This window comes from Neopelma chrysocephalum, unplaced genomic scaffold (genome assembly GCF_003984885.1).
Source record: "Neopelma chrysocephalum unplaced genomic scaffold, ASM398488v2 Primary Assembly neopelma1_71, whole genome shotgun sequence".
NCBI lineage: Eukaryota > Metazoa > Chordata > Aves > Passeriformes > Pipridae > Neopelma > Neopelma chrysocephalum.
The window spans coordinates 6,381,510-6,442,457 of NW_020897731.1; the positions used below are offsets into that span (position 1 = coordinate 6,381,510).

The following is a 60,948-nucleotide window of genomic DNA, read 5'->3' on the forward strand; positions in this document are numbered from 1 at the left end:
TGATGATGAGCCTTTTTTTGCCTCTTTTACTTGTGTCTGTTCTGTTTATGAGCAGCTTCTCAGAAGTGCAGGGAAAGAAATGGAAAGGTGAAGGTACAACTCAAAACCTGGAAAGTATTGCCATTGGAAGATGCTATGATTATATTAGAATTGTGAATCCTGCTGTTGGGTAAGTTTTGATTGTTTCTGGATTAGTTTTTTATGTTCTGTACAAAACAGTTATTAATCAGAAGCCTGATAGTATGCTTCTAGCCATGAAAGTGATCCTATTGCAGCCAACATGCTTGTAGCTGTCTGGAAACAAAAAATGAATTTTTACAGATGTCATATTTTAAATAAAGTAGTGTAATTAAGGCAAGATTTTTAATCCTGCAATTTTTTATATCACTGTTCTGTAAGGAGAACACCACATAGAGATGACAGGGATAATGTGTCTGAAGATCAGCTTTACCTTGCATGCCTTGTATGTCAGGTCATGTAAGAAGGGAAACACCTCACTTTACAGCTATCCTGTGGTTCTGAAGGAAACTGTTTAGCTCATCCACCTGAAAAATTAAGTAGTAATCAACTGCTCAAGTAGGATTATCCATGAGATTTCATTAGCTGTGTCAATTATATAGAACTGGAGGTAAATCAAACACTTTGAGCACTTTTTCTGTCTTCCTTCCTTTGTAAGGGCTTCCATAAAAAGGGAAAACATTAGGGACAGTCTCCTGGAGTTCAGCCCTTTATTCTGCCACTAAAATTTTGTCCTAGTAGTTTGAAGAGGTATTTGCAGAGGGGTCCTGGCTGGGTTACACATTGAATTGCTGCTGTCTTAAACAGGGCTAGATTATACTGCAAATGTCACTTCCTTCCCCCAACATCCCTTTTTCAGTTTCTGTTGCAAAAGAGGAAGATACAGGAGTGAAAACAGGTTGGTGGCTTTTAACAAAGGCAAAACTACACGTTTCTGCCCAATAACATTATTAGCTTATCAGAAGCAATTTGTTTCAAGTTCCTCATGAAACAAGAAATCACCCTAATGTAAATAACACAGTACTAGAATTTCAGCAGAACAGTTCAAGCTCGGCAAATTTATAAACATGTCACAGTGGAAGATACAAATAAACTTTAACTATAGATTCTACATATCTACAATATAATATATATATAAAATATATATTATATAAAATATGTAAATTTAGTTAACAGTTGTGTAGATAGTCTGATCTTGCGGTAGGCTCTACATAGGTAGAATTCCTGTTGGACTTAACAGATGTCACTTCATTTATATCTGAAACAGAACATGACTAATAATATAAAATATGCTAAAATGAGCAACATAAATGATAGAAATATTAACTTTATTGTTAACTGATTTGGACTTTTAAATACAATATTCTTGAAAGTATTTCTATATGTTTATGATAGTATTGTGATCTAATTAATTCCTGTGACATTTTCACAATATAATTTTAAAATTGAGCAGTCTGAACACATTCATCAAAGTCTTGTCGTTCAGGATAACATGAAGCCAGGCAGGCCATTGGGACCACTTTCCTGAATTAAGACCAAAAATGACATTATAAAAAGAAGAGCTACACAATTAATTTCATATAGTTTGTGGGGGTTTTCTCTTTCCGTGAGATCTATAAGCAAATAATGTAATCCAAACAAAATGAAAATTTCATATTGCACAGGTGCAAAGCAGATACTCTAATTATTTATAGACCTTTCTGTTCATTGTCTGTTTCTTAGTTGCACCCAGGCTGGCTTTTACAGAGGCACGACCACCTGGATATGTTTTGCTTCTGAATTTATGTGCAAATACAATAATTCTCTAAAAATACTTTGCTAAGATAAAGGAAGCTAGCAAGGCATGTCTTTACACTGCAACATAGTTAAAATGTAAAGATGTTTATAAAAACATAAGAAAAACTTTCTCTTATGTTATAACATGCAAAATGGCAGGTAAAGGATGCATTTTACAAAATGCTGTGGTCATGTAGAAGTGAGGAATTTGAACAAAGATCATATTTGAAATTTTCTAATAGGAGCATGCTGTATAACACAAATGTTCCTGTAGTGCTTTTTCTCCATACTTGTTTATTTGTAATATATAGTGGAAGTTTTGAAAACAATTTTTTTAACTGACTAGTATGAAATAAGTCTAATAGGACTCATTAATATCTATTGAGATTAGAAGGAATTGTCCTGAACTGTATCCCTTCCCCACCCTGTAGTTTCAAAAAGTATTTTTGCCAGCAAAGAAATTTTGAGTATCAGAGCAGAATAATCCTTTTGATTTACAAGCTGTTCAAACCTGGATGAGAAGTCATGAAAAAAAAAAAATGCAGTATGTGAATTAACCAGGAATTTACTGCAAGATTCAATTGTCAAGAAAGATATTAAAAGTTCTGTTGATCATAACTTACAAGTAATGGCATAAATAAGTGAGTGCTTACAGCAGAAAGCTCTTTAGCAAAATGAGACAGAAATATACACAGTTGTCAGAAGCTTAAGTATAACAGCTTGAAATCAGAAATAGGGCACAAATCCTTCTATCAACTAAATCTATTTAAACTTTGAAACTAGTGATCAAGGATCATATTGCATCACTGAATATTTTTGGATCAAAATCCATATCTCCTTTCGATATATAGGGAATTAATTTATAGTTGTTGGAAACATGACCAGAGAATCTGTGGTACGTTTCCTTCATGGGACCTGCAGAGCTCATCACAAGGGGTTCTTTAAAGTGTCTCCTTAAGGAATCTGTGCCAGCCAAAACCCTACTGTCCATGGATGACATTAAATGAGCAAAACTCTCTAATGGCAAAGTTTGATTTACTTGTCTGGACTACTGTTGTTTAAGCTAGAGCTTTGCAATTACAGCTGTTCATGTTAGGAGTGCTGTATGCATTTAAAATAATTATACTGTTGTGCAGCGAGTTCCTGGCATAAACCTTGTTACAGCGTTACATGGGAAAGGTACTGTGGAAAAGTGGTGAAAGCAGGAATTCCCTTTTTAATTACTACAGGCAGGCTCAGATCTATGACAGATGAGATCCTGAAAATCCAGAGATATAGGACACTTTCATCCCTAGATAGCCTGTCCTGTTCTTCCATGGGAGATTATTGTCCCCAAGGCAGAGCTGGCAGAAAGGAACTGCTGGAGTGTGCAGCATTTTGTTTCAGGCCTCCTTTCACGAGCACTTTGAATGCTGAATGCTAACAATATTCTTGTAGCTACTGCATAGTGACAGTGTGTTCCACGCAGTTCCACGCTGGTCACTGTACTCATTTGAGCAAGGTAAAGCTGCGTAGTCCTAGGGCCTATGCACACAAGGCATCTCTTTGTCAAAACCATTATTCTGCCATTGAAACTTTTTCAGTAACTCCTCCTGCACTTGAATCTGACATTTTAAGAGTAATGGGGCATTCCAGTAGTTTTACATATTTAGCTATGGTTTAGTTGAAATGGCTTTTTGAATCTGAAAAATTTCAAAGAAAGCTGTTTTCTTTATTATTTCTACAGTGCTGCATAGCAAGCTTGCTGTATATACTCTACCTATGAAGATTTTTGTTGAATTACGATGTGTTTCTAATTCCACTCTGTAAATGATAATATTTTCCTTGCTGCTTCCTCCTAATCTGCTGCAGTTACGAGTCAGAAAAAGACAAGATCTATATGCTCTTCCTGACCTACAAGTTTTTTACCACCCTGACTTCAGTTTTCTACCTTAACCTTATGGATATTTTAATGTGGGAATTTGGAGAAGTTGGGAACAAATTACTTTCTTGCTCCGCTTTGAAAAAACAATTCTACTGTTTGTTTGTTTCAATGATTACAGTGAGAAGAATTGTTCAGAGATATGGGAAGCATTTAAAAGTGCATTTATTAACAAGGATCCTTGCAGCATTCTACCTGAGGACTATGAATTATTTATCAACCTGTCATTGCACACAATTCCAGCTAACAAGGTAATGATTATTTATGTTAACTGTCCTTAGACATCCAACAGATTTTCTATGACACAGTTCAAAATTGACCAAGAGTCATTATCTGGCTGACTTGTGAGTCATTCTTTCTGGCCTGTCTGTAGTTTAAAAACTAGACTCAGGCTTCATAGTATTTTTCAATGTGTTTGGCTCCATTTATTTTATGCAGTAGCTTCTCAGCAACCTCTCTCTTTTTATACTACAAAGATCCTCCATTTTTCCTGCTGTTCTGGGAGCTCTGACATAGTCCCTGAATTCCTACTTTTCCTCAAGTTAGGTGCTCTGCCTGCAAAGGGTGTGCCTGCTGTCATCTTTTGCTTCTACTCCTCACAGCCAAATCTAAATGACACGTTAAACATTGACACACTAAACAAACATAAACAGAAATGAGATAAAATGTTGTTATATGCCAGAAAACGGTAAGGGCTTGATGTGCCGGCAATTGCAGAGAACTGTGATTGTGCAAGAGACAGGTTGTGCTTTAAAGCAGTTTTTCCTCCAGCGCAATTATTCCTCATCTCTAAATGGTACAAGTTAAACCAACAAATACTCCTGTCAACATAGCTTAACTCTTGAAGAGTTTTGCAAACACAGAAATAACAGCAAGATGTATGATTTTTTCATACCATAAGCCAACATAGCAATGTGAGACAATTCTGGCAACATATATCTGTCTTCCCTTTTTCCTCCTTTTCCTAAACCTGCCTGCTGAGGCAGGCAAAGCTAGGCCTAACTACATTCAAAATAGGTCTATATCCCTTCCCATCAAGGTATGGGCGTCCCTTAAGTCTCTAGAGATCAGAATTTACACCTCTATAAAATAAAAACTTTGTTCCTCTAAAGACAAGCTAACATTTCTGGTTATTAGTTGATTTTGAAAGAAACACCAAAACATGTTTTAAACTGTTTTTGACACCCCACAATCTCATTGTGTCCACACCCAAGTGTCAGTACCTATCTTCTTTTTTTTTTTCCCCTATTTTTATATAGTCTCTCTTCTGGGAAAATAATCAACTACTAGTCAATAGCTTTGCTGACAGAGGACGTCGCTACATGTCTGTGGGTGATACCCTGTTTGGCTTCTTTGGAGATTTCCTAAACTGGTGTGGGCAGGCAAACAGCTCTGGTAAGATAATAAGTGCTATATTAAACATTTGTCTGTAAAACCACAATGGAGACTGAGTGCTGTGTTCTGCAAAAGCTAATTTTGCTCTTATCTGGTGAAAAATTAGGGATAGCTTCACTCCAGTATCATTTGAATTTGTCAGGGAGCACACAGTGAAATCTAAACAGTGCTGCAGTGGAGGTAAACCTCCTTCTCAATTCTCTAAACTTGGAGCTCTCTGCATGCCAGGAATAGAGTTAGATCCATTTCAAACAAATTACTGAATCCACACAATGTCACTGTTTGTGTAAACTGCAAAGGATGGAAAAGTATTGAAAAAATACAACAGTAAGCTTCCAGTGTCATGTCAAACTATGTTGTATGTTCAGTGAGTAATGAGCACATAAATTTACTTCCTTTTTAAACTCCCTTTTTACAGTCATTATCATCTTTCTAATAGCACAAATCACATGCCTTCCTACAGGACTGGACTACGAATCCTGCCCTACTATGATGGAATGTGAAACCAATGCAGTGGATTCTTTCTGGAGGATGGCCTCAATCACTGTAAATAGTGCATTAGTGCTGACTTCATGCATTAGCCAGCGTGTCCTGGGTGGTTCAGGAAAACACTGCCAGCTCAAAACAGCTTTAAACCTGTAACTCTGATAGATTATTTCTTCTGATACAAATACACTGTTTTAGACTGGACACAGTGTTTTAGCAAGAGGAACCTAACTTTCACCTTACCTAGATAATGTGTTAAAATTCTGTGTTAGTGTTGTTAGTATAAATCATATACTAAGCACATAAGCACAATAGTTATCTACTAATTGCAGGTTCAAAGTGATATTTGACAGCTTTGCTGGAAACCCTTTATTCACAGATCAAACCCAACACAGGTTGCTAAAATGCTTTCTTCCTGTGTTGAAGAAACTATTTATAGGAGAAAATAGCTTAATTCATTGAATTAATCCACTGGCTGTTTAGTTCCTGTCCTTTCTCCTGAAATGACCTGCTAGGGTGCTAGTGTAGTAGTATTTTTGCAGTTCTGATATTCTTCTTGGTAAAATTCTTTCTTTAGTCATTATTGCTTGCAATAAAATAGCAAGTCATATTGTGTGCAGTTTTGGTCACCCCAATATAAGAAAGATATTGAGCTATTAGAGAGAGTCCAAAGGAGGGCAACAAAGATGGTGAAGAGCCTACAGGGAAAGCCATATGAGGAGCAACTGAGGTCACTTGTTCTGTTCAGCCTGGAGAAGAGGAGACTGAGGAGAGACCTCACTGCAGTTACAACTTCCTTGTGAGGGGAAGAAGAGGGACAGGCACTGATCTCTGTGGTGACCAGTGACAGGACCCAAGGGAATGGCCTGAAGTTGTGTCAGGGCAGATTTAGGTTGGATATTAGAATAAGGTTCTTCACCCAGAGGGTGGTTGGGCACTGGACCAGGCTCCCCAGGGAAGGGGTCGCAGCCCCAAACCTGACAGAGTTCAAAAAGCATTTGGATGATACTCTCAGGCACATGGTGTGACTCTTGGGGATGGTCCTGTGCAGGACCAAGAGTTGGACTCACAGATCCTTATGGGTCCCTTCCAACTCAGCATGTTCTGTGATTCTGTGACTCTGTAAAAAATCTGTAAGATGAGTTCTGGAAAACATTGTTATGTATTGCAGTATGCAAAGCACAGTTCAGGGGAGATACATGTCTTGTTGAATGGTTCTGCAGTTGGAGGAGCTTATCCACAGCCAAGGTAAGAAAACTGATTTATGTGTAGAAAGTCTAATAACTACAAAAAAAAAAAAGGGTCAGCCAGTTGTTTGGGTCTTCTGCTGCACAAAGCATGGGAAATGTACCTGAAAGAGCTTCATGCATCAAAGTCTGCTCAGTTGTGAGGACAACTCTTAATTGTCCCTAATTGAAGGAATTAATATGAAATTGATGGAAATAATGCTTTTGACTCCTGCATTTTACAAACTGCTGTGGCAAGCAGGATGAATGCTCTTTGAAAGCTGCCTTCAAGTCAGTCAACATACTGTGGCAAAATGTTTATGTCTTCCAAAAGGTAAGCATTACAAAATTTCTTTTCAGCAACATGTCCAAGGAGAGGGTATTGTTACGAGGACTGTAATTTCTGTCAGGCCTACAGCAAACTTGGCAAATTCTATAGGGAAAGTTTTTTGTCTTGCTATTTCTTGACCTTTGAGGACATTCTGAATATGAATCATATTTTTCTAGTCTGTGTTGAGCCTGATTGTAATTAGAAGATATAAAGTCAAGCAAGCCCATATCCTACAGCAGGATCAGAGCCTTCATTAGTGTAAAGTACAAGAGACTAATTAATTTTCATGTTCTTTATGGTTCTAATTTTTTTTTTCTTGAATCAGTTTTTTTGCAGATTATGAAATACCTAATCTCCAGAAAGACAAAATCTCACAAATTGTTATTTGGGTTGTGGATGATATTGAAGGACCAGATCTGTAAGTTACATTTTCAAAAAAAAATTTAATTTCTCCCTTTTGGACCTGTCTTTAAAATTTCACCTTATCTTTCTGTGTGATTATATTTGCATAGCACTTAGACTAAAGTATTTTAGATGCTTTCATGAACACAAAAGGCACAACCTGCCATTCCTAAAGAGTACATAAATCCCAGAATTAGACAAAATATAAATAAATTCTAATATTAGATCTGTAGTCAACTCTTGGTTAGGTCTGTGTCTGTGGATCTCTGGATCTCAGACCTTCAGTGAAGATATAGCTTGTACAGTTTTACTAAGAGTCAATCTGAATTTCAGATTAAGTGCTGACAGGAGATATTTCTTTCACCTTGTCATATGCATTCTTTTCATTTTCACCTATCTTAAGTATTTGAAAAATTTGTAGAAGCAGATAAATGCCAACAGGAGGCTCTTTTTCTCTCAATAATTAATCCAGTAATAAAATGTAGACTTTAAAAATGTCTAATTTTGCTGGTAATTTAAGTAAAACAAATGAATAAATAATAAACAAATAAAACAGATCAGTCAGAACAGAATTGTCTGTTGGTAAATAGCCAAAGACCAAGTGACAATTTTCAATTGAAACCTAATGGAAAATAGATTCTGAAGTTAAAAAATTAAATCGTTAGGCTGGAAATTAGGCCTTGTTTGGCACTGATTAAAGGAAGAATTAAATAGTCTCTTCATTATAGCTTTTGTGGGAGTCACTGCAAATGTACATCAATGAATTGGGGGTACAGAACAGCGGAAGTCAGTTTTGCAGAGTCCCTGCAATTTAACATGGGGACACTTCATTGGTCTTAAAACTGCCCTGGCTGAAGAGGGCCAGAGAAATGGACTCAGATGTCACCATATCCACCACATGTGTCTGAATCCCAGGTGTCCTCTGCATTCTCGGGAGCATGAGGCTTCTGTTCTTGCTATTCAATGGTTTTTGGTTGCATCCATTCATTTTGTGTCATTTCCCTTTCACATCTCATCTCTGCTCTTTGCTATCTCCTTTTGCTTCTTTTTCATTCAATTTTGGCATGGCCAACCCAGGCAACATATTTTACCACAGTGCTGCGGAGTCTACAAGCACGGTTCAGCCTTTCTCTTTAAATCAAAGAATGAAACCCTTTGGGAGGAAAAAAATCATCTTTGCAAAAGTTGCCCATACTACAAAGAAAAGTAAAGACAAGCACTGAAGATTAATTTATCTTTCAGTTAATGGATGCATGGAATTTTGTAGATTTTTATTAATTATTTTCTACAATTATTTTATTGGTTCCCATATGTTTTCTGCAGTCTGCATACCAGCAGATAAGTAACACTGGCCTTAATACTTTATATTGGTGCAAATTTAGAGGTCTCAGCAGGTTCTGTACTATGCTAAACGTTTTTATGCTGATTGGACCACAAAATCACTAAAATCAGTGCTAGAAACAGAAGCTGTATTTAGGATTGTTTCTGGTTTTTTTCATTCTCTGTGTTTTTCTATTGTTCAATATTCAAGAGAGAGAACAAGCTTCTAACAAAAAGAGTATTTCTGTTTTATTATAACCAATTATAAAGACAGGTAGAATCAACTTTAGCACTACCTAAATAGTTGCCAAAGAATATTGCAAATGAAACATTTAATATTTTACTAAGTTATTTAGCTCTTTTTCTGTCTAGTCAAATGTTAAAGGTGGGATTACTGGTTAATAGAATCTGAAAATGCTACACTGGCTGAAACTAATCTTGTAGGCTGCAAACTGAGTATAAAATGTGAGACGACTGCAATGTAAGTAAATGAAACATTACAAATAGCAATGCACACCATTATTCTGAAGGTGCTATGGAATATAGAAGAGGCAAAGTAATGGGGATTTACTTTACTAATTCCATCAAGTTCAGTAAAGGAAATTATATAACAAAAGACTTGCAATAATATTGAAATCCTCTCTCACAGAGATTCCTGTGGAATCCACAGTGTAAAGACGTTAGAAACCAGGCTGAAAACCCTTGGTTATAATGTCACGTGCACTGACAATTACAAGTAAGTGAAAATCCTTTATTAATATAGTGTATTTGCAGAAGTACCTTATCTATTTGATTCTTACTTTTCAATACTTTAATGCCATTAATGTTGTGTCTTCAGGAGAGACTGATATGTTAGAGGGGTGATGTCACATTTTTTAGACTTTTTTGCCTGTGAATTGAGCAAAACACTGCATTGTATTGTATAATTAGATGGAACATTGTACTCAATGTCAGACACAGAAGATGGCCCCTTCCACTTCACTGTAAAATCTTTATTTGGATTGAAAATCTAAGCACCAGTTAAAACTACTATTGCATGTCTGCAGGATTATTAGATATTCATAGTAGGATTCACAGCTCTAGTTATTCCCAGTAGATTTTAAGAAAACTTAATTGAAGGGAAGCTTTAGACATGACAATACTGTGAGTTTGTTTCATTTTTTCATTGGTTTTCCTCAGTTTTCTGCCTGAAAGATACTAAATAAATTGATATCTTCACAGGTCTGTAGTGTCCTTACTTTGCCTGGATTATCCTGATAATTCTAAGTGTGCCCTTCCATCGTAAGTAAAAGAAGTTCAATCCATCCTCAGTGTCCTTACAATCGAATAAACATTGCAGAAGTCAACAGTTCAACAGATCCAATCTCTACCATCTATTATATATCATCCATATGAAATTTACAGTATTCTTCAATTTATTATTTACTGTGCCTTGAGTAAGCTGTCTCTCTTTGCAAATTGTACACAATTGTCTGTGAGCACCTGCTGTTCAAAATTAAGGATAAATGAGTTCTCATCAATCACACAGTAACACTGTATATGATTCATGGTATGAATGAAGTTTGTACATATCACTGTTCTGGTGCAAAATCTACTACAAATTTGAAATCGCTTTATTAATATTGTTTCTTGAATAATGAAATTGTAGGTCAAATGACGGCACATTTCTCCAGCTGCTGGAACGAAAGGTCTGAGGAAGTTTCTTTTTCATCTCCCATTTTGTATGAAACTCAATTTCTATGTTTCAATGTATTTACCTTGGGCCTTACCTAGTATGGTGTCTGCAGAGGTGCAGATTACATCCAAGACACAACTTTTTTAATTAGCGATCATCATTCCAAAACTAGCTTTTAATATTTTCCCATCTTATAGTTATTTTAATTTATTATATAAAGAGAATTAAAATAATTTATTATGTATTTCAATGATTTACAGTAGAGATTACTGTTTTCAATTGTGACTAGTTTTCTTAATCTACGTGCTGTTGCATGTTTAGGTACACATAAGATACTTGAACTTCTGCTGTGAAAGATCTTACTTGCTGTCCCCAGTTATGGCAACAGAGAGGTGCAACTGCTGCTTGCCTCCTTCTGGGGAGGAGCAGTAGTGCTTCATGCAGTACAGAAAAGTAGGTGTATATCATTCTCTGTAACATATGTTCAGCTTTTAATGCACCCTTACAGAGAAAGTGAGTACTCTCTGTTGTTGCTGGTCACTGTAAACTTTTACTCATCTTGTCATGCAACAACGTTTATTCTCACATCCAAATTATATCCTAGCATCAACCTATAAATATTATGAAAACAGACTCCTTCTAGGCAGTAGATCATAGGACAGGCTTCCGGTCCCGTTAAGGTTTTTGTTTGTTACAAAATGCCACTTGCACGGTGGATTAAAATAGGGTTTCCTTGTTCTGCCACTGAATGGTAAGGCTTTTGTTCACGTGTCAAAGGAAAGTGTATTTATCCCATGAAAAATCATAGCTGTAAATGTAGTGACAATATTAACAAACTGGAGGAAAAAGCACTTTACAGGACTTAAAAAAATATAATATTGTGACCTCTTAACAGAAGATTTTTCTCCTCTCCCAGGTTTTAAACCATTTCTCTCAAAGTTTTGTGGTGTATGTTCCTCAGCTGAGAAAACCTGGATGAGAAGGCTTATGGAAGCCATTAATGTCTTTTGCTTTTCAACTAAGGGATGAGCATACCAGTTCTGCACTATTACCATATAGTGCTTGCAGTATGTAAGCAGGGGAGCAGCCACCCCTTCTCTTCCATCCATGCCGGTACTTAAAGTAACATAATAACTGGCATTTTCTAAGCATCAATCTCATGCTCTCGTGGAATAATTATTAACCAACTCAGACGTGATCATCCTCCTTAGGAAAACTTTCCTTGCTTGTTTCTTTCCTGAGCATGCTATTCCCTCCTGTATGCATGGCACTGTAATAGGTTTGATTTACTTCATATCTGCACTATCCCAAATCAAGACAGAGCTTCCCAATCAGAATGCTAAACTATCATTGCTTCTCCCTGAAATTTAAGTAACTAAACTGCTTCAAGCCAATGAATACTTACAGTGTTCCCCAAATCACTTACTTCTCTGCAATAAATAACATCTCCATTGAAATTAACTGCCCTTTTACAAAGAACCTTAAGCAAATGCGTACAAATTATTTGATGATTATCTTCTTAGGTATGTTTTTTCTGTGGATGGATTATTAACTGACATGGGAGCAGTCTGGACAGTAGGGGTATCACTATGAAGAGCATGTATCTGTTAGGAAAAGGTTTCCTTTGCAGAGTATGTGCACTCAGTGTGCACTCAGTGTGCACTCAGTGTACACTCAGTGTACTCAGAGAAACAGGCATGCAGGCTCTGCTGCATCCCCTTTCATGAGGCATATTTGCTCTTACAAGGCTGATAGCTGCCTTCTTAGCCTGCAGAGAATAGTGTCCTGAGCCCAAAACTACCAGAGTTGGGCAAGTCATTTTTTATGTCACCACAACTCCTGTTACACTGGCACAGCAAAGGAGAGGGATGGGTCAGGGTAGCAGAAGGATGGCCTAGAACGTGCTTTAATGTACTTGGGGCTTCTTGGGTATTGGTAGTGCCCCTTAATTCCTCTCCAGACTTGAATTATGTTTCTGCTGAGTCAAATTTGGACTTTGGCTTGTTTAGTTGACGCCCTGGCTTTTGAAGAAAACTTGTAAGTAAAAACTAACCACTAGATGGCATAGATGGCTTACAAACATAAGCAGGAAGAAAGCCAGATGCAACCTATTAGTAGTGGTATTTATTACTTGCATTGTTGCAATATCAGAGAGACTTAGAAATGGATCTGGATACTGCTGTATCAAATGCTGTGAAAATACAGTCCTACAGGACCACTGCCGCCTAGAAGAGCTCTATAAAATCACAAGCATAAGGCCAGAGACAGTAAATGAAGGGGGAGAGGCAAGAAGGCTCAGGTGTAAAGGTAGAAAGAAGTATTCCCAGGATGTTCCAAAGCTACTTAGTTTATAAAATCATGACAGCCACAGAGAATCTGTTGGCTAGCTCATATGAAGAAACTTCTAGTTTAGCACTTGGACCACGAACTTCATCCTTGGCAACAAACCCCTGATATTTAAAAGAATCCTAACTCAGCTCTGTGCTGTGAACATCCTGTTTGTTTTCTCTTCTTCAGATCTGCACCAGCAGCACAAAGAGGACCTATATCTTCAGACAGAGGAGGCAGCTGGAACAAGCTCATGTTTGTTTCTTTTGTAGGCTTTTTGTTCAGATTTGCTTTAGTGTACTAAGTTAATCAAATGAATCCATATCCTCTGTTTGCCTTAGCTGGCTATAAATTTGCCTTCAGCTAATTTCTAACTGCAGTTTCATCCTGCATCTGGGACTGGCAAACCTGCATATTAAAACCTTGCATACTAGATACCAACTTCTTTTAGTATCAAAAATTAACCTGCTGATGCTAGGAAGCCTCACCCTTCGTTTCCTTCTCTTGATTAGAAGAAATGCATTGCTATTTCCTCTTATTTTTATTCTCCAGAATTAAACAAGAATAATATGTTCTGTTCACATATTTCAGAAAGGAAATTAAAGTATGCCTGTTGTACATCACCTGCACAGACAACTTGCTTATAAAAACATGCTAGCATTTGGCCTTGGGATCTTAAATGGCTGACTATCATGTTTTGGGAAAGGGAAATACGAATTCAGATAGGAGAGATCTTAGATTTCTCACTTGATACAAGATACAATAGGTAAGATAGCAGAAAATTAAACTCATTTTCATAAGTGGTCCAGCACTTGGGCCAAACTTACCTGAAACTGTCATACAGCAAGATTCTGATTTGCATACTTGCATACAGTATTTTACCACATTGATTGCTTTGTCATCCACACAGCTGTTCCTGGCCACTGGGTAGCAAATAGTCAGAAATACCAAGTCTAGAAAGTTCCACGGTTTTTCCACTATGATGTGATTTATGGCATATCATATTCAGACAAGAACGTGCCAAGTCAGACATTGGCCTGCTTGCAGTGAACTCAGTTAGCATGCTTCAGAATATACTGAGGAGAGAGCAGATGCCATTCTGAAGGTTTCTTGAGTTACTTTTGTGAATTATCTTAGTGTTCCAGCTAGATACTCTTCTAAACCACCAGCTAAACATCCAGCTACCAAGATGACACATAAATCTTCAGAAAAAAAATAGTCGTTTTACTAGAGAATAATTTTATGTAGAATTTTGTTGCACATTCTGTGCTAGCTTCTGTATTATTTATTTGTGTTTATATTAGCTGGTTGCCAGGAAACTGGGATAGGATATTCCTGTTATCTGAGTGAATCTGATTTAGGACTCCCTAATAGATTTACATCCTTTCATTCCCTGTTACATCCTATCCTTCCTGATACAACTATATCATGTATCTAAAATATGTTGTTGTTGCTTATTTGTCTTGCTTCCACTCCTGTAATAATCCTTAATTTGGTTTTAATGCAAATCCCTTTATATTACACACATAGTTGGATTTGCCTGTGTCACAGCTGTTTAGTCTTCAGCTTGAAGGATTTTTGTGTCTGTTTCAAACCCAAAAAGTACTGAAAATGCAGAAGTACTGAAATCAGAAGTTACAGACCTTTGAAAATCTGGGCTGCAGTATGCTTCAGAATTGTTTCCTATCTATGCTTTAACATTAGGTTTTTGATTGGTTCTTTCAACATCCTCCTCACTTTTATTGCTTTGTTGAAGCACTTTTATTGTTTGTTGCTGTCCTTAACAGCAGCTGCCAGAATAATAAGAGGTACCTGTCTGTAACACAGTTACGTCTCAGATAACTAAACCCAAGCAATTTTGATCAATCTTCTATTTGCCCACAGCAGGTCACATCATGACACATTTTGAGCCACAGGCTGTAGAGATAGTGCATATGAGGCTCACAGTTAGGTGTCCAAGCCATCATCAGGGCTAGTGTTGGCCTACCTATTGACCTGGGCACGCTAATGTGTGGGGGATTCAAGAACAGCTTAAAGCACAAGCCATGTGCCTCTTAGGCGACTTCCATCCATATGCCAAGCATCCCAGCTGGCCAACTTTTGCTTTCCAGCTTATGAAAGCTTTTCACCTCTGCTGCAATCCACTCCAGCAGCACAATCAGTTCTGGCCATTACATATGGTACCAAATACACTGTAGGAAGTGCTAAATAATTCTGTTTTGAAAAAAAAATAATTAAAATACAAAGTAGGATAGCTACAATTCAAACAATTGAGGTTATTTACTGCATAACCTTGTATCAAGAACAACACACTCAGTACTTCTTGCAGTGTTTTCTCATTTCTAATGTTCTTGCCTCTTTTCCTATTACTTCAATTCGGTAGCAAAGACAGCAATCTTTTTTCTCCAATAGCTGTTTAGTAATGCGTCCCAAAGTTGCAGGAAAAAATTGGGAAGATCTGTAAAGATTTTTAGCTAACCAACTAATATAGATGGGAGGGGGAAAAAAAGCAAAGTTCTGGATGCATAAGTTTCCTGAGGTCTTAGAGGCAGCACATTTCGAGCTGAGTGTGAATTGTTTGTTCTGCATTTAATATAATGTTTTTAATCTGCGTGAAAGAACAGTGTGACTGGCATCTCAGAAGCAGAGAGGCAGAAGTGTCAGCAAAGCAAGAAACAATAAGATCATTTGTTACTCCCAGAGAGAGGGAGAGACAGGAACAAATCTTTTTTATTTCTACATCTACAAAGGATGTGAATAGTACTGCTTACACATATATGTTACACTTACGTGGTCACAATCAGCTAGGTGTGCCTGTGCTCTATCTTGAACACCCAGTAAATGCTCTGGTTAGCAATGTCTCATGTAACAACTGTGCCAAATTTGTAGAAATCATACTGTCCAAAAGGCACCTGTCCTTCTCTGTAAACTCATGCAAGCTTGGTAACGTTCACCAGGGTTTTTCAAATACAGATTCAAAATGTTTCAATCATTTATACTTGTACTAGAAGTACTACAAAAACAGCTGTCTCCAGACCTGAATTTGAGGGAAAAAATGTTTCAGATGAAAACAATATGTGTTTCACTTCATTTTGAATCTGATTGGATGCCACAATCCTGTGTAGATCTGTTAATATCCAACTATTTATGGCCAATGAAAACATCATGTACAGGAGCATTACAAGGTGCTCTGCATTTCCACAGCCAGACCTGTGGAAACTACTGAGACTACAGTAGTATTTCCTGCAGTGCCCATTTTGTGGACCATTCAAGAACTCAGTTATGTCGTGTACTTCATTCCTATATAATATAATATAGTATAATATAATATAATATAATATATAATCACTCCTCCTACTAACTTACTTTTTTTCCTGCTGCATGTGTTTCAGTCATTGTATCTGACAAAAGCTGAACTCAGAGTAATTCCTTTCTCCAGCCTGTATGTGTATGCATATGTATACATCTGCTCATACCTGCTCTATTTTTAAATGCAAACTCTTGAGTGCTCTGGAGTAAGAAGTTATGAGAATAAAGCAAGGACAACTTGATCACCTCTCTGCCCTTTTTGTACTGCTGGTGTTTATTTTTGTCATATTGGCCTTGATGTGATATCCAGCTGACATGAATACGTTTTCAATCAGCAATCTTAAATGTAGTGAAATGTGACCTGAAACCTCAAGAATTTTCATAATACCTATTGTGCCATGAAAACTAGCTCTTTCTCAATTGAATTAGCTAGAAATAAATCTGATGTATTTTGCTTCAACAACAGTGTGAAGTGGAAGAAGGGTGCTTTTAGCAGAGCCAAGAAGTTTGGTTTAAAATAGCTCAGTATGGGGAGGCACAGTATCTTAATTTAGCCAAATGTTAGGGTGGCTTAAACACTTCACAAGTTTTTTTTGATTTTCAAGTTTTTCCTAATTCCAGCTTCTGCCCAGTCTAAGTTTTCTTGCCATTTTATGTAAGGGGCGAAGAATATAATCTGCCAAATTTTGTTTATAATGTGCAGCATCTGATTTCCTACAGTTTACTACAAATTATAAGGGCAAGCTTAGAGAAGACCCTCATTCCCTTACTGCAGCAGCGCAGTTCCAGTGCAGGCTGGCAGGGAGAGTGGTGAGGGAAATTGGAGCCTGGTAGTGTGGCACATATGTACCCTCACACTGTGCCAGAGTGTCCTTGCTGCCCGGGCAGCCCTTCCTCACCTGCCTTCTCCCTTTCCCTGCAGCTCCAGCAAAGGTGAACCTGATCTCAGTCTGGATGAGTTACTTTGTATTTTTAGCAGAATATGGGAAAATTATGATGTTGGAAGTTCAATAGGAGGAAAATGAAGGAGGAAATTATAATACACATTTCCTTTCAGTGGCAGGCAGTGAAATAAAGTAAGCAGTCTTTTACTTGTGACTGTTTGACTAGGAATGCCTCTGGGCTCTATAAGCAGTAACTGTGGTAAGTTCCTTAAGTGCAGACAGAGATGATCCTCCAGAACTCCTCCAGGACATTTGGAGTACCTTGAGTTATACCCTTAATTACAATACTTAACAAAAAAATAGTATTTTTTAATCCAGTAACTGTGTTTGCTTGGACATCTCTTAGTGATTACACCTGATATAATCTGGCATCAGGCATGAGTGCTTGGATAAATAATTAACAAGGAATATAAGTATTGTAGACAGAAACCAGAATTATAAATCAAGACTTTGGCAAATGATGGACCACCAAACTGCAGGAAGACCTTTTTTTCCACCCCATTTGCCACAGGTAAAGTCAAGAAAGCAGAGCTAAAAAAATTATATTCTGCATTCTGGTATTCTATATGCTACACTATATCAAGGTACAGATGTAGAAAAGCTCCTCAGTCACACTGTGCCATTTTGAAGAGCAGCAAGCAAAGAAGGGAATGAGCAGAAATAAGAAATACTATGGAAATTTTAGTCTTGTGATATTAAATCCTAACTGTAGCACATGCTGGCCTGTGTTGTGCTTCATTCTTACTTTTCCCTTTGGTTTGAGAAAAGGTACCAGCAAATCCAGATGTGATATTTCCACAAAGCAGAATGTATGCTCTGGGCTTTCACCCAGAACTTTCTATCACTGCTGCCCATTAGCATGGGATTAAATAAAAAAAAGAGCTGCTGGAATAATATGAAAAAGGAGTGATGACAAGCAAAATATGTGGCATACATCGCATGAAAAGTAGTTAAGGACAATAAGCATAAGCAATAAACTTGGAAGCCACAGCATCAAATCCCAGAGAAATATTTATACACATGTTTACAAAAGCATATTTTACATAATTGTGAACCAGGAAGGATCTCCTTTGTCACGTTTCTTATTTTTTGACCTTTGAACCATCACATGGATCCTTTCCAAGTGGCATATCTATCCTGTATAGTTCTTTCAGGAGTAACTGTGCTATTTACAAACTCTGGGAGTCAGAGACCATACTTTTGTATCAACTTTTTTTCCTTGGCTGCCTCAGTGGGATAGGAGCCTGATGGGTATTTCTCTTCAGAACGTGTGAGCAGCATAATAATTAGTACTGGCCAGAAAACAAGCACTCAGTTTCATGAAAGTTGGTGAGGTTACTGCAGTTGCTTTTCCTCAGCACTAAAACTAAACTTTGAAAAATATTTTGCCCAAGAAAAGTACAGCAGCCGCATCAGAAATCACGGTAAGATCCCTCACTGATAGGATGTAGCTTTGGCATAGGTCTCACCTACTTCTCATAGCTGTTCCTTCTTTTTATAAGTTACATGTATCTCAAGTAAAAAATACTTTCTTCGTAGCCTGATTCATGTTGAATGCATGATTCATTAAACACGGGTCTCCCCCTCTGCAGAGCAGTGCTTTAAACAGTGTGTTTGTGAATGTGTTTTTGAATGTGTTTTTATTTAGTTTGCCTAGGACATAATTTTCTGACATGTCTAAACAGAAAGGCATAACAAAAAGTGGTGAAGGTCATACAGAAGAATGAAGCAATCTGTTTCCCCAAGCTGTTTTGAAGCTACTCCACAGATTGTGTCCCCACTCCATCTCCCTCCCCACCAGCAGTGTTTTTGTATGGAGGGGATCTACTGGCACGTCGCCTTGTTCCATGACAAAATCAATGCACAAACCCAGCTATGTCTTTGTTTTGTTATGAACCCACCACTTTGGCATAAAAAAAAGAAATTGGGAACCAAAAAATACAAAAAGCAGCACTGGTGCCAGCAGGAAATTCTTCAGGAACCGCAGAGCTTAGGATGTACCTGTAGAAGTGCCAGACTGTCCAAGCAAAGGGGAAGGAGCAGATGGACTGACACTCAAGGGAAACAAGCACGGAAATGGGAGGAAGATGCTTGGTCTAAAGAGGGAGAATGTTTTGGACCCTTTGGGATCTTTGTTTACAATAAACAAAGAAAAAAGTCAGTAATTGGCGTCTGTTATCCTGTCTCACACTGAACAGCACCGTCAGTGCTGTAGTGGCTCCAGCTGGCCACAAGTGAGCTCGCACAGCAACAAGCGGGAAAGCAAGTGCTGATCAGACAGACAAGGGAAAGGAACTAGACTGTGCAAGACTGTGTGGAGTAAGATTAAGGAATAGCTGTTACCAAACACCTCTTCCCTGGACATGAGGATTAAGTGCCCATCCAATCGTATTGTTATTAATTGTAAGGCAGTCAAAACTGCAGAACAGTTTGAAACATCTGAGCTGAAGGACAGATTTCACGACTTCTGAGAATGATCAGGGTACATCTGTGTTCTTGTCAGTGTATCTTACCAGTTATTTGATCCTACTGAAATAATCTAGAAAGAAGCATCTTAAAATCTAGTAATTCCAGTGATATTTCAGCAGAGCACAACACTAATGGAGAAAGCAAGTCATTAATTCAGGGATATTAAGGTCTGGTGTAGGCCTTGAAAAGCTCTCATCCCTTCTGCTGTGTTCATATCCTGGTGTGAAATAATGGCATATAAAAGATTGGAGCTAGTTTTCTATGGGATGTTTGGTAGGAGATTCCTGATCAGAAAGGTTTTTAGAAAAATTAACATATATATATATATATGTATTGATTGATTGATTTATACATACATACAAATCAAAAAGCCTTTCAAAACATCCCTGAATCATTGCTTAAAGAAGAACTTAATGGGAAAATAGGCAAATAGAAATAATGATCCCTACAAAGACAAATAAATCTTACCTATCCAGGCAATCAGAAAGATTTTGCAGTTAATTTACTGATCAGAAAAATGTAGCACTTACTGATAAAAGATTTATCCTCCATACTAAAACAGAGTGTTTGAAGAGAGGAAAATACACTTTGCTTCCTTTCTTTCTCCAGTTGTGATCTCCCATTTGAAAGTAAGGACATTTGAAGGACAAAATAAGGTGAGATAGAGACTGTGCTCTAGGACTCAAGGACTCAGGGGAACTGAAGAGTCCACAACTTTTTGTGCTTTACCAAATCCCTAATGGAAATAACTTTGGGGGAAAAAACCCACTGAAAAAGTAATTGATCCTGACATAGCCATGCTGTAACTCTTTCCCCCAGCTTCCCTTAATCTCATCTATTGCTTCCAAAAATACTAGTCTAAGAGGAAGCATTTCTTAAAATCTTTCTGAAATAAATTGTGGATGAGTGTCAGAAACCTTGTTGTAAAAGCCTGAACATCACAGGTTTCCATGAGACACTTCTGTGTGCTATAGCAACAAATCTCCCAAGAGAAGATCCAGAAAGTTATCCAGAAGGGATAGTTTCTTCTACTGTCTAGAGGGCATTGTCAAGAAGACGAAGCCATACTTTTTTTCAGGGATGCACAGTGAAAAGACTAGGGGCAATGGTCAAAAAGTGAAGCAAGTGAAATTCTGCTTAAACATTAAAAAAAAAAAGGCACTATGAGAGTGGCTTCCCAGAGAGGTTCTGGATTCTTCGTCCATGGAGGTTTCCAAAACTCTACTGAAGAACACCTTGAGCAACCTAATCTAATCTTGAAGTTAGCCAGGATTTGAGCAATGATTTGGTGGTGGGACCAGATAACCTGCAGACATCCCTAAATCATTCAGTGATACTGTGAGTATTCCAAGAATGGCAATGACTAAATGTTTTCTTTCTGGAAGGACCTGTCATACATAGTACTGTCCCCTTTTTTCATTCTATAATGCTAATGCATAACTGGAAAGGCAGCTTTATTTTTATAACATCGTTAGCTGTCCATAGAGTTTTAGCAGTCAGTCATACTGGGTGTATTTATTTTAAAACCTGAGGGCTAACAGGTTTTATCAAGGACATTTAAAATTCTAATTTAGGCAGCACAAATAATATTCCACAGCATGTTGGATTCACAGTCTACCTTAAGCTGCCTGGAGATTTGCTTTTATATGTAGTTTACTTCAGCTATTATCTTCAAGGAAAGATTAGCTAGATTTTCATCTGTCTTCAATTCCATAAAAACCCAGTATCTTTGGGGATCTGTCTGATAAAGTTCTTTAGTTCCATTAATTATTCATTAAAAAGCATTCTGCAAATCATTGTCACAAAATTATAGCTTCAGAGAATTATACAGGTTGAGTCATCTCTCAAAGACAAGAGTAGCTTTGCAGTGATGTAAGTCAGCTTGTCCTTATTACCCTCAGATGTATCTCATCTGGACACAGGGACTTGTATTCAACCAGTGTGCTTCAATGGTCCATAACTCAATCTTTCTCTACTATGGGTAGAGTATTTGCTCCCCAGAACTCCTCAGAATACCTCCCGGGTATTGTAGGCACAAAGGCCCTGGGAGACCTGAGAACAGACCTTGTCAATGAAGAGTATGTCAAGTTTTTGAATCACCTCTGCTTTATCTTGTTCTTTGAGACAGAGTTACCTACACCATTCAGCAGTGGCTCCATCTTTTTCTTGGTGTTTGTCCTGCTTTGCATGTGCCTGTTGAAGCCCTTCTTTGTGCCCCTCCACTCCTCAATAATTTTATATTTGGTTCAGGTTTGGCTTTCTTAATTCCTTCACTGCATGTCTGTCACACACACAGACCCAGCTAGGACATCCCCGGTCCCACAGCTCCTGACTTTAGAGGCATCTAGCTCACATCCAGAGCTGGCCCTTAGAGACCCATTCACTCCCCTTGCTCCCAAGTCATGTCACCTGCTCACTGGCTCCTCCGGCTTGATCTCCCCTAGCGCTATCACAATCACTACACACCCACACCAACAGCACCAGGGGCACTGACCCTCCAACCCATGCTCTGTACTCACACCCCGTACAAACACAGGCACACACAGAATGGAAAACCATCACCCAGGGAAGAGCTGGGAAGGAGTTAAAAAAGTCAGGACAGACTGTCCTGGTCAGGCACAGAGCACAGCCAACCAAGTGACCTGCCAACTATTCACGTGCAGGCACCCCTTTTATTCCCTTACCCCTCTATTTTACTACTCTTGTTCCTCACGAATTACCTAAGCCCCTCTCTTGTCCCACCTTTGCTTCCAAGCCAAAACATCCTATAATATGTCCTCTGTGATTAGGAACTGCTTTTCTCCTGCATCCCACAGTATATCCCAGGCAGGATATTATTTGGTTTCCCCATCCTGTCATTGTGTCTCTGAGCTCCTTTGTGGTGTGCAGATAAGCTTTACCACATAACAGTCTGGGCAATACTTCTACATCCCTCCCAGATAGTCCATCCCTGCTTCTGCTCTCCCCTTACTCTTTCTTCCAACATTTAAACTCGGTCAGGAATTCCTGATTTGGCCAAGCTGGCCTCCTGCCACAGCTTCAACTTCCTGCCCTTTGGGATTGGCTGCTCTTGTGCTTTGAGGAGATTGTCCTTGAATCAATTTGCTCTCTTGGCCTCCTTTGATATTCTTTGGCTCCTGGGGTCACACCCACGAGGTCTCTCGAGAAACCAAAGGCATTCAGTCACAAATGGCTCCCTGAGTCCATAGGTTTTGACCTATGCTACTAGATCAATTCATCCCAATAAAACACAGTGAAGCACCACTTCTCCACTGCACCAGGTCACTGAAAGACAACCCGGTCACTGCTGGTGCCCAGCACCAGAGCACTAGACTGGTCTGCCCTTTACATGTACAAACTGAAAAAGTGGGGCTGAGGCAGAGGGCTGCAGAAGATGTCAAAAGAAGCTGAGAGGATGGAGGGGGGATCTCCCAGAGCAACCCAAGTAGGTCTGCTGGGCCCTGTCCCATGCCTGTCTAAGCTTATTCCCATTTGCAGATCTGACAGGAGATAAACGGATGGACCAGACCATTCAGTGACTCACACAGGAATGAAACAGCTTTGTGCTGGGGGCCTTTTGTCATCCCCCATGCTGCCCTTCAGCAGTGCACAAGTATTTTACGTGAGAAGGGAAAAGGGATGGGGGAGGGAGACTGACATGGGCCTCTGGAAATATGGGAGGGTTTTGTCTTGAATAAAGACTTCTCATTTTATTTGTTACTTTGTCATGTGCTGCTGTGCTGGCTCTTTCTGGCTCTATAATTCATAATTGATGCATCAGCCTTGAGGTGCAGTCCAGCATTAAGCTCTGCATTAAGCATATGTGTGTTTCTCCACATTATTTACACAGAAAGCAGAAACACTATCATATTTGTTAGATTTTATCTGTATCATTACTTCTTTCTTATGTGCTCAACTTCCTGTACAGATCTTGAGATAAGAAGAAATCTCACCACATACAGCCAGAGGTGCATGTATGGTAGTAAAAAGCTATGAGGCATAGTGGTGACATTTGGTCCTCCCACACTCTCCTTGTATGAGAACGCATAGGAAAAGAATAGTATGTTCCAGTTGAGAGAGCAGGCTGCATTATTGAGAGGAGACAGGCATTGTGCTTGTCAGCATGGGCTGATCTAGCACTCTCCTCACTCAAACCCCTCAGCAACGCGTGAAACAAAATGAATTCACTTCCACATGGAAAAACAGGCTGCTTACAAGTGATACAGATAAAAGAGATGGAAAGCCCCAGCAGCCTGTAGTGGGTAAACTACAAATGGTGACTCATCAGTGCCATTTTCCAGGATGATTTCCTGCACCCCAGATCTCGCAGCTTGAGCCTTTTGCCCTATGGTCATAGAATCACAGAATCATTTAGGTTGGAAAAGTCCCCTGAGATCATTGAGTCCAACCATTAACCTAACAGGTCAGGTGGGTCTGCTCTTGCCTGTTGCACTCCACTGAGGACTTGTGCTTGAAGCAGCCCGGATGACTTTGCAGTTTCAAACCTACATGCTGTAATGGGGGTTAACCCCAAAACGTGCCATGAACATGGAGCAATGTGCATGCATCCACAACTAGATGGAGTGATAACAGTGATGAGACATGGTATATCTCCTACCCAAGTGGTAACGTGCACAACAGCAGGTAATGGCAACAGTACATCCCTCTACCTCTCCTGATCATGATATCCTTACTTGCAGTAAAAATAAGAATAAAGTGGCCATATTCAGAACACCCAGAGAGTGCAAAGTCCCATTTATGAATTACATAGGTATCTGGGCTTGAGAAAGCAGTTTCACACCACTTTCTATCCAATAATTCTTAAATATAAGGATGCCTAAGATCTAGTGGTGTTTCTGTTTGCACTGAAAAGTCCTGGGTGCTTAAACATGAGTGTATTAGGAAGTTCAGAAGCATCCATTAGTGACTCAGAGGCAGGAAGCAATTAAGAAATTACTGATTTTTCCAACAAAATAGTTCAGGAGCACCCCTCACACAAAATGCAGTAGCAATGAGTCAATGTAAATGCCCACACATACATAGAAAGCATTCTTTGTTTTGATGACTGGTGTACAACTAATTTCTCTACAATTTTTCAGGATAACTAGAAGAAGAGTTCAGAACTGAAATCTCGGAGGTTTGAAGAGCTGTAAGTGTAACAATAAAGTGATCAAGACAATACCACCATGCTGAAGAAGACAACGGGCTAAAATCAACCAGGTGATGAGCAAAAAAAGATCTGAGGTCAGGAAGGGAATGATGGTGCTCAGACCATCTCCAGGCAGCTCATCTGGTAAACAGGAGTATAATGCAGCCTGTGTTCACAGCAGCAGATATAGCTCTGCAGAAGACACAAATGGGATGTTTTTCATGTCCTTTAGATGATCACCAGTGCAAGCTCACAGTTAAGGCACCGTTGTCTGTCAATCTCTTTGTCCGCCTGTAGCTCTAGGTTAGGTGCAGTGAGAGCTGCCACCACAGGAAAACACAGAAAAACTTACAGGTTGAATAACTCATATATCCTGCAGGTGCTCATGCACTGAGCCCAGAGCGCATCTCACCAAGAAAATTTACATTTTTGCAGTGCCTGCAGAGGAGGTGAAAGAAAGGAGAGCTGAACTGGATGCCCATACAGTGAGTTAAAAAGGCTTTTTTCACAGGAGCTGGTGTGTGTGGTTAGAAATGGCACACTCTTCACAGCTGTCACTTTGTGCTAGCTGGTTTCCTTGTTCCGTATTTATCACTTTATTTTCAGTGTTAATCTCAAACCTTCTCTAAATGTTATGACAGCATTTGCCCTGTGAAATTGGGAAGCAATGAGAAGATGACTGTCACTGATGAGAAGTCACTGCTATTCCAAGAAAAGCCAGGAAAGATATAATTTCTTTAATTATTATAACAGCTTCTGCTCTTTAATTATTATAACAGCTTCTGCTCTTTTCAGTTCAAATTCTCTCATTCGTAAGTTCTGCTTAGAAGCAACAGCCAGTAATTACAGGTGTCCACAAGACTGGGAGTGTTTAGTAGCACTGTGAATATTGTGGTTGTTTTGGAAAGATTAGTCCCACCAGCTGCACACCACCTTTTACCAGCAATTTCTACCATGAAGGATTTTTTTCTGTCCTCAGCCGTGCTTTGGGTGCCAGAACTGTCTACACTTGACAGTAAAATAAGAAAAGAATAAATCAAACTTTTGACTGATCAGACCTTGGGAATAGCTGGTAGATAATCTGTTATCCCTAGTTGCCTCAAAAAACCCATCCAGAGAACTTGCAGGTAGCAAGTGGGAGCTTGCTGCTTTTCTCTTACAATACTCCTATGCTGTCTGATACATTGTATGTAATACAGGCCCATTCTTTTCAAGTTCCCTGTAAAAGAAGAGGTTGGCAATTAGGTTCCTGAAGTATTTCTGTCTTCTGATCTTTTATGCCCACTTTCTAATCACCTCACACAAAGATTTAGTGTAAAGGCTGTCAAAAAAGTGCATACACCTTGATAACATTCGTTTAGATTTGTTATCTTGGAAATTCATACAGCTTAGAGGACTCCAAAACTTGGCTATCAGTTTATGAGATACAGTGCTTTCAAAAACTGTGATTTTCCTTATAGAATGCAAAAATAAACACTAGCAAAACTGTTCAAGAGGAATACAGATCCATGAGCCCTTTACTGCAATCGCAGGGGAAATCCTAAATTTGGACTTCTGTAGGGTCCTGTTTACAGTAATAAATTCCTGTGGAATAAAGTCAGACAACTTAAGATTGTCTGCTTAGGAAAGAAGTGAAATCCAGCTCACTCCACAGACCTAAGGGGATGCAAGACCCTTGCAAAACATACTGCTTTTCACCTCCCTTCATCATTCCTCATTTCAATTTATCTTCTGTTCTTCCCTCCCATCCCATTCAGGGAATACTCTTTCATCTCTTCTTTGCTGAGGCAGTGTTATTATCTTAATTATGCCTCTCGTGGAAATACTCCAGGGCTAGAAAGTTTGCAAGGAGTGATTTCGTGCTCACATTCATATTGGGAAACTTTACCGTCTTCTGAAGCACTGGGAGTATGTGTTTTTACTGTCATTTCTGCTGCTTCCTCAGTTCTGCTTGTCCTATTTATTCATCTTGATTAGGCTACCAAGGATTGCTGAAAGGAGACTTAACATTTACTTGTCTTTGACACTCCTTATGTAGTTTGAGGTGTTATCAGATCAGCAGTGAGGACACCTCCCAGAGCCACTGAGTCCACACTCACCTTATTTATTCATTCATTCTTGGTGAATCAACAAGAAGGAAAAAAGTTTGCACAAATCAGGCTACTGAAAAGTAGTGAAGTTTAAGAGTTTTAAATTTTAAATTAATTATTCCACTGTTCCACTCTAAAAGTGACTCGGACTTACTGAAGCTATATGTGTTCAATACCCAGAACATGCAGAGATTGCAGCGTTACTGCATAAACTGCTTAGGTTAACTAGCTGATTTTTCCAACATGGTATTTGCTTAGATAATGAAACTAAAAAGCATAAGTCAAAAATACTTAAAAAAAAATGGAAAAATAAACCAAATTCAAGAACCTTTCTTATATACAATAAAGTACCACAAAGTTCAGCTGTGAATACATTATGTTCATATTTACAGGATGATGAAAATCAGGAACAAATAAAGATCAATCAACCAAACCTGCCAAGGCAAAACCCATGTTCTTACTGAAAGGAGAAAACTTCCTTTATGAGCTAATTCTTTCTGACCTGTCTCCTACAGATCTTCCTACAGCAAGTAGTGTCATAAAAAGAGAACAGTTGTTATCTCTCTTATGAAGAGATGACACTGTTGTAACTGGCTGACCACTTCAGGTCTGACAGCTTGGTAAGTCACTTCAAAACAGAGGTTTCGATTCTGCAAAGTTTGCATGATTTCTGGGAAAACAGGATCAGAAAAATTCGTATCATGTGCTTAGCACACCACTTGCCAGTGCAAGCTTTGGTTAGAGCACAGCATTTCTCTGTTCTTTCAGAACTGCTTAGGCCTGACTGAGATGTGTCACTAAAGTCCTTTTTTTACAGATAGTCTGTTAAAGACAGATGCTTGGTAAGCAATAATTAAAAATTTATTAATAATTTATAGTTAACATTCTGACACTGCATAGCTTCTTTTGTTTAGATTTTGAGATTTGAGTCTTATTTTGTGTTGTTTTTTTTGACTAAGTAGAATCACCCTATTTGGAGAGGACAATAAGGAACTAACTTCCTCTTGCAGAGAACATTTAATACTTCTTTAGATGATTTAACGTAGCCTCAAACACCCACAATTGTCACACTTGTCTTAGAATTAATTTGACAACTAATCCGAGCCTATGGGCAAGGGAGAGAAGTAAAATAACCCATTGTGTGCCAATGAACTATGTTTTTATGGCTACTGCAAAGTTGGTAGTTGCCTTCTTGCCTTCAGTGAAGTCGGATTCAACACCTGTTATTTGCAAACAAATTAATTTAAAGCAAACAGGCTGGGGTCGCTTGAATTCATCTTTTACTCACACATCAGCCAGAGCACGTCGCTGCAAAGGGATCGTTATTTGAACAAGGATTCCGGGAGCTTTACGAATGATTTCCCGGAGTTTGCTTGTGCGCGTTATTTCTCATAACTTCCCGAAGCGTAACTCGGGGAGGTCAGGGCACAGTGAGCAACAGAGGGCAAAGAGCAGCCAGCCTCTCACCTTCCCGCCCCGAAAAGATCTCGTTTGACTCTCAAACCATCGGCACGGCGGGGGCGGCGGGACGCGGCCGCGCCGAGCGCCCCCCGCGCCCCCGGCCGGGCCCCGCCGGACCCCGCGGGCAGACGAGCCCTCCCCGGGCGTCCCGGCCGGTGACTGGGGCGGGCGAGGGTCAGCCCGGCCTCCTGGGCTGCCGCCGGGGGCCGGCCTGGGGCGGGGTGCCCGCAGAAGCCGCTGTACGTCGGCGGCGGGAGCAGCTGCGGCCGCCCCTCAGCGATGCCGTTCCAGCAGGGCTCTGCCCGGACGCGGCAGCGCACCGTGCTCCTGGTGGGCATCGTGGTCCTGCTGGCCGTCCTCGTCCTCGCCGTCGTACTGGCCTCTCTCCTGACCCACGGGAAACACGAGGACAGCCCCAAAATGCTCAAGTGGAAGGACAGAGGGACCACAAAGAACCTGCAAGAGGTTATCCTGGGAAGATGCTACAACTACATCACAGAGCGGTACCCGGAGCTGGGGTGAGTAATGGTCTCGGTCGTGCTTCAGGTGTCAGGTGAACAGAAGAGAGCTGTCTCTCACGTCCACTCGGCCGTTTCCACTGGGTGTGCAGTGGCAGAGAGAAATCAGAGGAGTAAGACCCCTGTTTTGTAGAAAAATATACAGACAGGAACCATCGGTGCCCTAGTGGTGGCTTTCTAAGGAAACTACCTGCAGAGCCAATATGAGTAACACTAATCCTAGGTCAAAACATAATCATAAATGGACTTTGCAACTTCTCTGAAGCTAAAATAAAAGCTGAATTCTAACAGGTGTACGTGGAGGTGAAGCAATTTGCTGTAAAGCTGATCTGCCAAAAATCTTGTAATGCGACACTGCACTCATGTAACCAAAACTGCACAGGAGGTAAGGAAAGGAGAAGGTTTAATACAGATTTGTAGGAGAGGCAAAGATGTTAGAAAATTGTTGTGAAGTATCTTGGTGTTATCCAAAACATGTTTTTAGCATGTGAATAAGACTTCGTGATAAGCACAAGCCACAGACAGCTTGCACGGAGGAATAGAGGTGGATCACAGTACCAGCTCAGCAGTCCCAGGCAAAACCTTGCTCCAGTGGTGGTCCTTGCTCAGGCCATTGCATCAGGCAGTGTAACACCCCAAGCAGCCCACTGCTCCTCTACTACAGACGAGATTCCCTGGGCCGAGGTCTGCAATAATGTATTAGGGCTGAGAACTGATTTTCTGATCCCTTTCACTGCAGAGGAAGGCAGAATATGAGATAAGGAATGCCCTGGGCCTCCTGGAAGGTACTGGGGACACCCAGAGCCTCAGGACAGAACCCAGAGCAGCCAGGGTCTCTCAGCGGGGAACCATCCATCACTGCTGTGGCATCAGCTTCCCTATTTTGTGTCTGCGATGAGCCTCCGATAGACTTTTCCAGCACTCTGGACTGAGCGCTGTGGGGCTGCCCCAAACCTTGGCCAGGTGACAAAACCATCCTGGCATTTGTCCTAAAAAAGGCCATTGCCACCTTTTGTTTTCATGACATTGAGATAATGAGAACAAAGCTGTATGTAGTTTGCTTGCATTTGGATTTCTTTTGGCTTTGGATATCCTATGCTGTATGAAAAAGCTGATTTGCAGCATTTGAAGGGAAATGGTTGTGTGGAAAATCGTGACCTGAGCATGCAGAAACTTAAGTTCATGCTTTACATCAAATACCTAAGTGGCTTTAGTGAAGGGAAGGAGGATTCTTCTACAAATGAAATTTAAAAACTCCTGAAGCTTTTGCAAAATCATATGCACTTTTCTAAAAGCACACATTAATTTATTAAAGAAGTATACACTCAAATCTGAAATTGTTTTGAAGCCTAATAGCCTTTATTACTTATGCTTGTTTCATTCAAATTGAAGTGCTGAAGATGTAGAAACCTCTTTTGTGTGAATATGTTTTCAGCCAATGCCATGTATGTTTTCACTGACAACACAGTCTGAATCTGGACCACAAATATCACTGGGAATGATTTCTTTAAGCAGGTAATTCAAGGGCAACTTTTAAAAATATCACAAATACATGAGTGTATGTTTTCTAAAAAGGTTGTTATTACAAGGCATAATATTTTGTGCTATTCATAATCCAGTAGTGTTTAATAGCTTCATGGCTATGAGCTCACTTTCTTTCAGATTAAATGACTTCTGTATAGTAGGACCCTTTTTTGTTTTATTTTATTGAAGAGGCAAATTTATCTGAGACATAGAGCACAGAAAAAGGAAAAATATTCTCATTTATGTACATCTAAAATGTTCAAGAGGTTTCCTGAACAGAGAATTAAATGTTGATTCTTTTCTGGGAATCTAACCCGAGATTCCTTGTTTCTGATCCCACTGAGCTTGGTGCAGTTTGTCGTGTAACCAACCACTTCTGTCCCTGGCGCTTTCTGATAATGACATGGGTGCCTTTAGGACACGTCAGAGAGCCTCATATCTTTCACCCTGCACTCTTTCATCATTAATGTAGGCCTTGGATCTTGTGTTGTGTGAGATCTGTGGTGCACCTAATCAAAGAAAAGGAGTATGAAGAGGGAACTGCAGAAACATGAGCAGGCTGATGAGCTGAGTCAGTACAGTGTCCTGTACTTTGCTAGGACTGTTGTTGCCACTACTCCCACCGTGGGAACCCCACTGCCTTGGTTAGAAATCTTCTCACTTCCTCATAAATTTGTCCATATTCTGTTCTTGCCCTTTTAACCTTACACCAACATGTCTCATGACTAGGCTTCGCGAACGAAGATTTGGGAAGGGCTCTACCCACGTTTCTTGCAAGCGCGTTGGTGGCTAAAAAGGCCAATACGAGAAAGGCACGTCCGGTTGCAAAAGACACAGCAGAAAGACTCCTTAGATGGTATATTCTGCAAGGCACGATTCTTTCTGCGTTGTCTTTTCTCCTCAAGGGTGATCCTGCGTGCTTTCTCAAAAGCATCAGCAGCGTTATAAATGGTGTGTCTCCAGGCCTCCCGATTGGAGGCCAGAGTAGACCAGCATGTGCATTTGTTTAAAAAGCTCTGCTTTTACTAAACTTGTGGACAGTTCCTCATATTTTTACTTTTTTTTTAATATTAGAGCCACTAAGTTCTACCTTTGATGGTATTTTCTGAACATAAAATCTATTCACTGCAGTAGTTAGCATGATGTTTACATTTTGGAGCACCATACTTCAAATTGGAATAGCTGGCATGTTTGTTGACATATGAATATGGACTGTTTCTAGATGTCACAGATGGATTTAACAGAAGTCACAAGTCTACATGCCCCCTTTTGCAAGTGTGTGCTGTAAATCATGTGAGGAGGCCTTGGACATGCTAGTGCACACCTTCACTATCACAGCTCTTTAATCCTTGAGGATGCCTCCTTGCACTCTCTCTCGTCTTGCTGGCGCCCCACACAACCCAAGCCCAGTGAGGCCACTGAAAGGCTGTTGCTGTCTGCAGTCAGGTTTTGTAAACACCTCGTGCAGTCAAATTTTATCCTGTTGATTTGCTTTTTCTTCAAATCCATCAAAACATTGAGGCACTGCATTGAACTTGCTCACTGTACTATATACAGTGTCTGCCAGTAACGATTTTGTTTAACTGGCTGAGTGGAGTTTAATCCTCAGGTTTATTTCTGCAGCTGTCTGGATCACTCTTATCATTTGTACACATACAGTTTCCTCAGTCTTCCTGCACAGAACTGTTGTCATGCCAAAGTTCGTGAGAAAGAGGAAAGGAATACCAAATGCTTCAATAATGCATTTTCAATATTAGCTCCATTTTTAAGAAAAAATGGGGATGGTAGAGCAGCAGGCTTTAGGGGTTTTGTTCCTGCACACAGCCTCACACACCTAGATACTGACAGCTAAGAACAGTATTCCTTTTTTGGCTTCCCTGGAAAATACTGGCTCCAAAGCAACAGTTTGTCACAGCTTGGTAGTCTTACCTTTTCTTCAATATTAAGTGAAGTTGGAAGTTCTGTATTCACTGGTCTTGCAAAAATACCATACTCGTCAGCCGTGGCCATTGGTATGTATTGTAGTTTTGGTTGAATAAAGGCCAAAGGCAGTTTGGTCTGAAGAAACAATTTGACCTCAAATGACTTTGTCTTCTCCTTCTCCGTAATACGGACTCCCTCTTGTGGCTAACAAACCGCTGGCAAGTGTCATCTCCAGGTCTCGGGCAATGCAAATTTAAGTTTACAAAAATTTATCCCTCGTACAATCAGAGGTGGGAGCACAATGGGATGCACAGCGCTGCAGGCTCACAAGCGCAGGTCAGGGCAGTCAGAAGATCTGTGCTGGTCGAGACTAGTTGTGGCGACATAATAATTTATCCATTGCTCAGAGGATACTGCTTATGATGGTTCTGCACCTTGGTATCTGCTGGGGAGAGAACAGGAAGCAAGAGGTGTACCATAAAATTTGCTGATGCAGAGTTAACTGGTATAGCTTTCCTCCTCACCATGTTTGAAATGGCATGCTGAGGTCAGGTACCACTTTGTGACCTGGGGAAGGAAGGAAGAACGCACATTATCTCAAAGGTCATAGTCACCGATCCTCAAAGCATAAACAGTGATTTTTTTAATCTAGAAATAAACTAATTTCACATTTTCAGTTCAAGAAAATTTTCATTCCCAGGTAATGACTGCTCGGCCCTCACATCTCCAATCACTTCTTGGTCTCTGATTCACAGAATCACAGAATCACAGAATCACAGAATCACAGAATAGGTAAGATTGGAAGGGACCACAGGGGGTCATCTGGTCCAGCTTCCCTGCTCAAGCAGGATTGTCTTAGAGCACATTGCACAGGATTGTGTCCAGACAAGCTTGCAAGCACCTACTATTTGAAAATGATTGAAGTCAAACCAGCTTATTTTTTGTCTAGCTTCTGCCAGTGAGAGAGCACCCAGGACACAGGTGGAGCAGCTTCAACATCGCATGTGACTGCCAGGCCCAGCAATCCTACTGTGCCTGACTAAGCAGTGCAAAAACCTGATGATGAAGCTGCAAAGAACTTCAATCATCTTTCATGCAATCTTGTATGAACACACAAGTTATATTTCCCCCTTAAATATAATTAGATCAACTAATGTTGTTTTTATCGTTAGTGGCAAATTCTGTTATAATAAATTTTAAGAGTCTATTGTTTCATTAAATTTAGTAAGAGTTGGTGCATGTCCAGGAGATCTTTGTCTTCTGACTGCATACCCGTGAATGCATTTTGCCTTTCTATTCCTTTGCAGCCTGCAGAGATGGAGATATATTTTGTCAAAAAGAATATATGGAACATGATTTTGTGTGAGATACTATTGCATTCACAGCATAATTTCTTCCAGGAAGAAATCTGGGGTTTGTATTATGCTTACTTTTGCATTTTGCCTTCATGCTTTACTAGACATTTACTTGTATGTGTTCACCGATTGTTAACACTTTCACATCAAGCATGGCACTAAACAACAGCCATGACTTAATTCAGTGACAAAAAAATCCAAGCCTTATTTTTTATAGCCATGATATTATACTGAAACTTACCCGAGATTTGTTTTTTTATTAATATGCCTTACATAAGAGAAACCTTTACTGTCAGTCTTCTGAAGAGTATGGTGTTACTACCTAATGCACTGGGAAACTAAGACAAAGAGTAATGAAGAAATGTTTTAGCTCTTCTCTAGCAGAAATGGTGTTGATATTTTGTTGCTACTTCTGTTTTATCTCTCAGTGTTAAGATGGGCATTATGTCATCATAATAACACACTGCTTATCAAAACACCCAAGTCAGAACGTTTGTACATGCTGGTAATGTTCCCCTCCATATTTCACGTGCCAGTGTTCTGACTTTAATACCTTTTCTGTGTTAGCCTTTGTTGCATGAAACACGCTCTGTTTCTCATTTCTTCTGTCCTCCAATGTTTGAAACAGGGTCTTCTTTTACAATTGTTTTCCTCTAACTCACATAGGAACAACTTTGATTGCTCTTTTAATTTCTTGGTAACAAAGATAAGATGATTATAGATGTTAACAATTGCTTGAGTCTTACTTAAAAGCACACTTCAACCGAGATATGCTGTACTGAGCTTTAATGGGAAACCGGAATATAATGTTTAGTAGGCATAAATGGACAGTTATTAACACTTGAGAATATAGAGGCAGGGCTACTGGCTCCATAGTTCAACCTTCAAATGAGTCCTCATGCTGTTTAAAGCTAGTTTCCATAACTACTCCAGGCTGTAAGATAGGACTCTATTTGGGTTTTACTGTCATCTCTTTCTAAAGGAAGTTCATTAGAAAGAATTAATTTTCTCTTTAGCAACAGACAAGTTCATATGGTGGTGGGTAGCTGTCATTTATTTGTTCTTGAGATAATTAATCACCAACATATTTATTTCTGCTCTTCTGGAGTATAAATGCCAATGCCAGGCTGTGAAAGGCCATCCAGTTCTGTGCAAAGCTCATACTCAGTTCTGTGCAGAAAATCTACCCTCCCACACTGTAACCCCACTGACAACAGTGACCGAAGGTCTCAGCATCCTGCAAATTTAAGAGGGAGATTTCAAAAGATACATTGTCTTTTCTCCATTCTCCATGGATCAATGTACTTCTGAGGTACAGAAGTGCTGTTGAATCTGAATTTTTCTCTCACTTTGGCAGCCATATGTGAACTTACCTGTCAGTTGTCTATATTGAGTTATTATCATACAAAAATATTTTTTAAATACTATGTATTTCTCATATACTTAAACTTCTTACATTTATTTTACAGGGGTTAGATATTTAATGGTTCTTACTGAAAGATTCTGTAGGATTTCAAATAATTTTTTGCATTTAGATATATGCCTACACATACTCCATCACCATTACCCCACCATTATATATTAAAATCTCCTTGCAGGGAAAGTCTCCTTTGAATTTAATCCCAGATATTAGAGAGAATATTATGCTGTCTGTACTGTCCTTCTACACATTAATCAGAAGTATTTGTTGATTAAATACTGTTCAGCTTAGTTTTCCACTGCAACTTTTTGTAGCTACTTAGTCATGCACAGTCAGTTAGTTGCCTGTTCTTTGCCTTCTCTCTCGTTTATTGATTTTATAAAATTGGCTCTACGGGGCAATGTCTTGTGGCTGTCTAAATTATAGCACCACCCTAGGACTGAAATTATTAAATGTTTTTATGAGCTTGTTGCTGAAAGGGGGGATCTTGTTCCCTCTCATCTTTCCCTGCTTCAGTTCTCCTATCACATCTCTAGAAATGTCAGTGAAAAACCCCATATTCAGAGGTGGTATTGTTCAGCTGTCATTGCTAAGGTATGGTTAAAACTCGAGAACTGTTTAACACCTCAGAGCACCCATGGAAATATAACTCTGTTTATCCATAGGGATAGGAGGAATAGATCCTTTTTCCCTCTAGGGTCAAATGAAAGTCTATCTCAAGTGTCCAAGGGTAAAAATATGCTAAAGATGCAGTCTGTCTTTCCAGAAGACACCAAAATAAGGTCTTCAGCAAGGAGCTCGTTCACAGTTATATTAAATCTCTAATCTGTTCCCTTGTCCATGTCCTGCTGACACACACCACACTTGAAGCAGGGACTTCTGCTGACTTACTGCATTTATACCACATCGCAGCAGCTCTAGTTCTATAAAAAGAAAAAAACCCAAAATATTGTGCAAATTCATGTTATGGGAGAAAAAAATGAGGCTGCATTGAGCCATGGAGCATTTCCCTGCTGTAACGTACTTTCATTTAAATCATTGTTATCTAGGTGTTTCTCCAAGTTTAATATTAACATTAAAACTCTACTAAAAATACTGCTTCTAGTCAAAGGGTAGGATGCCAGCTTAAATTTCTTCCCTCTGTATCTGTTGATGACACAGCCCTCACTTGGAAGCTTAAACTGTAGAACAACTATGACCCTCTGTCAAAATGCAGAGCAGGTGAGACTTCTACCCTTCTGGAGGCTCTGTCCCACTTATAGAGCATCTCTGAAAACACCATCTGCTTAAGCAGCTTGTTTTTTCACCCAGGGAGGCTGAAATCCAGCCAGCGAAAAAATCTGCTTATGCAGATAGATGAACTCTTCACTGGTTTATAGCTGCCACCTCTTGGCTCAGCCCTTCCCGGAAGGGTGATAAGGCTTAGTGTTGTCCTGGAGCACCAATTCCTGACTCACATAAAATACTCTAGGAACTATAAACCAAAGCCACAAATACTCCTGCCCTTAAAATCTTCTCATTGCTGCCGAAGGTGAAGGTGAAGGACTGGTGTGATGAGGAGCTCTCCTTCGTTCCAGGTCATTCCTCATACAGGAACATAACAGAGCCCTGAGGTGCACCCAGCAGCTATCCACCTAGTACTTCTTTTTCCAGACCTCCAGGCTCCCCCTCTTTGCCCTGTGGAATTTAATTACCTACAGGCAACCGTTCCAGAAGTTACCTTTCTCTGAGGCAGGGTTCTGGATCTCCGTCTCTATCCCCAGCCAGTTCTTCCAATGCTTTCTTTACTGGCTTTTGAACTATTTAATTAGCAGAAAGCAATACTTACAAATCAAACTGCCAAAAAAATCAAGCATGGCATTTCATTTTCATGTTGAAAAAAAGTCAGTTACCATAAATGTTGTGGTGGTAGACACTTTGCAATAATGAAACTAAATGGGTAGAGAGAGGTCAGTGCTTATTGAAGACTCTGAGACTGACAGGTCTGTTTTTTTCCCTCATCTTTTCCCTTGCTAATTTTTCCCCTCTCTGTTATCCTAATACTAAAACCAGAAGATGGTAGTGTCCTCAAATGCTCAGTGATGACAGTGTTTTGGCTGACCTCTCTTAATTCACATCTGTCTAATTTTTAGGACAAAGATAACTGATGGGAGAGTTTAGGTGCTACAATAACAGGAAGGAAGCCGATCCGTTTTATGCACATTCCCATTTTCGAGCTCCATGGTCTGGGACGGGTCGGGCCGTCACCCGGCATGGACCACACGCCTTCGGGGTTGAACTCAGTTGCTTCTCCTGAGAAGTCCCTTCTCCCACAAGATGGCAGTGTTCTCCTTGATTTTAGCTCCAAGCTCAAGCTGGCTGCAGAGAATTCCAACCACAGCTGCCTAGGCTGTCCTTGGCAGAAGCTCTAAAAATGTGCTCCAAAGCAGCAGTGAGACACAGAATCGCAGAATATTCTGAGTTGGAACGGACTCACAAGGATCATGGAGTCCAACTCTTATGTGAACGGCCCATACAGGGATTGAACCCACAACCTTTGTGTTATTAGCACCATGCTCTAACAAACACACAGCAAGGCTGGAGGAAAGCTGAAGAAAAAAGCAGAAATATTTAGGGCAAAAAAGTTAGCAAAAGTATTCTGTGTTTCAGAGGGCTTCCTCTCAACACAGGCATAAAAGTTACTGCTCCTTGCGTAATTTTTGACAACATAAAGACAGAGCTACTCATTAACTCACGTGAAAAAACAGGTTGAACATGGATGTATAAATTGCACTACTGTCTACAGCCATCACAGTTCGCTTAAATGCAGCGGATTAAATGACACAGGCAAAGATGGGTCGGTTAGATGCAGAAATCTTGCAACACCTTTCAGTTCCTTTGATGTGCATTCTCCTGAGATGTCTGGGCCCTTACAGGTGAAGATCATGCCTTAGACTCCCAATGGAGTGTGAACTGGTTTTATACCTTCAAGTCAAATCATGGCCAGGCTTCGCAAACGAAGATTTGGGAAGGGCTCTACCCATGTTTGTTACAAGTGCGCTGGTGGCTAAAAAGGCCAATACGAGAAAGGCATGTCTGGTTGCAAAAGGCAGAGCAGAAAGACTCCTTAGGTGGTATATTCTGCAAGGCTCGATTCTTTCTGCGTTGTCTTTTCTCCTCAAGGGTGATCCTGCGAGCTTTCTCAAAAGCGTCAGCAGCGTTATAGATGGTGTGTCTCCAGACCTCCTGATTGGAGGCCAGAGTAGACCAGTTATGGTGATCAATACGGCCAAGGCTGAGATGTTGCTTCAGGAAGTCCTTGTATCTTCTCTTCGGGCCTCCTCTCATGCGGAAGCCAGTGGCAAGTTCACCCTAAAGCTGCACCATTACTCTACTCTCCATTGCTGGCAAAATCCTGGCAAGAATACTCTTGAACAGACTAATACCCGCTATAGCAGAAGGAATTCTACCTGAAAGCCAGTACCTTCAAGTAGCTTTGTTATAACCACATACATCTCACTGACTTTCTAAAGAGCCCTATTTCTGAGTGCTGAGGTTCATCACTGTTTTGGCTAGTGGTGGTAGCAAACCAGAAGGATTTTCTTTTACAAATTGCAGAGGTTTGATCCCTGCAAAGGCTAGGTACATGGGCTCAGGGAACTATTCCCGGCTGTAACTTTAGAGCCTCACCACAGGGCCACGACTAAAATCTCAGTGTGGCCTGAAGACATTGCAATGTTTTACAAGTAAAACTCTGGACCTTGGAAAAGCTGCTATTGATTGCAGGGGAGAACAGGTCTCACCAGGAAAAGTGTCTCTGCCTGGTAGGGTGATTTGAAAGACATGGGCAGAGTTGAGTTCTCCAGAATAAAGCCTGGAAGTCATTCCTCACTTGTAAATTTGAAATGGGTCCTGTACTTGATGTATCTCTCTCAAATTTCAGAATAGAAAACTAGAGGCAACACAGCCCAAGGAAAAGCCCTTCTTGAGATGTTTTAAGCATCCAGTGTCAGCCCAGTGCTGAACTGAAAGCAAGTCATTGTTCATGGTATAAATGAAATCAGCAGGGATGAAACTTATCCTTGATATTATACCAATGAAATCTATTTCAATGGGGGAAAAATTTGCTCTGTCATATCCAGTTAAGGAAAAAAAATAAAATTGCAAAGGAAAGAAAAAAAGATCTGTAGTAACTGTGATTTACCAGGTAGCTCAATGGCATCTTATTCCTTTCAGTGTAAGGGTGCTCTTTCAAGGTTAGCCAGACTAGTGTATAGATATGCAAGAAATAATGATGCAGAAGCTGTCCATTTTTCTAATATGCACATTAAAATTTGGCTGCTGGGGTAGATGCTAATGGAAGTATTCTTGGCCCCAGCTTTCTTTTGATATATTATTGTGATATTCATATACAAAGCAAATAGATAGAAATACTCAAATTTATTGGAAAATGCAACTTCTACCCAAATGTAAGGACAAATGGAGGATATGCTTTGCAGTATGTATAACATTTGGATTTAATAAGGAAATGCAATTTTAATGATTACTTGTATCCCAGCCCTTATTCAACGCTATACTGAAGAAAGAGTTACAGGTTTCAAGTTTACAGCAGGTTTCACAATGTTAAATTTAAGTTTGTTATTATTTCACGTTTCCCAAACTCTATTAACTAAAAGAAATTTTGAAAAAAATTAAACACAAATATAGAGTATATTTATGTTATTTGCCACTGAATTTGGATTAAATATTTCAGAGTCTATAGTAGAATAAAAGGCCTTAAATATTTCAGCATAAATGAAGTTAGCTTCAAAGGTAGAAATCCATTATGCATAAAGAGATGATATTTGCAGATATGATGCAGAATTAGCAAGTATACAACCCAAAATACATAAAAACCAGAGGAAGAGAGCACTTGAGCCCCACAGCAGTGTGGGATATAAGAATAATCACCATAGGCTCCGAATTATTTTGAATTAGATAAATTTAATTAACTGGTAGACTGAGGATCTCTTTTGCAGCCTTTCTTTTGTAAATGCAGAAAGAAAACGAAATCAGCACACTTTGTGACTTAAAAGTTGGTAGCAACCTTAAGAGGACAGTTTGTTTCTCAGGCATTTTTTTGGCAAGGCAGATGTGCTTGTTTCAACCTGAAGCTGTTCTTACTGGAATTTTTAGCATACCACATGCCAGAAAACTTCTCATATTGTTTGCAGGAGGCCCAGAGATACAACAGGCCTCTGCCCTTACCTCTGCTCACTGTAAGTTAAATGCTGCACACCAGACAAATATTTTCTTTCTGTGATGGAAAAAGTGTCAGGTGAAACTTTATTAACAGAGTCTGCCTCAACAGTGAGGCTGGAAAGAATGAAATATCCTGCTAGGATTAGCAGGTCCTAAAGTCTTTTCTGTGCTTATTTTTTTCATACATAAACTAAAATCACAGTTCTGTATGACTGGTAATCTCTTCGGGATGTGAGGCAAAACTTGTGCTTCCTATCAGAGAAATAGCTTTCCATTGGCAAATCAATGAATTATTTTTATTCAGTTGTAAAAATATGCATGTTGATAGTATCGTATGTTGATAAGTGAGGACAGCAAAAATAAATGGATGTTTAGCTTCTATATGTATTTTTTTACATTGAAGGTCTGTATTTTGATTTCTAAACCAATGCTGAAATTGCCTAGTTTCCATAAAAGCCCATCTTCATGCCTTATCATTCTTCTGTGGGGTACCATTAACAGTACCTGTTGATTATCACCTGTAGAAGAGCTTCCTCCATTTGAAGGCTAAGCCCTACCAACTTCTATAACATTAAACATACAGTTTGGCTCAGCTCTGCCAGGACTGTGCATAAAGACTCTTCTCTCAGATATTAGTGACATCGACACAAATCATCCAGTGCTGAGTTTGGCATCTTGACAGGGTAGAAAACTGATGCTTTGGATGTGTGACTCAGCAATCTATCTCAGCAGGATCGTGAATCACCTGGATGGTTGTTACTTCATGCCTCTCATGGCCATGACTTGAGTCCAGCAGCAGAAATGCTTTATATTGTGTCTATCACTTACCTCTCTGCTTGGAAATGAAAAAAAAAAAACAAACAGTTTTTTACGGTTCCTTGAAAAATATTTTGTCTTCTGAGACCAATCTTAAAAAATCTTTAAAACTTTGCCAAATGAAAGTATAGATCAACAGGTACCCAGCTGTCACCTGTGGCTGTTAACACTGTTACATGTAACAGGTTTCAGGAGTATCTTAAAAAAAAAAGTAAAAAAGAATTCTGCCAGGAGGACAAATCATTTGACAGATTAGAAAGTGTGAGCCATATAAGTATATGTGAGATGCACCTGTGCTTACAGCCAAGCCCTACAAATTATCTTTATGATACCATTGAGTGTGCAGAGCAAAGAGGAGAGCTGCCTATTCTCTAATGTCACCCCTTGATCAGCAGGAGCCTTCACTTTTGGCTGATTCAGTGTGACCATGTTGTAATCCTTTTTGGCAGGGAGAGGTATTTACAACTTCCTAGCCCCTCAATAAAGCACCAAAGTTTGGAGTATTGTCTCTATCAGTTATTTCCACTCTGCAGCCAGAGAAAGGTTCCTTCAGGAGAAAATTTAATACACTCAAATTAAATCTTGCTAAGTAAAACACGTGAATTCCCACTGACACGACAGTGGAACAGCAAAGCAGTGACTCTGCTCCCTACAGCACCTGCAATTTGGCTTCTTATTTCTACAGCGACTGTAACTGAAAATGCATTTAGGCTCTTTGATAAAAGACAGTAGTCCTGTAAAAAATCATCATTGTTATTCACCTTTACTTACCTGGAAGTAAATTTGGTTCATATAAACAAGAGGTGTGACCCCTAATGCAGCTGGGCCTGCCCCTGTAACAGACTGGCATGACATGAAAGGAAATTTGGGGTGCACCAGAGCTACCTCGGATAGCCATTTGGCTCCAGCCTTCAGGCTGATGTGCCGTATCCCTGCCCCCAGGCTCTCCCTGTGTTCACAGTGGCAATACACAAGATCATTTTAAGTTGTCAAGTTCAGTGGGTCTGTGCCCAGATGGAGATCTGCAGCGTACTGCACTCGACTGCCCCAAGAGTGAGACATGGGAGCATATCCACCATTGACCTTCCAGAGGAGGACTGGAAGAAGCTGGAGCATGGGAACTTGCTCTGTAGCCACTTTGGTGGGATGACCTCCCAATAGCCAACATCATATGTAACACTAAATTAGATTTTTTTTATTGCCTAAATAAAGGCAGAAGGGAGGAAAGGCCTGGGACATCTTGCTGTGGATTACCTGGTCCTTCCTGGCACGATACTGCCCCAAGCCCCTTTAGCGGGTCTGACAGAGGCAATCCCCTCTGATATGTGGTGCTGTTAGGTGCTCTCACTTTCTTCTGGGCACAAACAGACAAGAGTTTAGCCTCCTCTTTGTGTGATGCTTGTTTTCCATAAACATAGGAAAGGAAGGAGACAGTTTATGTCCAGACAATGAGGAAGCGGTTCTAAGTCCCAAAGTCTGGGCGTGATCCATGTAATACAAGAAGCTCAACTCTCTGCATTCCAGTTTCCCCTCTGATCCTCAAGTAGGCACTCAGCCAAAATCATGATCAAGTTCAGCAGCAGGAATGAGATCACACAACTGATTAACTTGGAAATGTTAGGAAATCTTCAATGAGTTACTGCTGTTTTTCTTAATTCCTCTAGGACTATTTTTAAGACTAATCAGATTCCATACCCTACATGTTACCTGAGTACCAACTAGTAACAAAGCCTGCAGCTGTGTGTCTGTCAAGTCCCAATCGATCAGTGCTATTTTTACAGTGCTCTGAAGGCATCAGTTTCTCCACACAAGACAGAGTCCATTCTTCAAATGGCTTTTAGTGGGAACACACTGGGAGGTGATTGCAAACAGTGAAGAAAGAGTGGATGACTCAAAGATAGTCAAAAGAGCTCTATAGAGACATGCAGACACTAAGATGATGCAGTCAGCCTTTTAAATTTACATAAAAATGGGGAAGAGAGGGATGCAGAATCACTGCATTATTGTCACTGCTGTAATGTGAGGGGCAGGCTCTCCATGTGCCATTGAAACTCTGGGAACATGAAGAGGAAGGGAAGTGCACCCATGGGGGACAGCCCTGAGAAGACATACTAGACAGACAATAATTATGAATTATAAAAGTGCAAAGGTTTTATTCATTACCTCAAGAACAAGAAAGCAAATGTCCTGAGCCATCCAAAATGTTATTTACGCTGCAGCCCCCATGGCACTGCTTCAGCACAGAGATATGATTGCTTGCCCATGCTGTGCAAGAGATTTCCTCTTGGTAGTACCAAAGGAGCCCTGCTTCTGTGAGCAGAGAGGTGCTTTATTTCCTAGGCTGACAAAGCAGCATCAGAAGAAACAAGTGTAGGCTGAGGTGACAGAGTCGTCTGGGGCATGAAGGAGATCCCTCATGTACACTCAGTGGAATTCCTCTGACTCAATGCTAGTGAGAGCAAAAGGCTAGAGGAGGATCAGCAGGAGACTGAAAAAACCCACTGAGACCAAGCACCTGATGTAGTTCTTGGATATACCTGTGCAAATCAGCTGTGGCTCCAGCAAAGTCAACAGCTGAAAATTAGCGCATAAATAAAAATAACCTCAGGTCTAAAACAGATAGACCTGCTTTTGTGTCAGATAAAATTATAGATATTATTTTTATAAGGTCAAACTCTTTGCAAGGAGACACGTGGCATATTTTGGCTTACTGGGCCTGAAGGGACAGTATCCTTTGACCATACTTTTAAAATGTGCAAGCTATAGTCTGAGAAGCTATTTGTTTATCATTTGGTATGAATAATCAAGAAATTCGGTCTTTTGGTTATGTGATATAAGCATTGCTCTTTTTAACGGATAAAAACATAGATGACATTTACATATTGCAATAAACAGTAATTTGAAATGCAGGAAAAAGAGAAAGATGTTTTGGAACTGTTCATTCCTCAGTTTATACTTAATTTGCTAAAGATACTCTGCTTTTGTAATGGATAATGTGTTTAGTGCCTGAGCATAGTTGGAATTCTTTTAATATCTGCCCATAGTGTTTGACCATAACAGAAGGAGAACCTTTCACAGACACAAATACTCATAAATATTAGTTAACTATGTTTTAATCTTCCGGCAGAGATAAGGATTGCCTAAAAATATGGGAATCATTAAAAGACGCGTTCATTTACAAGAATCCCTGTAATATCACAGCAGAAGATTATCAGCCTTTAATGGAGTTAGCAAATCATCCTATACCCTGTAACAAGGTAACATCACAATGCATGGTGGGCTGGAAAAGTAGGGTTGTGGTGGGATGGCATGCCTGTGTTGTCCTCTGAGTGATGGGATCACGTCCATAATGATTGTGAGGGTCTGTAGGCTGATGAGGATGATATTTTGCTTTTGCACTTACTGCAATAGCCCTGCAGTTATCACCTCTGGACCCCAGTAACCCTGTCCATACTCTATCTCTGGGAATCATCCCTGCATAAGGCTTGCCTCAAGGGTCATCCTGGTGAAGTGACAGAGATGTCCCTGCTCCCTGAGCATATGGCTCTCTGTAAGGAGCATGTGATCATGCTGTTAGAGGGACACTGCTTCCAAGAAGCTGCTCTTCCATGTGCAGCTCAAAAACAAACAACAAATTGGGTATATATCCTATGAGAACTAATCAAAACCTTTCTTTCAAAATGCTTCACAAGCTGAATATGTCCATTTCCACAAAAAAAACCCCACCCAAAAATATTTTGAATATGGGAGTGTGGGCTGCACAAATAAGAACTGACCCACTAAGGTGAACTCGCCCCATTTTAGTAAAAACTAAAACTACTTCATTATCATGAACCTTTTGGTTTTCTACAGGAAAATTTTTTGATCAGGTCAAGTATAACTATCACTTATCAGACATTGTACCTTATTTCACAGTCACTGTTTTGGAGCAAGACATATGACCTTGTTCATCGTTATACAAAATCCAATCAAAATTTCCTTACTTTGGAGGACACCTTGTTGGGTTATATGGCTGATAGGATTTCATGGTGTGGAGACCCCTCTGCCCCAGGTAATAAGTCCTATTTTTTGCAAAACAAATACAAACACTGGAATTACAGATTTTCTTTTGTGTATCTACACCTAAACACAATCCTTTTCACATTGTTTGCTGGTGATTTAGTTTAAAACCTTAACTGTATTTCTGTCCCACGTTATGGAAGACTGAAAATAATACTGATTTCTCAGGTTGATTTAAAAAACACAACTTTGGATGTAATTTTAACATCAAGTTGCTGCTTGGACTAAAGTTCACATCTAGCCCTCTTTACCTAGTTTGCTTGATTCCTCCCTTTGACTTCTATGGTTCAAATTGTAAAACAGGAATGTCGTTCAAAAAGGACCTGGTCATAGGCCAGTCAAAGTGTTGGGGCAGTATTCGGGTTCCCTGGGGGTATTGCTGCTTGCATGAATCCTCGGTTGGTGCTTAAGGCTAGCAACCTTTGAACTGGGATAGAATTACTGGAAATGTTGGACAAAGTTTAATTTTTCAATGCAATCAGACAGTGTTTGTCAAAGAGCCATCCTGTTTCTCACATTTGAGACTACATGTTTTCCCTTCTCAGTTTTCTGAGAATTATTTGTCATACAGGGTCTGCAGGTCCCTCCCTGAAACGAGTGTGAAATGGAAAGACCTTTGAACACATGAAAATTACTTTTCTTCCAACACCCCTTTCCTCATGTAGCCTTCTTTCTTTGGTAGTAGGCAAATCTTTTTGCCATTGTTAATCAACTGGCAAAGCCATATAAGCATTGCAACAATATTCATTCTAACCTTAGCTATTCTGTAAACATACTTCTTCTCAGGAATCAACTATGAATCTTGTCCAAAACGAAGTGAATGTGAGAGCAACCCCAGCTCCGTGTTCTGGAAAATAGCATCCAAGATGGTAAGATCTAGAATAAATCTTCATGAATCCAAGAGTCTTGAAAGGCATTAAGTTCCTGACACTGCCAAAAATGTGAGTTTGCAGATTGGACTTAAAAAACGGAATTGTAGAAGTTCACAAGAGCTTTAGCTCTGGGTGCTAAAAATCATGGTGTTGGAAATATGTGTTTCCAAGGTTCTGTATTTTATGTACGATGTTTAATGTCATTGTAGTTTGGGCATTCTTATTCGCGGATGGAGGTTGAGCGCCAGCATCTAGAACAACCCTTGGCCGACTGCTGAAGCTCTGCAAATAATGCTTGTAATTAAAACTATCACCACCTTAATTAAATCACAGGACTGAAATTGTACAACGAAATACACTTTAGCATGCTAATGTGGAGAGCAGTGCCCAGATTGGCACAGAAATTTTCAAAGCAGCTGAAAATCCACTTGCACCTCCCTGGCATAAACCTGAAGAGCACATCCTCCCACATCGGTATCTGGCAAGGTTCCTGTGATGTCCCCACCCGTATGATCATGCCAGCTCCTGTGACACGAACGAGATCCTGCTAGTCCCAGTTACACAATTAGCCTGGCTTTGTTGAATCAGCACTTTACAGGAAAAAACTGCCAGAGAAAAACCTGATGTCCTGTATCACTTTAATTTTACACGTCTCTCAGGATTTCAGTCTTGGTATGACTATTTAGTAGATGACTGCCCAGGTGGAAAACAAGCATTCCTGTATGCTTCAGCTCTCATGTGTGTAAGAAAAGGTCTACTCACTGTAAAATAACTAATTGCTTTGTGGGGAAACTAGTGTGCATAATTTTTCCAATGCCAAAACAGTTTCTATGTTCTCATTAATTCTCCCCAGTTCCAAAGTCTGGGAGGGATAAAACCACCATACAGAGTCAGGTATCTCAGCTGCAGACTTCCTAACCCAAATAAATTTAAGATCTACTAAAACTCGTTACATTAGAAAGTTAGACATAATGAAACTTCCCTGCAAATTCAGAGCTCTCAAGATCTGAGGTTGAGCCACATTGTTTAAGAGGACTTGTAAGGTCTGACAAGTACAGTCACTTGTACTAAGCTTTTTAAAAATTGTTTGTTTTACCAGTAGATTATATATCTAGAGTAGGTACTTTATAAAATTTAGTAGTCTTTAAATATTTGGCCATGAGTTTTAAAGAATAAAAGATCATTGATTATATGACCCAGTAATTTCAAAATCAAATCAAACAAAACTCCATGATGAGCTTTGCTAAAATATCTAGGGAGAAAAATCCCAAGCCACAAAAGAACACAGAGCATGAGTCACAAGAAAATGAATATGTGATGGTTTGTATGTCCTTAAACTAGTAGTATCTCTGTTCTGGGTCATCCTCACTGCCTGAGCTAAAGCAGTCTGAGGATTATTCTGAGTTACTACAGAAAGCTGGAGCTGCTGGGGCTCTGGTAAGCCCTACAAAAACTGAAACCAGCAGTGACAGCAAAGTTGCTGTACTCCTTTGATTCCTTGACTGGTCCCATGCAACCTCAGTCAATTCATAGCTGGCTGATGAGGCTTTATCACAGTTTTGATGTAGCCTTTAGAGGCTTTTTTTTCTGCAACAATATTGGCTGGATCCTCTACTTGTATTAGACAGTTCTGATGACATCAACGAAGTTACAGTAATTTCTACCAGCCGCAAGTCTGATGTGGCACTGGATGTAGTGTCAGAGTATAATGTCCACTGATTTTGCTCAGTTTGCAGAAGCAGCATGTGGTGTGGTTCAAGTGATGCTCAATGGATCAATAGAAGCTGGAGCTTTCAGAAGCAGCAGGTATTCACTCACCATGCAACCATCCATATTTCTGTGGGGCCTGCATGCTGGTGAGGGTGCCTTTGCCAGTGAGTCCTAGTGCAGAAGGGATTTTGGAAAATTCATATACGGGTCTAAACTACTGGCTGTTGTAGAGCTGATTCATTTAACTCTTTTTATACAGTGCCTGTAACTGAAATCTTTCAGAGGGTATGTGGGTGGGGTATCCAGTGTGCTCTTACTGCACAAAGTACCTTTATTGCTACAGTTCATTTATTCAGTAAACATGAATGACACGTTTCTGAGTGTTCATGTCACGGTCTGGATTTTACCCTGCCAGACAATGCATCCTGGAGGTACCTGGCTGGAAGGGCAGTCTTGAATAATATTGAAAGATGAAGTATATGCTGATTGGGGGAACAGCCATGTTCATGTCCCTGGCACCAAACCAAATCAATAGCCAAGAAACTGAACAGGAGAAGAGGCACTAAAGATGGGGAAACTTCAGCTTGTTTCTGTCTGCAGACAGTTTCGAGAGTTCTCCTGAAAGTGAAATAAGAATGGGGAGAAAATATTTTACCATAAGGCAATTAAATAGTCTATGAAAATCCATTGGTGAGATAATGTTCTTTCACTGAGAATAATAGCAACACTAATAAGCACTAATATTTGGGGAGCATACTCTGTACATCTTTTCAGATAACTGAGAATGTTTTGCTGTTTCGTGTCCCATCCTTACAGCACCTTTGGAAGTATTGAGGTCTTTAACCTAAATCCAGATAAAGTCTCTGAAGTGCACATTTGGCTAATGCATGACATCGGTGGACCTCAAAGGTAAGTCGTGCCAGTACACAACAATGAGCAGCATGTGAAAGGTAGACAGCACAGCTAGGTGTGACAGTGACACTGCCTTAAACTCAGGAAACCTGCTCTACATTTCCCCTCCTAAGCTGCTTACTTTACTGGAAAAAATAACGTTAGTACTGTTGTTTTCTTTGGGGTTTTTTGTAGGTACTGCTGAACAGTTATGGCTAAGACAGCTACATTTTCCTCGCTTTCAAGAGGTCCCATGACCTTTAAATTCCTTTCAACCCCACTGAGCTCTACAGATCTTTGGTGTAGTTGCAGCACTGAAGTCAGAGAGCAGGCTACGTTTACAAGGGTGAACAGCTGGAAAATAGGTTTGTCCAGAGGAATAGTATAATTAAGTTAAGCACAGCCATTTTTGAGAAAATAATTTTGAATGCTGGAATAGGTTTCTCCAAGATGCTGTAGAGTCTTCATCTGTGGACATACTCAAAACATAACTGGGTCCTGAGCAGCTGCTCTAGCTGATATTGGTTTAACTAATGCGATGATCTCAAGCAGTCCCTGCCAATCTAAATAATTTTGTGATTTATAATGACAAATTTATACCTCAAATCACATCTGAGCCTTTCTCAGTGATCTTTTTCATCCCAATCAGATTCATTTGCAGATCTACCACATTTCAAGCACTAAGCATAAGGTTCAGTCCCTTAACCTCCAACTTCAGAGACAGTTCTCTGGCTCTCATGGTTATAATGCACTGACACAGTTTCTCCCATTCTTAAGGATCTCCATGACAGAAACATCAGCTTTGGTGCTGTGGGTCAGGAAGCAGGCTGTGATGATGCAGTGCAACTTGGAAGGAGTGTGGACCCAGCAAAGACCCTTGCTCAGACAGCCTCACTGTCTGACACAGTACCAGATCCAGTGTTGCAGCCCTTCCCCTAGTCCAAACACCCAGAAGTGTCTCTTTGCCACACAAGCTGACATATCTGTCACAGCTCACAGGTCGCATTTGTGCTGTGGTCAGCACACCAGGCTTACTCATGTGGTCCATTGCATAGAGCTTTGCTGAAGGAAAGCACACTGAGTAATCTTTACATCAGTTTTCCTGGACGTAGCACTGGATCTTTTGTCTCATGATTTCCCAACATCAGAAAAGCCATCATGTTCCTCCTCAACAGCTTCAACAAGGCAGTGCCCTGTCAGCCCTCTTGCTTGACACATCCTCCTCCTGCACCAAGTTCACAGCAGTTTCCCTTTTTTCTACTTACTTCCGAGGAGAAAGATGGAGGGTAGCTCCAATCATATGAATACCTTTTGTCTTCTGGTTTGTATTCCATGTTGAATCACTGATAACCTGGCAAATCTAATGACCAAAAAAGAGCTGGCTGTGCTTTCCACTAACGTCACATATTAGGAACAGGATTTACCCCAGTATTGTATTGTTGCCCTGAAGTGTGTCCTGTACTCTGGATAAGGAGATGATTTTTACCCTGAGGTAACAATTCTTTTGCAGTGTCTCTGTCTGTGCCTATGACATTTGTCAATCCTCTCAGTACAGCTTTAGGGCCCCTTAGGCTATTTCACACAAATTGAGCATAGAGATAAAGATCTCAAAGGTATGACAAGACCATATGCTCCATGTAACCATTGGGATGGGAAAGAAATAGACAAGTTAGGGCTCCTACCAGTGTAAAAGTGGTTGAAACAGCCCCTTGTCAAAACAGAGCAGCAGCAGCCACAGACTGAGTCAAACAGACAGGCAGTGCTCACAGCCTGCTTCCTCCCATGTTTTCTATCTGTTTCCACCTATCTTACTTCCTACCTGGGACTTAGCTGCTGATTTTTGTGATTGGCCATATCACACAGAGGACTTGATTCTTTTGTCTTTCCATGGATTTGAATGACTCTTATATTGTGTTCCTGTGGATAGAAGCCATCTGTAGCTCTAGAACAGTTGTAAAACACACTGAACTGTGAATGGAACTGAGTTATTTCCCACAGATGTCTTCCCGCCCAAAGTTCTCATGCAAGATTCACAGCTGAACATTACATAGTTCCTATCAGCAAAGGCCCAATGGCAGCCAAAGCTCCATGAACCCAATGGATTTTACAGCACATTAGCAAAGAAACCTTTAAAGAACCTTACCTGTAATAAAGCAGTGACAGTGTGTGGAATTTAGCTGAGCTAAAGGAACACAAGTAACGAAAGTCTTCTCTTTGCAGTGAATCCTGCTCAGGTCATTCCATTCAGAGGTTGAAAAACATCTTAGAAGAGCGAAAGATCAAGATCACCTGTGAAGACAATTACAGGTAATTACCCACTCTTGTCTGTAACAACTTTCTGATGTAAAATTAATGTTGCATCTACCTCTTGACTTAATATAGGTTTACAAGAAATGAAAGCAGGCTTCCCGCTTACTGTCATGACATCCCTCCAATGTAGCTGTGTCCTTCTCAGTGACTTTCAGCTGGGCTGCAGCCCTGGTGTTGTCTGGGTCTGGGTCTTGCTCTCTGTCCTGCACTTCCCAATGAGCATGTTGCTTTCAGGAAAGGACCAATCCAGCCTCCAGATTTTCATCTGACCAGGCTTCTACCTAAAATAATCCAAACCAAACAGGCAGCTTTCGTCCCTGCTGCATACAGATAATGCAGGATGCCAAGGATGGTCCTTATTTCCTTCTCTTTAGTTTGAGCTTGTTTCTGTCCATTTGCTTTGTCAGAGAATGAGACATGATAAGCATTAGTAATTACTATAATATTGTCAGGAAAAAAAAATCAGGAGTCTGGGAAACAGCAGCACAAGTCCTGACTTGCCTGAAATCTTCATCCGCCTGCTGAGGAAATACAAAAGTCTGAGATCCTTTATCCCTCTGTGTGGGTTCAGAGACCTTCACAGAGATTGAAATTGCTCTTTAGTGATACTACAAAAGCAGAAAAGATTCAATATTATTTATGTCTTATCTGTCAGGAACAGCTTTTCAGTGTCAAGGATTCATACTTGGATAAGAACATTTCCAAAGTAAACAACATTTCTGTAAATGACTGAGTTTGTGGCAAAAGTTTTAAGGAAGGAAAAATTGGTCTGCAAAGGAGACAAATGATAGGACTTTAATTTTGAGGGCAGAGCAATATATTCCTGTTTGGGCATTACAGAATGACAGAATCACAGAATATGCTGAGTTGGAAGTGCTCTATAAGGATTATTGAGTCCAACTCCTGGCCCTCCACAAGACCGCCCTGAAGAGTCACACCATGTGCCTGAGAGTATTGTCCAAACACTTCTTGAATTCTGTCAGGCTTGGTGCTATGACCATTTGCCTGGGGAACCTGTTCCAGTGCCCAACCACCCTCTGGGTGAAGAATCTTTTTTTTTCTAATATCCAACCTAAACCTTCCCTAACACAACTTCAGGCCATTCCCTCAGGTCCTGTCACTAGTCATCATAAAGAAAAGATCTGTGTCTGTCCCTCCTCTTCTCCTCACAAGGAAGTTGTAACTGCAATGAGGTCTCCCCTCAGTCTCCTCCAGGCTGAAGAGACCAAGTGCCCTCAGCCCCTCCTCACACGGCTTCCCCTCAAGGCCCTTCACCATCTTTGTTGCCCTCCTTTGGACACTCTCTAAGAGCTTAATATCTTTCTTATATTGTGGCACCTACAAGGACTCCCTGAAACAACATCTCAGCCTTGGCCATATTGATCAACATAACTGGTCTACTCTGGCCTCCAATCAGGAGGTCTGGAGACACACCATCTATAACGCAGCTGATGCTTTTGAGAAGGCATGCAGGATCACTCTTGAGGAGAAAAGACAATGCAGAAAGAATCGAGCCTTGCAGAATATACCACCTAAGGAGTCCTTCTCCTGTACCTTTTGCAACCGGGCAAGCCTTTCTCGTATTGGCCTTTTTAGCCACCAACGTGCTTGTAACAAACGTGGGTAGAGGCCTTCCCCAATCTTCGTTCACGAAGCCTAGCCATGATGATGATGATATTGTGGCACCCAAAACTGCACACAATATTCAAGGTGAGGCTGCAACAGTGCTGAGGAGAATGCGACAATCCCCTCCCTCGACCAGCTGACGGTGCTTTGCCTGATGACCCCCAGGACACGGTCGGCCCTCCTGGCTGCCAGGGCACTGCTGACTCATATTCAACTTACCTTGACCAGAACCCCCAGGTCCCTTTCTGTGGCACTGCTTTCCAGCATCTCATTCCCCAGTCTGTACATACATTCAGGGTTGCCCCATCCCAGCTGCAGAATCTGGCACTTTCCCTTGTTGAACTTCATATGGTTGGTGATTGCCTAGTCCTCTGATTTATCGAGGTCTCTCTGCAGGGTCTCCCTGCCTTCAAGAGAGTCAACAGCTCCTCCCAGTTTTATGTCATGTGCAAACTTGCTTAGTATCCCTTCCAGTCCTGTGTCCAAGTCATTTATGAAGATGTTGAAGAGCACAGGGCCCAAGATGGAGCCCTGTGGAACCCCACTAGTGACAGGTGGCCAGTCTGATGTCACCCCATTCACTATTGCCCTCTGTGCTCGACCCACGAGCCAATTGCTCACCCACCACATGGTGTGTTAATCCAGATGTATGCTGGACACTTTGTCCAGAAGGATCCTGTGAGAGACGGTATCAAAAGCTTTGCTGAAATCCAAAAAGATTCCATCAGCTGACTTGCCTTGATCAACTAGGTGAGTTACCTTCTCATAACAGGTCCTAAAGTAACTGACTGGGAAAGATGTCTTCCTTGATCTGCTGCTTGTCAACAGAGTGGATCTCATGAGCAAAGTGGAGATTGGTGGCTGTCTTGGCCACAGCAACCACGAAACAATCGAGTTTAAAATTTCTGCTGACAGGAGGAAAAGTGCCAGCAAAATCTCAGCTCTTGAGTATTGCTGAACCTGATTAGTGGGTGCTCTGCACATAGTAAAAAAATTATCACTGGTGTGGTGCATAAATCTGCCAAATCATGTGCTCATTTTCTCTTTGGGTAAATTTAGGCTTTAACAAGTACTCCCAGGACCTTTAAGTAGGTACAGATTATTTTAGCCTATTATGAAATAAGCTAAGGGGCCAGGGAGGAAGAGGAAATGTAGAGTAGCTTATATCCCTCATGGCTTAGCACAAGTTGAAGCCTGACACACTCACTTCTGTGTCTCACAACTCACTTCTTAAGGTAAGCTAACAAGTAGAGCTTTTTGTGAGAACTCAAGTAACACATATATAAACAACTGTGTAAGAGCAACACAGATAATTAATTTTACTATTTTATATTCGTGGCAATAATAAAATTAGAAATTTACAGGTACAGCAAAACTTCAGGATAGACAATGTAAGTTAGCTTCACTCCCCTGGAGTAATGGCAAACAGAACTGTGTGGGTCTGTATCAGCATCTGGCTTTCCATGCCACGTAGCAACTGATGCTGATAATTTTCTCTTGCTTTTGTCCATGTCTACAGTCTCTTCCAGAAGTAACCCCAAAAAATAGATGTACTGGATGTATTAGCAAAAAATCTAATAATATCTGACATTGATAGCAAGAGCTTTATGTTGTAGCAGTAGGGGTTACCAGTGAGTAAGTGAGGTGGTGAACTTCCAGCATGGCAGCAGCTCTGCAGTCTGTGCAAGAGATGCTACTTCTTTTTCATAATTATTTTTGATATTGCAGCATAGCTGACATGCTGAGAGGTCAGATCCTACTTTGTTTTGTACCAACTTGCTCCTGTCCCTATTAACACCAGTTACATTTCTGCAGCAAGATCAAAGAGAATTACCCTAAGAAAGATATCTGCTTGATAAACACAGGTGTAACCTGCACTTTGACTTTCATATTGCATTTAACTGTGAAGTTATTCTGTTGTACTTGCAAAGTGATTACTAAATATTTGTTTGTTTTTGTGTTTTGTCTCAGGCCAGTTCAACTCCTTCAGTGTGTGCGTAACCCTGACCACACAGACTGCAGACTTTGCACCAACAGCACAGCAGTTCCATGAAAAGGTGGCCTCCACGATAGTGAAGATTTTCATCATTGTGTGTAAAGCTGGAAAAGATGTGGCTACATAGCTTAGAGTGATAAATAGTAGCGTGGTGTGTACCCAGTCCATAACCAAAAATCCTTGCTGTGATACTAACAGGCAAATAGCAGGAGATGATACTTAAGGTGTGATACTGTACACACACGCATTCAAATATACTATTTCAGAAGGGCCGGGGCCATGTTCAGCAGCTTAGCTGAACATATCTAGCTTTGCCCTAGTTTGCTTGCTCCTGTACAGCTCTCCAGAGGCAGAGAGCAGGAATCCTCTAGGGCATCCACAGAGAAGAAAGAGGCTTTCCAGCAGAGGCAGAATTTGCCCAGATCAGACTCAGCTTCCTCCCTGCTGGAAGGCTGGGTGGGAAATGATCAGGGCATGCTACACATGCTCTGGTGCAACATTCCCAAAGGGGAACGCTGCCCAGTGGCACAGGGTATTAATCATCTTTCTCCCAGGGACTGTGACACCTCTGAGCAGGTAAAGCAAGCAAAAGAAGAGGCAGAGTGGTTCTTACCTTTTAATGGGTATTACAGTAAGCAGCTGGTGGGGAGACAGCTGGGCTGAGCTGAGCCAAGAAAAGATCAGAAACCACTCAAAGGGTTGCCAGCATCTGTAAGAACTGCTGAGTGTGAAACTGGGAAAGAAAATAGCGAGACTGACTTAGATAGCCCCATTAAATCCTACTGGAAACACCATTGCAGTTCAGATTACATTTTGTTCTTAATATAGCAGTAAGTGCAAGCCTTCCAACTTTCATAAAAGGTCCCTTAGGCCACAACTTGGGCACCCACTGGAATAGAAACAAACATCAAACAGTTGCCACAATAAGGAGTCTGTCTTGACCTCAGTTTCTGAGGTGAAAGGTGATGCCTTGTAGTGTTTAATTCACAAGCATAGACTTGCTGTAGTACACTGAAACAGCAGGTTTCACTGATTTCCTTTGATTTCTATTTTACTGGTCTCGTATACATAGCCAAATGTATACGAGACCAGTGTTTATAACAAAACAAATATCTGAGGCCAATTTATGGCCGCGGTTGTAGTGCCCTTGTGCAGTGCCAGTGACACTCAGAAAACAGAGCAGGCTTTGCTACAGAGATGCTCCTAGTGCTGAGGTGCCAATGCCACCAGCAGTTGCCAATCCGTTAGGCAGACTGAGGTTTCCATGATCCCACAGGCAGAAGGTTATACCACCATATGTTTTAGTGACTACCCAGAGTGCAAAGCATGTTTATGGAGCTACACAAGCTGGTGTAATTTCTAACATCTCTACATAAACCTCTTCTCTGCAAGAGCAATAGAGGACCTGCACTGAGTATGGCTAGACACACTCAAGACCTCACCTATAATTTTTACATTAAGTGAAATATATTTTTATTTGCACTCTGTTATGTAACTACTTAGAGGGATCAACACAGACACATACCAATACTTCCAAATAGGTTACTTCTGACTATCAGTCAAGAGTTTGTCTTCATTCTCACTTTTGTACCTCTTCTCTTGTAATATAAAATGTCGACTGTAAAATCAAGATCTATAATAAAATTGTTAATAGTAAATGTTGTTAATTCAGTTTCACATTCTACTTAAACTCTGGAAGTCAAGAAAGAAGGAAACAAACCACTTTCTAAAAATAACTCAGAAATTCATTAAATGTATAAAACACTACATACACTTGCCCAGGAAAGCAGAGAAAGGTCACACAGCACATCCTTCCCAGACTATACTCTCCATTTGTCATTGTCTTTGTAGGTGGCTGGAAGGGAAACATCCTGAGTCTTTATCTTGATTACAGACATCCGTATATATATATGTATAAATATGTTGTTCTTGGTCATAATAGTTAAGAAAGATGATTGTTCTTATCAGTGGTTAAGTAGTAAGATACTAAGAAGTACATCATGTTTTTGGAAGCTGAGGTGCATACTTAATATGGGCAACTGTGCTGGGGTAAGGGATGGCTTTGTAACACAGGTGGCTGGCAAGTCTGTGCTGCTCAGATTATATACATGGCAGAACACGAGCGAGCTCTTTTCCAACAAACGTTTTTATTATGCGTGATCACGCATTGGAAATGTTGTGCAGACATGCCCTACCAGCCAAGTATACTTTCAAGTCCTATTGCTCTGTTTAAAACTTATAAACCAAAAAACCTCCCAAACCAATACAAACTGTCCCAAGTTCACAGAGAAATAAATAAAAGGAAAAATAATCTATACATTTTTCCCCTACAGGGGAGAAATGTTTCTGAATATAGTTTGATAAAGGTTGGGTTTTGAAAATGTGTTTTCAGTCTGAGAAAGCTAACTCTGTCTGAATTTGCTCAAGGTAAATGGACTGACTTGTGGCCCAGGCCCACAGCAAACACTACCAAAGAGCACTACCCAGAAAGATGAGAGGAATCTGAGTTACTGTGTGATAAGATGATATCAACATTATGCACTCCCAGAACCACACAGCTCTGGGAAAGCTATGACCCTATTGTGACAGGATTGCTGCTCCCCCAGTCTTTGATGCACTTAACCTGACAAGAGCCTGCAATTATTAAACTTAAGAGATTAGGTAACAAATAACATACAGAAATATTTGTTCTCCCTGATAGCCATCTCTTGGCCTTATGTTTGATTTCATATAATTATAGAATGGTTTGGGTTGAAAGGGGCCTTAAAGGTCACATAGTGCCAAACCCCTTGCCATGGGCAGCAATACCTTCTACTAGACTAGGATGCTCAAAGCCCCATCTAACCTGTCCTTAAACACTGTAATATAAGCTATGAGGAAAAGTCTTTGGAGAAGGAGTTTTGATTTCATTTATATGTGTATTGACATCATATTGGGCAGTGGGTCCCGGTCCCCCTGGACACTGGGAACAAGGTTTTGGGTGGAACCTGATGTAGTAGCAGCACTGCAGTGTCTATCAGTACGAGGCAGAAGCTTCCCCTTGCTTTATGTGGGCTACCTTTCATGCATATATTTGGGAAGACTCCCTAATACTCAATATAGTGACCCTCAGACATTGTCTGATGTAAAACAGTTCAGCAGAAAAAATAGAAAAATGAGATTAGCAAGCCCTCAGGTAGGAGACCCTGCAAACAGGCTGCATCTCAGAAACTCTCTCTTAACAGCAGTATCATTTACAGGCTTAAGACAACAATTAAATGTACTAAGAGGCTGATACTTTCTATTAAATAGCTTGAAAGGAGTAATGCACTGGATGATCCAAAAAAAATGTTTTGCATATAAAACATGAAGGCTGGTGAAAGAATATGTATAGTATGGCTGAGTGGCAGAAGCAAAACCTCAGTAAATGTAACAGGGGCTGCAGAGGGAGAAGAAACAGACACAGAAAAGATCTAGCTGTGTGGTTGGATTATAATGATTATACTGCCTACATACTTATGGCCATGGGGTGTATATCTACCTGCCCTCAAAGCTAAAGGGCCGAATTCAGCACTTGAGAGAGCCACAGAGAGCTGTTCAGGCTTAGGTAGTCCTCAGGCAGCCTTTCTAATTTGCTCCTTTGTCTTGCAGCAACATCCCTTTACTTTGCCAACAGAAATGTTTCATGAAATTCCTGACGAAAGGCAAATAGTCTGGGATAATACTTTTTTCCTTGCTTGAAAAAAAAATCTTCTATCTAACTGAAAAAAAAATCCAAAACAAAACAAACAAATAAATGAACAAAACCCCCCCCAAAAAAACACACAAAAAAAACCCACAAAAAAAAACCACAAAACCCCCAACGTTTTTAGTTTGAAGTGTATGTTTATTTTCACCACTGCATTGTGTAGAGGGAGAGAGCAGCTGCCTGCTCACTGTTCCTTCTTTGGCACTGCTTGCCCAAATCAGATGACCCAAGAAGCACATTTCACAGCATCTGCTCCACACCAGCACATTTTACAGCAGTACAGCCAGTTAACCCTGATGCCTTTCACTGCTGGGGTTTGGCTGTGCATTGAGGGACAGAAGAGCTGAGAGGGTTAAAATCCATACTAAATACTTAAGACAGTTATCCTGCTCTGCAGCAGTGAGCATAGGACAGTAGGGGTGACGTGCACTCTAACAAAAGCTCCTTCTCTCTCTCCACTCACTGTGAAAGTTGCATAAATTATTAGCTCAAATTTATAGAAGTAGCTTCCAGGTGGCTATAAAATTGCATCAAGTGAATCTCAAACATATTTCCCTGTGAGAAATATTCTGAAACAGAAAAGGACATCTAAACATCCTCTTACACACTGCAGATGAAAGGCTTTTGCAAAATATTTAAAAATTATGATTTCACAATCCATTTTCTGAGTACCACAATTATAAATTTTACTGACCATTTCAGGAACTGACTGTGTGATAATGAAGTCTTTTAAGCATATCAAATGCAGTCAATTAGAAAATCTGCATTCTGATAGAGAAAAAATTATTATTAGTCTGCTGACTCAGTTTCATGTATTGTTTTCTGTTGACTGCCTGAATGTCCAAGACTGAGACCACATTTGCTTTCTTTAGGGTTTTCTTTTTGTACACATACAATACTTGCTTAGATTTTTGGTTTTTTTGCCAATTTAGTTAAAGAAGCACAGCCAAAATTGCCTGATGCTACCATGGAAAAAAAATCTTACCATTTCTTTCCTATTGCCTAGTAGAGTAAAAATGCGACAGGTATAAATTATATTAACACCTTTAATAGCTTAAAGGGTAGCTTAAATGTGGGGTTTTTTTCTCTCATTGAAATTGAAAATCCAGAAATTAGCCAGAGGGGAGAGTTACGCTAATGGTTTGCACAGGACTGTGACAAACTCTGGGGAAAAACATTTTTCCATTCCTACTCTTCTTGAAATAGCAATCAAATCAATAGCTCTGCATTGTAATTAGACCTGAGACCTCTGCAGCTGAGGTCTGAACCTCTGGGGAATGAACACAAGGCCTCTTGTCTGAGAACATCAGCAAAATTATGTTCTCTGTGGGTCAAATGAAGAGGGGATATGCAATTCACTAAACATTCAGTTGGAGCTGCATTGGAATAGATGGTAAACTTCTTGATGATGAGGCTCTATGCAGAGCCATAACTGTGCCATAATATGCTACAATACAACATTAGGTGACCAGAAGGAGCCAGCTTTGCTTCCCCAAGTCAGATTTTCAAGAACATCAGTATGTGGCTGTATATTTGGTTTACAGTAGGGAAATATTAAGACTAAGAAGTGGTCTAGGCAGAGATAAATTATGGAAATAAACAAAATCATTATATGGATAATAGCTCATTCCTTATCCTAAAATTATTACTAAAAATAGGAAGCAGGAAGACAATTGTAGTTTCCACAAATTTTTATCAGACATGCATAACTTTTATGAGTAATGGGGCTGTTTCACATGAAGAAGTAAAATAATGACATATGGTTTGGTAAATGTAAGCAGGTCCTGGGATGCTTGAGTCTTTTTTTCATTAATCAAATACATATTTTCTTTGAACTGTAGCTGTGTTGAATGCACTGTGTGGACAGGGATTAATTTCTAGGGCTACTAGGACTTGCTATGTGACACTGGGCAAATGCTGCCTGAATAGGTGGAATAATAAACTGATATTTTACAATTTTAAGATCATAAGGGTTATTGTGATATCTAATCTGATTTTATGAATACTACAGCTTTTTATTTTCATCCTATACCTTGCCTCTACTATGTCCTCAACTTGTGCTTTAGGCTGACACAACCTTTGCTGAGAGGCAGTAGCCTCATGCTCTCTGATAACATGAAGCAGTGAAGCACCCACTCTTTCCATTGCAGTTTCTCCAGTAATTGCCTCACACCATTAATGGAAATTAATTTATAATTTGTCTGTATTGGCCAAATTGGATGGAGCTCTGAGCAACCTCGTCTAGTGAAAGGCGTCCCTGCCTATGGCATGGGAGTTGAAACAAGATGATCTTTAAGGTCTCTTCTATACCAGGCCATTCTATGATTCATTCCATGATTCTGTGGTTCTATGATTCTTCTTGTATCCTGTGTAAAATATAATTTCTCTTGTGGGGAGGGGCAGCTTCTCCCAATGAAAGGAATTCTTAATCCAGACACTTCTCATTCTCTTTTTTTTTGAGAATTAAAGAGATCAAACATGTAAAGAGATGTAAACATTTCAGGATGATACATTTGCTAGAATTTGTGACTTTTTTTTCACTCTCTCCCATCCTTAATTATTCTTGTAGCGCAAAGAGACATCTTCTGTTCCCTGTGGCATATTGACTATTGGATTAGCTGGACTGACATAGCTAGACTGAAATCCAGTCCCTACTTTTATTGTCTTTATAACTAATGAGT

The 60,948-nt window shown here is 40.2% G+C and overlaps 2 protein-coding genes across 6 annotated transcripts in view; both read left to right on the top strand.

Moving 5' to 3' along the window:
• BST1 (bone marrow stromal cell antigen 1) overlaps nt 1-16,429 on the top strand; it is a 16,981-nt gene extending 552 nt beyond the window's left edge. Inside the window, exons 1-10 of one of the 5 annotated variants that reach the window (XR_003534775.1) lie at nt 1-169; nt 3,837-3,966; nt 4,975-5,110; nt 5,574-5,656; nt 6,768-6,844; nt 7,479-7,571; nt 9,525-9,611; nt 10,097-10,156; nt 11,467-11,663; nt 13,068-13,178. The exon at nt 1-169 is cut by the window's left edge and continues 546 nt beyond it. Coding sequence is in view for 2 of the 5 variants with exons in the window: in XM_027686477.1 (XP_027542278.1) it covers nt 1-169; nt 3,837-3,966; nt 4,975-5,110; nt 5,574-5,656; nt 6,768-6,844; nt 7,479-7,571; nt 9,525-9,611; nt 10,097-10,156; nt 13,068-13,182 (950 nt within the window). In the remaining 3 variants the exon portion in view is untranslated. Of the gene's footprint in view, nt 170-3,836; nt 3,967-4,974; nt 5,111-5,573; nt 5,657-6,767; nt 6,845-7,478; nt 7,572-9,524; nt 9,612-10,096; nt 10,157-11,466 lie in introns of all 5 variants that reach the window. The other 4 variants (XR_003534776.1, XR_003534777.1, XM_027686477.1 and 1 more) reach the window with 4 other exon arrangements.
• A 12,121-nt stretch (nt 16,430-28,550) lies between these two features.
• CD38 (CD38 molecule) lies at nt 28,551-56,276 on the top strand. The gene is made up of 8 exons (XM_027686620.1): nt 28,551-28,818; nt 44,204-44,333; nt 44,992-45,127; nt 45,922-46,004; nt 47,737-47,813; nt 48,534-48,626; nt 50,829-50,915; nt 54,516-56,276. Exons 1-8 carry the CDS (start codon nt 28,580-28,582, stop codon nt 54,595-54,597), a joined length of 927 nt encoding a protein of 308 aa, XP_027542421.1. The 5' UTR covers nt 28,551-28,579; the 3' UTR covers nt 54,598-56,276.
• The last annotated feature ends 4,672 nt before the right edge of the window (nt 56,277-60,948 follow it).

Excerpts from the sequence above, each read along its gene's own strand:
- CD38 (XM_027686620.1), top strand. The coding sequence starts at position 28,580 with ATGCCGTTCCAGCAGGGCTCTGCCCGGACGCGGCAGCGCACCGTGCTC. Across the intron at positions 46,005-47,736 it reads GGAAAATAGCATCCAAGATG|TTTGCAGAAGCAGCATGTGG; the intron begins GTAAGATCTAGA and ends GATTTTGCTCAG. Across the intron at positions 47,814-48,533 it reads GGAGCTTTCAGAAGCAGCAG|CACCTTTGGAAGTATTGAGG; the intron begins GTATTCACTCAC and ends CCATCCTTACAG.